The following is a 72,089-nucleotide window of genomic DNA, read 5'->3' as shown; positions in this document are numbered from 1 at the left end:
CCTCTTAACCTCCTCCACCCCATACTTACAATTTGAATTGAAAGTGAACTTTCATAACATTATTTGATTTACAAAGAATTATTTGTTGTAACACTTAAAATTTGAGCAGGGTGAGCTGTCAGGAGCATAGCTAAGACTGAGGTGGAAGAGGAGCCTGGGTATCTGCCAAAAGTGAAGCCATGAGAATTCTGTTTTTTGGGCCCACTTAAAACTTGAGCTAGGCAGATCTGCCACAAATGCAGATAGATGGAGTTAAGATACAGAACAGCCATGATCTAATTGAATGGTGGAACTGGCTCGAGGGGCTGAATGGGCTACTCCTGTTTCTATGTTCCAAAGGTAGGAGGTTTGAATGATTTTAGCATTTTTCAAAATCAGAATCCTCTGAAAATTGAATATAACTTATTTTTCATCTAACACTGCCATACTTTATTAGCATCAATGCCATTAAAATATACTGTTAATAGACTGAGTCCTATTCAATAGGAACAAATTCTATTAATAACATACTTGAACAAACAACTTGATATAGCATATAATTAGGTACTTTTAATAGCAATCAATGCTGCTGTACTCTTCAAGTAATACTCAGTCAATGTCCTTTTAGGGAAGGAAACCTGCCATCCTTACGTGGTCTAGCCTAATATGCAGTTGATTCCTAATCGCCCTTTGAAATGGCCTAGCAAGCCACTCTGTTGTAAAATCTCGCAACAAAAAATCATAATAAGAATAAAACCGGACGGACAACCCAGCATCAGACCACTAGGCACCGGAGACGACAAAGGCAAACCAAGCTCAGTCGATCCTGCAAAGTCCTCCTCACTAACGTCTGGGGAATTGTGCCAAAATTGGGAGAGCTGTCCCACAGGCTACTCAAGCAACAGCTTGACATAGTCATACTCATAGAATCATACCTTTCAGCCAACATCCCAGACTCTTCCATTACCATCCCTGGGTATGTCCTGTCCCACCAGCAGGACAGACCTACCAGAGGTGGCAGTACAATGATATACAGTCAGGAGGGAGTGGCGGAGTGGCTCTGGGAGTCCTCAACATTGACTCCGGACCCCGTGAAATCTCATGGCATCAGGTCAAACATGGGCAAGAAACCTCCTGCTGATTACGACCTACCACCCTCCCTCAGCTGATGAATCAGTTCTCCTATATGTTGAGCACCACTTGGAGGAAGCACTGAGTGTAGCAAGGGCACAGAATATACTCTGTGTGGGGAACTTCAATGTCCATCCCCAAGAATGGTTCAGTAGCACCACTGCTGGCTGAGTCCTGAAGGACATAGCTGCCAGACTGGGCCTGCAGCAGGTGGTGAGCGAACCAACACGAGGGAAAAACCTACTTGACCTCGTCCTCACCAATCTACCTGTCACAGATGCATCTGTCCATGACAGTATTCATAGGAGTCCTTGTGGAGACAAAGCCCCGTCTTCACACTGAGGACACCATCCAATGTCTTGTGTGGCACTATCACTATGCTAAATGGGATAGATTCAGAACAGATTTAGGAGCTCAAAACTGGGCATCCATGAGGCTCTGTGGGCCATCAGCAGCAGCAGAATTGTATTCCAGCATAATCTGTAACCACATGCTAAACAGCAGAAGCAACACACTATAGACAGAGCTAAGCGATTCCACAACCAACGGATCAGATCAAAGCTCTGCAGTCCTGCCACATCCAGTCGTGAATGGTGGTGGACAATTCAACAACTAACAGGAGGAGGAGGAGGCTCTGTAAACATTGCCATCATTGAGGATGGGGGAGTCCAGCACATGAGTGCAAAAGGCAAACCAGAAGTGCTGAGTAGATGATCCATCTCGGCCTCCTCCCGATATCCCCTCCATCACAGAAACCAGTCTTCAGCCAATCTGATTCACTCCACGTGATATCAAGAAATGGCCGAGTGCACTGGATACAGCAAAGGCTATGGGCCCCAACAACATCCTGGCTGAAGTGCTGAAGACTTGTGCTCCAGAACTAGCTGCACCTCTAACCAAGCTGTTCCAGTACAGCTACAACACTGGCATCTACCCAACAATGTGGAAAATTGCCCAGGTATGTCCTGTCCACAAAAAGCAGGACAAATCCAATCCGGCCAATTACCGCTCCATCAGTCTACTCTCAATCATCAGCAAAGTGATGGAAGGTGTCATTGACAGTACTATCAAGCGGCACTTACTCACCAATAACCTGCTCACCGATGCTCAGTTTGGGTTCTGCCAGGACCACTCAGCTCCAGACCTCATTAAAGCCTTGGTCCAAACATGGACAAAAGAGCTGAATTCTAGAGGTGATGTGAGAGTAACTGCACTTAACATCAAGGCATCATTTGACTGAGTGTGGCAGCAAGGAGCCAAAGTAAAATTGAAGTCAATGGAAATTGTAGAAAACTCTCCAGTGGCTGGAGTCATACCTAGCACAAAGGAAGATGGTAGTGGTTGTTGATCTCAGCCCCAGGACATTGCTGCAGGAGTTCCTCAGGGCAGTGTCCTCGGCCCAACTATCTTCAGCTTCTTGATCAATGACCTTCCCTCCATCATAAGGTCAGAAATGGAGATCTTCGCTGATGATTGCACAGTGTTCAGTTCCATTCGCAACCCCTCAGATAATGAAGCAGTCCATGCCCACATGCAGCAAGACATGGACAACATCCAGGCTTGGGTTGATAAGCGGGAAGTAACATTCACGCCAGAAAAGTGCCAGGCAATATCCATCTCCAACAAGACAGTGTCCAACCACCTCCCCTTGACGTTCAACGGCATTACCATCGCCGAATCCCCCACCATCAACATCCTGGGGGGTCACCATTGACCAGAAACTTAACTGGACCAGCCACATAAATACAGTGGCTATAAAAGCAGGTAAGAGGCTGGGTATTCTGCGGCGAGTGACTCACCTCCTGACTCCCCAAAGCCTTTCCACCATCTACAAGGCACAAGTCAGGAGTGTGATGGAATACTCTCCACTTGCCTGGATGAGTACAGCTCCAACAGCACTCAAGAAGCTCGACACCATCCAGGACAAAGCAGACTGCTTGATTGGCACCCCATCCACCACCCTAAATATTCACTCCCTTCACCGGCGCACCACGGCAGCAGTGTGTACCATCCACAGGATGCACTGCAGCAACTTGCCAAGGCTTCTTCGACAGCACCTCCCAAACCCGTGACCTCTACCACCTGGAAGGACAAGAGCAGCAGGCACATGGGAACAGCACCACCTGCACGTTCCCCTCCAACTCACATACCATCCTGACTTGAAAATATATCGCTGATCCTTCATCGCTGGGTCAAAATCCTGGAACTCCCTTCCTAACAGCACTGTGGGAGAACCTTCACCATATGGACTGTAGCGGTTCAAGAAGGCGGCTCATCACCACCTTCTCAAGGGCAATTAGTGATGGGCAATAAATGCTGGCCTTGCCACCGATACCCACATCCTATGAACAAATTTGAAACAAACATTTTGTTGTGTTAAGAAAAAAATTCAGGACTTCCCTCACCCAGCCTTCAAGTATTCATTCAAAATCAGATGAGGTAAGTCAAATTTCCAGAGACTACTAACGCCAATGGAAAAGGTAGTTGCCTAGCCTCTTCCACCAAAGCTGGAAGGGAGAGGTTTGCTACAAGTATATTGCTCAATCATTTACTCAGTTACTAGCCACATCCCTTTGTTTGTAGAACTACAATGCATGTTGCTGTAAACTTGGAAAGAAAACCATTTAATGTCCAGGAAAAAGATCGATCCTGATGCATATATTTGGCTTTGTGGTTTTTGACAATACACATAACCCCACAAATGTGGGCGCTTTTTTTTACCCAGATACAAATGCCATTATATTCTATCGAAGCACTGATAAAAGGCCCAAAAGTAAATTTATGTACATGCATGTAATTTGTCTCAATTGTTTACTCAATGTTGGGCAAAATACAACATGTGCTTCATTAGGTACTTGTTAAAAATAATACCAACTTTGTGCAATTTTTTTTTTATTACTATAGAACTTATATGAGAGTCTAATAGATGTATGCCCATTCCTTCTAATTATAAATTACAAATTCCCATTTGTGTAATTGTCATTTTAACAAAGTAATGTGGCACCACCTCCATACACATAGTTAGTGTATCTTGTCCATCAAATTCCAAAGGAAGGCCAGGATCTGTGGCCCAGAGTGAAGTTCCCCCTTAGAAAGTAATCTGGACTGAAGTGTAGTAATGGGAGGTACTCAGAATAAAGTGGAGGAGGCTGTTTTCCTAGGTTGAGGTACCAAAGAAGTGTACTCTGCAGTATCATGACATGGCAAAATGCATCCAGCAGAACTAAAAATAAAAGATAAGGTAGATGTTTTAATATTCCCAGCCCACAGACACCTTAGTCTGTTCATTTGTAATGGATTAATGCCTCTGTTAAACTACCTGATACAAATGTATTAAGCATTTTGTACAATCATAATTTACAGGTTTTAATTTGGTAAGTATTGAACAGGCTGACATAGAACAATTAAACAGAGATAGATTATATCAGATCGCAACTACTCTAGTGTGTGTGTGTTCCTCAAACTTCTAGGCAGATGAAGTTTAATTCACCATAAACCTGAGCATTTGCACTCATTTTAATAAATTCTGGAATTAATGTTAGGCTATATCTGTTATTCAAACTCTTTGGTTAAAACATTTAAAAAATATCCATTTTTTAGCTTTGCAAAGATAAAAATGCATTTAAGCACATTGACTTTTTACCTGTTTTTAAAATTAGGTGCTTTGGAGCAGGCCATCTGCCTCCATGCTTATAACCAACTTGTCAAGTCATTAAACATAGAAACATAGAAAACAGGAGCAAGAGTAGGCCATTCGGCCCTTCGGGCCTGCTCCGCCATTCAAAATGATCATGGCTGATCGTCTAACTCAGTACCCTGTTCCCGCTTTTTCCCCATATCCCTTGATCCCTTTTAGCATTAAGAAATATATCTATCTCCTTCTTGAATACATCTAATGACTTGGCCTCCACTGTCTTCTGTGGTAGAGAATTCCACAGGTTCACCACCCTCTGAGTGAAGAAATTTCTCTTCATCTCAGTTCTAAATGGCATACCCTGTATCCTGAGACTGTGACCCCTGGTTCTGGACTCCCCAGCCGTCGGGAACATCCTCCCTGCATCTAGTCTGTCTAGTCCTGTTCAAATTTTTATATGTTTCGATGAGATCACCTCTCATTGTGGCCTGCTGTGTCTCTAAATTTAACGAGTGAGGAATTCTGCCATCACAGATGATGGAATCTTTAAAAATGGTCATGATAGTGGAAGACATCCAAGACCACCACCTGTTCAAATAGGCACAAAAATATTACAGTGGCAGCACCTCTATGGATCAACAGTTGGTGCAAAAATGAAAAAATCCAATTATAAACAGTGGTGAATGAAGTTATATGAAGAGCTTATATTCAGACTCGCAAGGATAATTTTTGAAAGCTTCCCTGACCCATCATCATGCATTTCTAAAGCTGAGAAAATTACAAATATTGCACTTGAGCTCATAATAAATTTAAAATGTCCTGAAGTGTTCAGTCATTACTAGCTCTTACTTCCCTCAAGGCTGGTAAAGAGTGCCTGAGGACAGATAATGAACATAATTTCTCTCAAAAATGATGTATAATTGCTTTATTTGTGCATGGACATGTTATTTGGTCCTAAAAGTAATAGGCATTCAGTTAATTAAGCACCTGGCAAACACCAGATAATCCAATGTTGAAAAGATTGGTTGAACAATCACATGACAACTGATGTGAGTTGCACAAATATATCAGGAAATCCTTATGTAATTAATGCCAGTGGCAGGTACTTATCTTCCTCGTTAGAATGCCTTCGAGACGCCTTCTGTGCTACAATAATTATGGTCATTGTCCACCAGGCATTAGTAAATTATAGTAGTGCTTCAGTGAAACAATGGCCCAGTAGTTATGTTTCCAGAACTCTGGGTAGAAGGTTAATTCTTTCTATAATTGCAGTTGTCATATTCTCCTAAAGGTTCCTCACATTTGCACATACACAAATGGCCATGGAAATGTTATGGTTCAGATAACCTGCAACATAAAGGTCGCAAGTAAAGATATATTTCAAAAGATTGTGTGTTCAGAAGTTGTTAGGAAAAGGAATCTCAGAAAAAAATTGTTAGATGTGGCACTTTATGCCCCAATTATATCTGATACAATTAGTAAGTGGGGACAAGTCCAGATCCTCGTTTATCCTGACACCAAGCATGTCCTGGAAATGATTTGCTTCTCCTATGGGTAACCATAGTGATGGGCCATCACCAAGACAACAGTGGGAGAAGTGCAAATTAATGCAGTATGAAATTGGTGCAAGGACTGCTCTCTCAATTCTGTCATTCCTCTGTGCTGGTTGTATACTTGGTACACAGGACTGCTGAATCTGCCCTCTTGTTTGTTGTGTGCTTATTCTTTGCAGTGGCTCTAGGTCAAACCTTCCTGGAAAAATAACGGCATGTTAACAATGCACACCATTATTAATGCGCAAACCAGCCTGCGAGTTCTAGGGATTAATAGTTACGCCATGAGTTGCAAATCTCCAGAACTTGCTGGTCGATTTACACCGCTCCATTTGCTTCGCACAAACAGTGTATCTCCCCTAGCCTTCCCGTTATTGCTAAGAACCTGCTGGATTTGCACATTAATTGCCATTAAACTCGCTGCAGAAAGTGAAGTCTGATAATTAAGAGTGTTAGTATCCATTTAACGACATGATAATTGTTAATACAATACCAACCAACCCTGTTGGCCAGGGAAGAGAACAATTTAAATGCTTCAATCTCATTCCTGCATGTAGTAAATTCTTCTTAGATTTTTTTAAAATGTTAATTTTTTTTCAAATATCTTTCTTTTCCTTTTCCTTTTTCTTTTTTTTTCTCTCTCCCTTAATCCAATCTTTCTGTACCTGATTTGTCTCGAATTCACCCTTGTTCTCCGTCATTGCTCTGTTTCTTTCTCAAACCTTAAATCTCATTAGTTAAGGAGATAGACTGTTGGTCCTGCCATTGACTAAGGTCCGAGATGCCCCATTGCCCTCACCACACCGCTATCAGCTCGTACTTCCAGCATGTTAAAGCGCAAACACTTTTTGAGCTGAAGGGTGTAGGAAAACATTTAACTACCAGCGTACACTGCAAGATGCCTGTTCCAGCAAGATTTGGCCCTCAATTTTGCATCAAAAACTGTTCAGCACTGTGAAAACAAGAATGTTTCTTCATATACACAGAGCAAAGTAAGTTTCTAATCAGTATGCGCCATTCCCTTGAAGAACAATTATTATTACTTTATTTTGTCAAACTTTATCATTCTTTAGTTTTCATTGGCAGAGCACCCTTCAACCATAAACAAAAAAAAGCAGTTAAAACTTGCATGAATATTTTTTCTATATTTTTGTTTATTTCCACAGTGCCTCTAATGTTTTGATCTTTCTGCTTTCTCATTACCCTTATTTACTTGACATCACCACGGTTTTTTTTCTGTTGATTCTTTTGAAGCATTGAGCAGTAGTAAACTTTCAACAGACTGGGGATGAACTATTTACTAAAGCATTGACAAAATGAGGACTTTTAGACAAATTTAAACATGATTTTTAATTGCATACTGTTATTGTGTAATTGCAAGCAAAAGTTGTATGCTGTGCTCTGCGAAGGAAGAATCTTTTTGGAAACAAGTTAAAAGTAAAACTTGTCTATTGTTGATGGAGAAAGGACATGCAGGACAAATAGAATGTCAGTGTTGCACTTAATACATTCTTGTAAACAATTTTACAACACCAAGTTATAGTCCAGCAATTTTATTTTAAATTCACAAGCTTTCGGAGATTTTCTCCTTCCTCAGGCAAATGTTTCAAGATCTCCTTGAAGCCTACGCATTTATACATATTGAACAATAATACATGGTGTTTACAGACTGCCCCTGCAACTGCCCGTTGCCAAGGCAATCACCGTGTTCAGACAGAGAGGTGTTACCTGCAGAACCTCCGAATACACATTCAACAAAAAAACAAACAGGGAAAAAAAACAGAGAAAAAAAAACACAGAGAGAGGCAGAAACATCCGGAAGGCAGAGAGAGCCAGCAAATGACCCATTATATTAAAAACAGATAACATTTGTTCGCTGGTGGGGTAACGTGTAGCGTGACATGAACCCAAGATCCCGGTTGAGGCCGTCCTCATGGGTGCGGAACTTGGCTATCAATTTCTGCTCGACGATTTTGCGTTGTCGTGTGTCTCGAAGGCCGCCTTGGAGTATGCTTACCCGAAGGTCGGTGGATGAATGTCCATGACTGCTGAAGTGTTCCCCGACTGGGAGGGAACCCTCCTGTTTGGCGATTGTTGCGCGGTGTCCGTTCATCCGTTGTCGCAGCGTCTGCATGGTCTCGCCAATGTACCATGCTCTGGGGCATCCTTTCCTGCAACGTATGAGGTAGACAACGTTGGCTGAGTCACAGGAGTATGAACCATGCACCTGGTGGGTGGTGTCATCTCGTGTGATGGTGGTATCTGTGTCGATGATCTGGCATGTCTTGCAGAGGTTACCGTGGCAGGGTTGTGTGGCGTCGTGGACGCATTAATACATTCTGGTAGAGAACCCCCGTAATTAACTTTTTACCAGGACCATTTCTTGTGCATTACGTCAGTGATGGGGAAACTTTGAGACAATAATCTGGGACAAAATTAATTGGCACTTGGAAAAGTATAGGCTTAAAAAATGAAAGTCAGCACAGAATTGTTAAAGGAAAATCATTTGACTAACTTGATTTAGTTCTTCAATGAAGTAACGGAGAGGGTTGATGCGGTTAATGTTGTGTATATGGACTTTCAAAAGGCATTTGATAAAGTACCCTATAGTAGACATGTTAGCAAAATTAAAGCCCATGGGATTAAAGGGACAAAGGCAGCGTGGATACAGAATGGAGGGAAGTAAACAGGGGTCAGCATTAGGACCACTGCTCTTTTTGATATATATTAATGACCTTGACTTGGGTATACAATGTATAATTTCAAACTTTGCAGATGACACGAAACTCGGAAATGTAGCAAACAATGTGGGGGATAGTAACAGATTTCAGGAGCGCATAGACAGGTGAAATGGGCAGACACATGGCAGATGAAATTTAACGCAGAGAAGTGTGAAGTGATGCATTTTGGTAGAAAGAATGAGAGGCAATATAAGGTAAATGGAACAATTTTAAAGGGGATGCAGGAACAGAGAGACCGGGGGGTGCACATACACAAATCTTTGAAGGTGGCAGAACAAGTTCAGACGGCTGTTAAAGCATATGGGATCCTGGGCTTTATTAATAGAGGCATAAGTACAAAAGCAAGGAAATTATGATAAACCATGATAAAACTCTAGTTGGGCCTCAGCTGGATTGTTGTGTTCAATTCTGGCCAACGTACTTAGAGAGGGTGCCGAAGAGATTTACTGGAATGGTGCCAGGGATGAGAGACTTCAGTTTTATGGAGCATCTGCAGAAGCTGGGATTGTTCTCCTTCGAGCAGAGAAGGTTAAGGGGAGATTTGATAGAGGTGTTCAAAATCACGAATGGTTTTGACAGTGTAAATAAGGAGAAACTGTTGCCAGTGGCAGAAGGGTCAGTAACCAGAGGCCACAAATTTAAGGTGATCGGCAAAAGAGCCAGAGGCGACATGAGGAAACATTCTTTTACACAGCGAGTTGTAATCTGTAATTCACTGCCTGAAAGGGTGGTGGAATCAGATTCAAAGGTAATTTTCAAAAGGGAATTGGATAAATACTTGAAGGGAAAAAATTTGCAGGGCTATGGGGAAAGAGCATGGGACCGGGACTAATTGCCTAGTTCTTTCAAAGAGCTGGCGCAAGCACGACGGGCCGAATGGCTGCCTCCTGTGCTGTACCTACAATGATTAAAGTACAATTAAAAGTGCAGTTTATGTATTAAAAGCAAAATAGATGATTATAAATGGGAAGGAGAATGTTAGTTATTTTTGTTGCATGATGTACCTTGGAAAGCCTCTTTTCAATTATCTGATTTGTGTGCTATTAGTGTGTTCAGATTACATGCCATTCCTCCATTTCAATTTTAATGTGGTGCCAACCTGCTACAGAAGCCGTTAGTTTCAGTGGATATGTTCTTACACAGGCAGTGTAACACAAAAAGGATTGATCGCTGGAGAATGTAATAAAGTTGGAATGGTACAGCAATGCAATTACTCTTCCAAGAGCTCAGGCTGAGCCTTATCATAAGTAAATATATACTCATTTCCAATGAAAATGTACTTACTTCAAATGTTATTCAGTCTGTTGCTGCTACTGAGAATACAAATGATCTAATTCCAATTGAGGCTTTTCTTAGTCATCCTGTTTCTTTTTCTTCAGTTTATGTCCATGTATTTATAATTGAATGTCTTTTGAAGTTGATCCTATACACTATGTTTAGATAAACATATGAACTCCCACATTGACGTAGGATGCAACATTCATTAGCTTTGTCATACCTTTTCCACAAATCGTGATAATTGGCCAGTTTTTTTTCTTCTTAACATTTTGCATGCTGAGATTTTGGGTATATCACTGCAAACTGTTTTTTTTTTTTTGTTTGTGCACGTCAACCAGATTTGAAAAAATCTGGTTCGCAAACAAACCAAAAAGCATGTATTCAACATTTCATTGCAGTTGACATTGCCAGAAAAGGAAATATATACTTTGTGCTCGTGAAGATGAGAAATGTTAATGTTGAGGAATGGAACTTTTTCTATTTCAGGCACCCAGTGTCAACAACGAGCGCTCCCAGATCAGGTATAGCAACGTAAAACTTATTCTATTCTGCCCCAAAAGTTTGCCTCAGCCCCAGCATTTTGAATATCTGGTCCTCCACCAGTGTAATATTTTCATGCACTAGACATCCTGTGACCTTTTGTAAGTAAGATTGCCAATTAGGGACAGTTTTGAGCTGTAGGCCAACTAGGAACTGGACAGAAATTGTCCAAACTTAATTCGTTTGCAGCCTGCAAATGGAAGAAGTTTTCATCCCATCTGTCTGGCCTTTTTTTGAACTCTGGTCCAAGGTGAAAAGTCAGCACTACACACTTCCCAAATATGTCCTTTTATTATAGGTTCTGAATTAAATTCACATTTTAGAAGGTACTAATTGACAGAATAAAGATTTGTCCAGTTTCAATTCAAAAGCAATTCTATATTTTAGCTTCTTATGAAATTGTAGCTTTTCCGGGCACTGGAATGTTGGGAAATTATATCTTTTTGGGTTTGTCAAGATTTCCTTTGTCTTTGCTTGAAAGCATGGAGGCAGTGAAACATTCTTGTCTGTCTCAACACATAATAGCAAATTTAAAGTGCCCCTATTAATTGCAGTTAAAAAGAAGTAATTGGTTTCTGAATCATGTGAGACAACTACATAAAGTGCACTGGGACCCAAATGTATTCAAGTCAAATCTTTTTTGGCAAGGCTCAGTGTTGGTTGAAGTTGTTTATCTCTTGTGGATTCCTTTTGTCTCTGGTCTTATCACTGCAGGAATTTGTTAATAATGGGTCACTTTTGATTTGTTAGCAAGGATACATTTTGTTTATCTTCCTTTGCGGCAACATGGACATCCAAGCAAAGGGATGCGTGATAAGCATGCTGGTGCCTCATACTTTTTAGTTCACATGATTGAATCACTTAGTTCAACACTGCAGTGCTGTCTGGTGCCCATATACAGAATGGCGCCTCAATTAAACGACTTTACAATAGAAATTGGAAGGCTCTTAAACAGTTATATTGACATCAGCAAACTATTTTAAGTTGTTAAAATGAGAATTGAAGACTTTTTTTGTTTCTGTATAATTTTACTTCTTGCAACATACTTGTTCAGTAGCCTTAGCTATATCGTCTCAGATTTGTTTTATGCCAATTTGGAGGGCATGATAGGTAGACCATGTTATTTCCAGTATATATTCCAATGTTATCAAGGTTTATTTTATGCCCTGTGGCACATTATTCAATAAATTCACACTTGCGGTTAAGTTTCAGTGCATAGAGGGTGATCTTACCTATGGAAGGTGCCCTTTGCAATTAGTATGAATAGGAAATATGTGGAAGAAGCCCAAATTGTAACAGCAACCCTGAGACATATGATAACGTACACACCAAAAATAACAACAGTGGTATTTTAGTGTCCACTTAAGTAGACAAAAGAGTTGTTTTAGTGTCGGATAGAAGGTGTAAACGTAAATAAAATGTTGGCATGGCTAAATAGATCTGCAAGTCCATGGAAGAAATTCTGCCACTCTGTGCAGTTGAGATAACTGTATTTGTATATATGCAGTGGAGAGAATTCAGAGAAGGGCCAAAAAATGATTAGTTTTAGATCATTGGGCTATGAAGAGAGGCTAAAGATGTAAAATTGAGTTTCAATGGAAAAGAAAAGGTGGAAAACATGATCCAAGTTTTTATAATAAAAAAAAATCAAACTCAAAGGTCATCCTTTTAAAAATAAAATTGAGGAAGCCTTAATCTACATTATTTTTGTTCCTGCCAATTTTCTCCCCTCCTCACCTGACATTATAGAATCACAGAATGATACAGCACAGGAGGCCGCCATTCAGCCCATCATGCCTGTGCCGGCTCTTTGAAAGGGCTATCCAATTAGTCCCATTTAGCTGTTTCTTTCCCCATAGCCCTGTTTTTTTAAAAAAAATTCCCTTCAAGTATTTATCCAATTCCCTTATGTAAGTCATTATTGAATCTGCTTCCACCATCCTTTCAGGCATTGCATTCCAGATCATAATGACTAGCTGTAGCTTGACTCCTTGTTGGGTTATGGGTCCATAAACAATGGCTGCCCTTCATTACCCCATTCAAGTGATTATTATTTATGTGTGTACTTTGACAGGTGAATCTTGACACCAGATTTGGGGGAGGGGGTAATTGTGAATTAATCAATATTGTTTTTTTTCTAAACACAATTTATACTATCGTATCAGTGGGATACCTTAACACTTTATTTGTACTGCCAACTTTGAAATATCCGCAACAATCTCCCTTGGTACCAATAGATAATTGCTCAGCTAATGATTAAGGGGCAAAGAGCTCTTCACTGTCATTGTAACAACTTCAGTTCTCTGGCAAGAAAAACCTCTGTAGAATTCTCCTCCACAGTGACTTTTGAGAATTTCTCTGGAATCACCTTCACTTGAACCAGACATTAATTTTAAGTACACCTGTTGGCCTTTCTTAATCCCAGACTGAGGCTATATAGTCCCAACATTAGGTGTATGAATGGGTGACAGAATAGTTAAATTACTCCCAACTGCAGTGAAGATATGCAGGTCTTCAAACTTTGCACAGCTTCTCCACACTGTAACAAGTGAAACTTTGCACTTGAAATGTTACCATTGTTTTTGTTTTCTGATGTGTTGAGTGGTTGAGAAAGCTGCATTTTTATTTATCTGTGACTGATATCTGAGAGAGAACACCAGACAAGAGCAACCAAAAATATTAATTTAAAGGAGGCCATTACTGACAGTACTGTACTATTTAAGGTTGGAAGGGAAGTTATGAATAAAAATCTTGACAATGTTTAGAAGCATAACATTTTGTAGTAACTTAATTACTAAAATATTTGGTGAAGATAATCTGCAAAGTAATTTAATCTTGTCCTAAGTTTTATCATTTTTATCCTCATTATAAAAACCCAGTCTTCTATTTGATATTTGAGGGTAAGGCCTGCTGAGTTCATAGAAACATAGAAAATAGGAGCAAGAGTAGGCCATTCGGCCCTTTGGGCCTGCTCCGCCATTCAAAATGATCATGGCTGATCGTCTAACTCAGTACCCTGTTCCCGCTTTTTTCCCATATCCCTTGATCCCTTTAGCATTAAGAAATATATCTGTCTCCTTCTTGAATACATCTAATGACTTGGTCTCCACTGCCCTCTGTGGTAGAGAATTCCACAGGTTCTCCACCCTCTGAGTGAAGAAATTTCTCCTCATCTCTGTTCTAAATGGCATACCCCATATCCTGAGACTGTGAACCCTGGTTCTGGACTCCCCAGCCATCGGGAACATCCTCCCTGCATCTAGTCTGTCTAGTCCTGTTACAATTTTATATGTTTCGATGAGATCACCTCTCATTCTTCTAAACTCTAGTGAATATAGGCCTAGTCGACCCAATCTCTCCTCATACGTCAGTCCTGCCATCCCAGGAATCAGTCTGGTAAACCTTTGTTGCATTTCCTTCATGGCAAGGACATCCTTCCTCAGATAAGGAGAACAAAACTGCACACAATACTCCAGGTGTGGTCTCACCAAGGCCCTGTACAACTGCAGTAAGACATCCCCGCTCCTGTACTCAAATCCTCTTGCAATGAAGGCCAACATACCATTCGCCTTCCTAACTGCTTGTTGCACCTGAATGCTCGCTTTCAGCAACTGGTATACAAGGACACCCAGATCTCATTGCACCTCCCGTTTTCCCAATCTATCACTATTCAGATAATCTGCCTTTCTGTTTTTACAACCAAAGTGGATAACTTCACATTTATCCACGTTATACTGCATCTGCCATGTTCTTGCCCACTCACCCAACTTGTTTAAATCACATTGGAGCCTCTTTGCAGTCTCCTCACAGCTCACATTCCACTCCAGCTTTGTGTTGTCTGCAAACTTGGAAATGTTACATTTAGTTCCCTCATCCAAATCATTGATATATATTGTGAACAGCTGGGGCCCAAGCACTGATCCCTGCGGTACCCCACTAGTCACTGTCTGCCACCGGAAAAAGACCCGTTTATTCCTACTCTCTGTTTCCTGTCTGTCAAGCAATTCTCAATCCATGCCAATATATTCCCCCCAATCCCATGTGCTTTAATTTTGCACACTAACGTCTTGTCTGGGACCTTATCAAAAGCCTTCTGAAAATCCAAGTACACCACATCCACTGGTTCTCCCCTATCTATTCTACTAGTTATATCCTCAAAAAATTCCAGTAGATTTGTTACGCATGATTTCCCTTTCACAAACCCATGCTGACTTTGTCCAATCCCGTTAATGCCTTCCAAGTGTTCAATCTCCCTCCTTAATAACTGTTGAAATAATTTGTATTATTTTTGCTCAACATACCATAAATTGTACCTCTGAACATGAGGGAAGCATAGAAGGAGCTGTGAGGTTAAAATATTGTTTAAATGTGAATAGAATTAAAAATAAAACTTGGTTAAAATAGGGAGCTGAAGCCAGGTTCCTATCCTTTTTAGTTTGCTTAATAGGGGTCTGGCCTGCTTTCTCTGGCTCTGTACTTGCTTAAAAACTAGTTAATCTTCGTCCAGTATTGATGACTGGTCATCAACCTGAAACATTAGGCAGGATTTTAAAAGGGAAAATGGGTGGGTTGTGGGGGGGGGGGGCAGCAATCAAAATTGCTATTTTTGGGAACGGGCAGACATTCCGGGTGGAACCCGCACGTTTTTGCATGAGACTCGGGCGTACGAGTCATCAAGAAATCCCGCCCCCACTTAAATCCGGCGGGCCGATAATTGAAGGGGCAAATGTACCTGATTAAGGTAGTTTATTGTTTGTGTATTGGATATCTTTAAAAAGATTTTAATGTTACCTGGGTGGCTTTCCCATGGCTTCCCATTCTCGGCTTGTGAAACCAGGCGGGAAGGGCCGGATCAGTGAAAAATACACTAAATTAAATGAAATTACATTTCCCATTTTTAAAAAAATAAATAAACATACCTTAAAAACTATGTTGCTTGGACCTCCTTTTTCCCCCCCCCATCCCAATGTCTGATGTCTCCACTCTGGTCTTTGTTTTCCCGCCACCCCGCCTCCCCGACAATCTCTATCCTAACTGCTGATGAAGGTGGTCGGTCTGTCAGACCTTTTTGTCCTCTCGGATGTGCAGCTTCTGTTGGCAAAAAGCCTCTTCTGAGTTTCAGGCCTGGCAGCCAGCCTGATTGACAGGAAACTCCAGAAGAGGCTTTGGCCTCATTGGGTCGCACTGCCTGTGTTCCTTCTGGGTTTCGCACCCACAAATCTCTCCCCACCCCCGGGACTCTTGCTGACATATTAAAATCCTGCCCGTTAACTGTTTCTTTCCCCACAGATGCTGCCTGACTTGCTGAGTATTTCTGTTTTTATTTCAGGTAAATGTAGATTTTTTTATATATATATTATATCAATTCCTTTTGGACTTGCTAAGAAACTGCTTATTTTCTAAACAATCTGCCTGGTTGATATTTGTAACTGGCAGTGTTGGCCCAGCCTTAATGAAACCACTACTGGGGCTGAATAAAAGTAGTCGTTTTAACCACACCCAGTGACTCCAGTGCCTAATTGAGATACATGTAAGGAATCTTACAACACCAGGTTATAGTCCAACAGTTGGACTATAACCTGGTGTTGTAAGATTCCTTACATTTGTCCACCCCAGTCCATCGCCAGCATCTCCACATCATAATTGAGATACAGCAGTGATTTTTTTTAAAAAAACTAAACAGCAATGAAGCCAATTATCTGTTTCTCTATGGCTAGTTTTGTAGTGAAAGTAGAAGTATTTTCTCCCCCTTGTTGCTTGCTAAAAGTATTGGCTATAGAAGCTTGATTAGGCCCCCCAAACATCACAGTTAGTATTGTGTGCCACGGGGCACATCTAACACTACTGTGCTTATGGTTTTACATGGAATCATTACCAACAGAGCGCTGAGGTTAAATGTGATCATTTCTGCTGATGCCAGACTGTAACCCACTGTCATCCATCATTTCAGGTCCCCAGTCATCCATATTTTCACATTAGATTTGGCAAGGCCCTGGAAGGTTGTTTTGTTTTAATGTGATTGTATTCTATTTGGCTTTGATTTATTTTTATGTATGCATTCTAGCAGCACAGTAAATTTATTTCTTTCGTGGACAATTACCACTGAGATGGGCTTTCCCCTCATTGGGCCATTGTATTTTCCAGTGGTCAAAGCTCACGAGGATTTAATTTGTGTTTGTGTTGTAGATATTAACAACTTGCATTCACCCTTACATAAAGTTCCAGAAGTTATCTACCTTCTGATAATGTTTGGGTGGCAGTGGTGGGGTAGCAAAGCTTGATCGACTGTTGGATGGATGTGTACACTCAGCACATGCCACTTTCGGCTGCCCTTAAATACTTTCATGTTCGCCAATGTGGCAGTGTTGACAGTGCTGACTGGTCTTCCCAGTGCTCTCATCATGTGTTGCACCTTTTTATGATTTGGGCAGGTTTCCCTTACTGATCAGTTAGCAGGTAAGGATTTAGTCCTTCTTTCACCAATTCAGAATAGTGGACTTGTTCATTTTTTGGTTTTTTTATTCGTTCATGGGATGTGGGCGAGGCTGGCATTTATTGCCCATCCCTAATTGCCCTTGAGAAGGTGGTGGTGAGCCGCCGCCTTGAACCACTGCAGTCCGTGTGGTGAAGGTTCTCCCACAGTGCTGCTAGAAAGGGAATTCCAGGATTTTGACCCAGCGACGATGGAGGAACGGCGATATATTTCCAAGTCGGGATGGTGTGTGACTTGGAGGGGAACGTGCAGGTGGTGTTGTTCCCATGTACCTGCTGCTCTTGTTCATGTTGAATGCATATGATTTGACTTTGTTCTTCAGCTTAAAGACAGCAGTAATGATTCTTCTTGGACCATTTTTAGCTGAATCAAATTTCAAGAAAAAATAAATACCTCAACGATATCTTAAGGTAATAGACTGCCTTCAATGCCTCTATATCTCTTTCCGTTATGCTGCAAAGAGGGCCTTAATGTACCCTGATTGGCCTCATTACTATGAGAACAACTGTGAATATGTCTTCAAGGTCCAGGTTCATAAAAAATGTTTGCATATAATGTGCAACTGGGTTTTATCAAGCAGCACGATGTATCTTGCATGCAAAATATTGTAGAAGTGCCTTTAACATCATCTAGTTTTGCTCTGGGACCTGTGCAGGAATCATCATTTTTGTTTTGGAAAGATATCATAAGACTGTCCAAGATCATCTATGAAATGCATTTACAAATGTTCCCACACTTCAGCTTTCAATATAAGTGACATACTCTTTCAATCAAACAGAGACAGAACAGATTGGTGAAAACTAACTTTTCTGTGTACAATATAGTCCCAAGATGGATGTAGGTTTACTCAGGATAGAACAAATGTGTTCAAGACTACATGCAGCCTACCTTTTATGAGACAAACCAGACACAATAGTAGTTTATCTTTGTTTCAGAGTTCTGACCTTCCACTCTCCTATGTTAGTGTGTGGAGGATAAACACAAAATGTTATCCAAAGTGCACTTCACACCATTTGTTTCATCTGTTCCAGTGTTTAGAATTCACAAGGTTTAAGAACATAACAAATAGGAGTAGGCCATATGGCCCCTCGAGCCTGTTCCGCCATTCAATCAGATCATGGCTGATCTTTGACCTCAACTCCACTTTCCCACCCAATCCTCATATCCCTTGATTCCCTTAGAGTCCAAAAGTCTGTATATCTCAGCCTTGAACATATTCAATGACTCAGCATCCACAGCCCTATAATAAATAGTAATCAGTTATGTCAATGGAACATTTCCTATCCATTTCTCTTAAATATTTTGGAAGAGAAAATGATCTTCCTTCTCAAGACTGTTGAAATGCAGAAATAATTTTTTGGAGAGTAAGTAATATGAGATAACAGACTTGCAATTAAAATACAAGTTAGTATCGCTTAAACTACCTCAAACTGTATGTTGTTCATCTGCCAAGTAAAGCCCCAAGGAGAGTTTTGGGAGTTCCTTTTCTGCGACCAAGCAGAAAATGGAACAAACCCAAAATGGCAGCATCTTTGGAAAGCTGTTCTGCTATTCTGCATTCCTGTCGTTTCTCTAAATAGGATTGTGCTATACCACACTGTTTTTAAATGTGTTGGTTCGTTATCTCTCTCGCCCCCTTTTTGTACTATGTAGGAAGCACAAGCTTCAAGAATGCAATAGTTAATTATTTTGTCAGCAGTATTTTCCAAATGGAAAATGGATTTTTTTTTTCCAGATTAGACCCTCAAATTATAATACATGAAGGAGATGGCACCAGTGATTGATGAATTCTGATTGTTGATGAAGTGTGAAAAGCTTATAGCTTGCTGGTATAACTTTTATTTTACCATGCGGAGAACTATTAATATTCGTGAATACAACAACATGATGATCTGCATGTGAAGGTATAGAATTTTGAACAGAACAGAAACATCTTGCTCTTGTGTTGCCCTAAAGGCTGCAATTAAAAACCTGGCACAGGAATTGTTTTCTAAAATGTGATGCTGCAGGATTTATGCTGTTTGTAATTGTACGAGCATCAAAGTAATCATGGAGAACTTAATCAAAAATTGCAGATAACTTTCAGAATGCTACAGTTGAATTCATAAGGCAACTAGTAATATCAAACACTCTTAGCACATTGAGTGGTTCAGTTTTTATATTTTAATTTTCTCAGTCACCATTGAAAACACACATGTGCACACATACACTTACTTTGTACCTGAAAGCAGATCACAGCACATTATATTAATGTGCCTGGCAAGTTTACAGATGCTTTTCCATAATGCAGCAGTATAATTTTAATTATAATCATGCTTATCCTGTAAATCTGGATTTGGAACATGAACACGATGGTTAAAGTTAAATATAAAAAAAAGTTAAGTGCACAACAAGAAGAAAACAAATCTTAAATTGTACGATTTGGGCTAGGAGCACACACATTTACCAAATACAGTGAAACAATGGTGTGATATTCACTGGCAATATTTAAGTGTTGTGATGGGTTAGGTGGAAAATAGAACAAAATGTATTTGTCCTATAAATAAGACAATAGGCCGGAATTTGCTGGAAACTTGTGCCATAGTAATGACTCATCAATGGGTACGCCATTATTCAAACATAAAACTTCCTGGAAATAATGGAATTAGTGAGTTATGCCATTAGTTAAGTTGTGCCATAATTTCCAGGGAGTTTTGTGCTCTTCTGCGTATACTCTCTCCTACAAAGTTCATTATTATAGCTCCGCCCACTATTGCAGTCCAGGGTGATCACACGTTTCCTGGATTTGTGCCCATTTTCTCATCGCAGCCACTTAGATTGAAAAATAATGACGCAGGTAACCTGGCATTGATGTGATTTATGGCCCTCACAGTTGGAGTACTGTGCACAGTTCTGGTCTCCATATTATAAAAAGGATACAGAGGCATTGGAGAAGGTGCAAAAAAGATTCACAAGGATGATACCGGAACTGAGAGGATATAATTATCAGGAAAAGCTGGACAGGCTGGGGCTCCTTCCTCTAGAAAAGAGAAGACTGAGGGGGTGGCTTGAAAGAGGTTTTCAAGATAATGAAAGGGTTTGATAGGGTAGACATAGAGAAAATATTTCCACTTGTGGGGGAATCCAAAACTAGAGGTCATGAATATAAAATACTCACCAATAAATCCAATAGGGAATTCAGGAGAAACTTATTTACCCTAAGAATGTGGAAAACGCTACCACAAGGCGTAGTTGAGGCAAATAGCATAGATCAATTTAAGGAGAAGCTAGATAAGCACATGGTGGAGAAAGGAATAAAGGGGTGTTTTGATAGGTTTAGATGGGGTGGGAGGAGGCTCGTGTGGAGCATAAATGCTGGCATAGACCATTTGGGCCGAATGGCCTGTCACTGTGATGTAGGCTCAATGTAACACATGACCCTCAGATTGGAATACCAACAAAGGGACCATTCCCTGCAGTCTGAAAATTGTTCTCAGAATTTTTTTTCTTCTAATCCTTTCTGTTTTGGCTGTTATGACAGTTTTGCCATCCAGAGTCCGGTTAGTGTCTGAAGGTAATTACTTTCAGGACCTACTCTTTCTAGATATTAAGCAGGTGACAGGATTGCAATGGTGTATCTACTGGGAATTCTCTTGTTCTTGATTTATAATGGATGACTGGAGGAGGAGCAGAGGGAGGAGACATGTTGCTTGAGGCATCGTAGTTGGATACTGCAGCCAACCCACTACTATACCACCCCGCCCACCACACGTGAGAATGTAATTTAAGGCACTATCAGAGGTGCTCTTCGGCGCAGATTGTTTGACCAAGTAAGCAATTGGCCGCCTCCTATGAGGTGCTCCCAAGAAGACTTGATGCCGCTGTCCACCTCCCGCAGGGCCTAGTTAGTGGGAATGGTGACAATGGCACTCAATTTCTATGGCTCTGCTTCCTTCCAGTCGGGCACAGGAAACCTCTAACATCAGCCTAGGCACTGTGAGGGCCTGCATTCAACAAGTGACCATTTCCACAGGGAATCCGGTACCATTAAATGCAACATGTCCCCTGCTTAGGAAAGAAACAAGACTACCAGCTTCCCCAGGGTGTAGAGGGATATCGATGGGACCCATGTGCCGCTGAAGGCTCCACTCGTGGAATCTGTTACTTTAATCAACAGGAATGGATACCACGCACTAAATGTGCTAATTGTCTGCGATTCCCAGCAGAGGATTCTGTGTGTAAACTCAGAACATCGGGGAGTGCTCACGACAGGGATGTGCAGACACAAGAGATTACTTTTTACAGCCATTTTTAAAAAGCTTTTTTAAAATTGATTTCAGAAGTTGCACTTATCTCCCAGTACCACACCTCAGTTCAATTTATGGCATCTGTTCTCAGCTATTTATAATGCCATGTGGTTGGTCTGCAGGGTCAGCCATTGGCTGCACCATCCATGAGGTCCATGATTTTTCATTGACCTCGCCACGCCAGCAAATTACAGTGTAAATACAGATCGATATGAACAGGGAGCTGAAAAGTCCAAATAATGGCGTGCTCTGCCAAACAGGCCATTCCAGCAAATTCAGGCCCAAAGACAGCAAGGTAAATTTAGGACAGACAGCATCCATAGCTGACAAATGTATAACTTTGAATAACAAGACTACCAGGAATATTGTCAAGTTAGTTCAGCTTATTGCTGATAGGCTCACAGCTTTAGCAGTGATTCCTGGATCTTGTATAACCTTGTCCTTGTGAATTGTTAGTGATCTTGCCTTCCCCTGAAATCCTTGTGTTTGCCTCTGGGAGGTCAATGCAATGAGCCTCCATTTGCCATTGCTTATCTCTGGCTAGACATTATAAACTTGAAACCTCAATTTTGGCACTTGAAAGTTGGACTTCACAAATTTTATTTTTTTTCTTCCCAGCATTTAATAAGTTTGCTGCAAACAATATTTTGGACCTCATTTAGTCTGTTTCACCAACAGCACTCTATATTTAAACTCCATATTTAGAAGATGATTAAATTAGGTTACTTTATTTCAAATCAATTCACAACAAGAACTTGCATTTATATAATGCCTTTTAATGTAGAAAAACATTCTAAGTTGTTTAGTTAATTCAGCCAGTTCTGTAGGACAGACATAACAGAATAATTAATTAGCAAAGTAACTAAAGAAATTTGTTTCATTGGATCATGTAAAAATTGTATGCATCAAGATTTAAAAATTGAATTCAATGAATTTAGTAATTTGTGGGCTAACACCAGATAAAATGACCATTTGAAGCAGCCGATTGAGTTTTTTAGGATAAATTCCCTTGCCTTTCATTAAGTCTTGTAGTCAGCAACATTTGAGGTTTGTAAGGATAAAAGTTAAAATGATAGATATTAATTCTAGTGCATGTCTAGTTCAATGAAAAACAAACAATGGTTTATTCTGCATGGTCTTGTAGCTGATAAAATCCTTGGAACTAAACAAAATAATCGGTTAAATGTTGCCATTACAATTTTGATTTGGCATCCACAAGTTTGGAACATGTCTTTACTAGCTGAATCTTTTTTTGAAAGTGATTAATAACAAAAGGTTTATTTGATATATTTGGTCCAAATGTCTGAGGTGATGTTCCATTGTAGTAGTTTAAGGTAAAGAACATTATTCACCCTAATAAGAATATTTTTGGTGAAGATTTTTGGAGTGTGTGAGGAAGAAAGTTTTTAAGGACACTTTGACCTGAAGAAGCTCTCAGGTCAGCGATTTAAGAATATTGCAACCAGAAAGACTTCATGAAATCCAAACCATTGCATCAAAACACTCCAGCTAATTTGCTAATACATGAAAACTCAAAGTTAAAGACTTAATATGAAAGCACGCCAGTGCTACTTCGTGCTTTGAACTCTGCCAGGTACATGTTGTAACCTGGAAAACTGAACAGTCATATTGGTGTTGCTGTGATATTGTGTATTCAGATTCTCTGATCACTGGACAAAGTATGAGTTACTTTCACTGTAATATTGATGCTGAACTTTATTATGGCATTAACCATAATGTTCTTTAGGTTAATTAAATAAAGTAGTTGTTAGCACATTGAGTTTTATATCATGTTCTTGAGATCTTCCAAATGTGGTAAAAGTTAATAGAAAGTCTTTGCTTTATTTCATCATACTGGCAGTGACAGTTTCTGTAAGTGAGCCAGTTTATGCAGCATGATTCCTGAACATCACCTATAAAATCCTAAACTTAAATGATAAATCCCCATCTAGTTTCATACAAATATTTTTAATTGATTGTGATGGACAGAATAGAATGAAAGTTTGATAAAATGCCTTGTAGCTGCAATATTTTATCTAATTGCTGATACCAGACTGCCTGTTGTATTTTTTCTCTCTATTTAGAAATCAGACACTTCACATAATGGTGCAAACTACCCACTTTATAGCATAAAACCTCTTACAAAGTGATCATTATCTCGTCAAAAATAATTGTTGCTGTCTTCTTAATGATGCCATTAGTGTAAGGTTATGCTGCACTACACTTAACCCAGGTGTCTGCTCTGTTACAGTGGTACCTAAATTGATTAGTAGGCTGAATACAGCATTTACACTGGACTTTGCCCAATGTTCAAATTCCAGTATGTCTGGTGAGTGTCATTTGGACATAACTGTAACTACAAGTCACTAACTGGCAACACCTGGAGATGAGCAAGAGAGGTGAAAACAAATGTTCCAGTGGCACATTTAATTTTTAATTTCTGGAGGTTAAGACATGAATGAAGATTGCATCTAATGGCAAATTCATGGATCTTGAGTTCAAAGTACGGAGCCATGCTGAAGTAAGTATGGTGTGGAAATGAAGCTGCAACATTGTAGTGCCAATTCTCCAGCCAGTGCATGCTTGAAGCACAGTGCCCTTGTTGGTCCTTATCACCACATCTTCTGCATACTTGTACATACTGACCCTGAAATTCCACAAGGATTCTAACAGTTTCCTCCCTAACTCCAGTGGGAGACGGGTGGACTCCCAGGCTAATGATATAAACAGCCATTTCCGCTATTATCTTTGAGGGGTTTTGCTGATCTCCCACTGAAATTACAGTGGGAGACCAGCAGAAACCTTGTGTTTAATCCACGTTTGCACCTCATCAATCATTCTAAATTCTATGTATAATCCACTTCCTATACATTTGCCATTACAATAATAAACTGTGGTCCACTCATTCAGATGTATTTCCTAAGTTTTTATTCCCCTTAATAAACTTAATTATTAGTGTAGGCTGAAAAGAAATCCCAACCCTGTTATTAAATGGATATGAATGAATTGTGTTGCATAAATTGATTTTCTTCACCTATTGCTCAAGCCTGCCATCTGCTTAATGATTTGGGTACATGTCATCTTTAGGAAAACAAGGCTTTCATTATTTCAAACTGTTTTCAGCATTGCTTATTGATCCACTTTTAACTTCGAACATTTGTTTCATGGTATTACATTATTGAATTTAGGGATACAGTTTTGGAGTTGCTTATTAATGAAGGTTTAGAATAATTATGATAGAGATAAATTGTTCATTACCCATTGTTTGCTCCAGCAATGCTATTCTGCATATGTTGAAAACTGCATTTAAATTTCTACGTGCAAGGAACAAGCAATGCTGGAGGAGAGCCTTCAAATCAGAAGTGGGTGTAAATTCTATTGCAGGCATTCAGTACAGAATTTTTGATTGACACGGGGTATTGAGTTGCAGCAGCACAGCTTTTGTGAACCTGAAGAGCTGCCATAGTTAGCAAATTTTCTGACATTCTAGTCAAATAATGGGTTGAAAGTCCTTTATGTACCTAAAAGGTTTGGAGATTTTGGCCACCTCCCAGATGTTTGATGACATTATATGCAGAGTTATGCTCCATGCAATCATAACATTCTTTGCAAGATTTTAGTGTGCAAGCTGTTGAGACGACAGGAAAAGTGCTGCTACACGCTCTCGAATTTGAATTTTCAGTAATTTTTCCAACAGATGATTTTATTTGAATTAATATTTTGAAGGTGATGTTTATCTAAATTAGCCTCTGGATCTATTTGACCGTTCACTAGCATAACTTGTTCAAAGATAATACTACCAAAATCAATGTTCGATACTGCTGTTGCTGTTAGCAACAGCTTAATGTGTTCTTCTAAGATGTTGCTAATTGCTTACCTCTTCACCCTTCCAGCAGCACATTGTTTAAATTTAGTTACCCTTCAAGGAATAATAACAACCTATGCCTTTAACATAGAAAACATCCCAAGGCACTTCAGATGGCAGTGAGGAGAGAGAAAAAAGGGTACAATTCTAAAGGGAGTGCAGGAACAGAGACCTGGGGGTATATGTGCACAGGGCAGATTGAGAAAGCAGTTTTAAAAAGCATATGGGATCCTGGGCTTTATAAATAGAAGCATAGAGTACAAAAGCATGGAGGTTATAAAGAAACTTTATAAAACACTGGTTCGGCCATAACTGGAGTACTGTGTCCAATTCTGGCCACCGCACTTTAGGAAGGATGGCAGGGCCCTAGAGAGGGTGTGGAGAACATTTATGAGAATGGTTCCAGGGATGAGGGACTTCAGTTAAGTGGATAGACTGGAGAAGCTGGGGTTGTTCTCCTTAGAGCAGAGAAGATTTGATAGCGATGTTCAAAATCATGAGGGGTCTAGACAGAATAGATAGGGAGAAACTCTTCCCATTGGCAGAAGGGTCAAGAATCAGAGGACACAGATTTAAGATGATTGGCAAAAGAACCAAAGGCAACATGAGGAAAAAGTTTTTTATGCAGCGAGTGGTTATGATCTGGAATGCACTGCCTGAAAGGGTGGCGGAAGCAGATTCAATCATGGCTTTCAAAAGGGAATTGGATAAGTACTTGAAGGAAAAAAAATCTGCAGGGCTACGGGGAAAGGATGAGTGACTAGCTGGATTGCTCCTGCAGAGAGCTGGCATGGGCTCAGCTGGCCTCCTTTGCTGTAACCATTCTATGAAATTGATAAAAGAAATAAAGGAATGGACAACGAGCCATGGGTTCTTTAAGTCAAATGGCTCTCACCCTGTACCACCCAGAGTTTGTCAGTAGGTTGATGCAGCAGTATGGCAGAGCTGATTGGCACCAAAATCACATTGGGTCCTAACTGTTATTCATCTGACAAGACTCTTACCTTTGCTGACCTAGTGAGGTCATTGAAGTTTTTCCAGCACTGTGTGGGGGTCCTTGCCACAGATACCTCCTTCCACATGGCCCATGCTGCAGTAAATGATGGTGACGTTCCTAGTCCTCCAACAATGGTATCTCTGTTCTCCAATGTGGGCTAGCAGCAGATCCACATCAGCCTCTGAGAAGTTACATGCTTGCTTTTCCCTTCTGTTGCAACAGACATTTCAGTCCCTCTTCCAAGAGCCTGCTCAGCAATTTAACTGCATGCAGCACTTTAAATGAGGACGTTGTGCTTTTGTTCCACCCCTCTTCCTGCATTCCCTGCACCTGGCATATCTGTCCTCCTGCTGACAGGATTGACACCCTTGTCCCACCAGTATTATGGAAATGAGCTGACCCTGTCATTTCTGACAGGGTCAGCTTCTTTGAATTCCAGCAACAGTTACGCTACCACATCGGGAGCCGAGGGATTTCGGGGCTGCTGACTTTGATTTATTAAAGATATTTCTAGAGGCATTATTGAGTGAAGTATTGTCCCCAGCCAATGACAGTGTCATAACCAATTCAAATAATGCCTCTTGAAACATCTTAGAAAAGTACTTTAATTTCTTTCAACAATTTCTTGATCGGTTTTCTGCAATGCAGTTTTTACAGAATGTAAGACACCAGTTGAGTAAATGCCTTCAAAATATCTTTTAGTATAGTTTTCATTGCATTGATGGTTGTCTATTTTGAGGCAGTGGCCTAGATTTAACAAGAATATTAACCCCCGCACCCCCCCCCCCCACCGCACCCCGCCAAAAAAAAAACAATTGCCTGTGCTCATTGTTTTCATTGTTGGGATGAGAGGGTTGTCCTAAGAGGAGAGATTGTTTAGAACGGGCCTATATTCTCTGGAGTTTAGAAGAATGAGAGGTGATCTCATTGAAATGTATAAGATTCTGAGGGGGCTTAAAAGGGTAGATGCTGAGAGGCTGTTTCTCTGGCTGGAGAGTCTAGAACGAGGGGTCATAATCTCAAGATAAGAGGTTGGCCATTTAGGGCTGAGATGAGGATGAATTTCTTCACTAAGGGTTGTGAATCTTTGGACTTCTCTACCCTAGAGGGCTGTGGATGCTCAGTCGTTGAGTATGTTCAAGACTGAGATAGATTTTTGGACACTAAGGGAATCAAGGGATAGGGCAGGAAAGTGGAGTTGAGGTAGATCAGCCATGATCTTATTGAATGGCGGAGCAGGTTCGAGGGGCCAGATGGCCTACACCTGTACCTAGTTCTTGTGTTCTTATGAAATATGGAAATACAGATTATATATTCAGTGTCATGTTAAATTTGTTTCAAGTGAAGCAATATTAAGCTTCCAATCAAATTGAATAATGGAACTTGAAGCGAATATTAAAGTTTGATACCAATTTAAAGGGAGGGCTATAAATTTTCCAAGCTAGTGATATGTTACATCATGACTTATATCTGAGGATTGGGTCATTCCCTGTATTGAGCTGCCCATTTGAATTTATTGGGACTGTTACATTCATTGGGATGTAATCTACACTCAAAGGGCATGAATTTAAAAGGGAAAAACGGATGGGTTGGGGCAATCAAAATCGCAAACATTTTGGACGCGCGTCGAACCCGCCCCCCACTTCCGGTTTTCACCAGGGAGGGCGAGTGAACAACCCCCTCTCAGGAGAAGGGTTGGTGATTAAAACCTTTTCAAGGAGGCTTCGGGCCCCTATCTTTCTATACTTCCGATTTCAACCCCCTGGGGGCAGGATTCCCAGGCCTTCTCTTTCACGCCATGTGAAAGGAGGCGAGAAGGCCCAAAACTAACAGGTAAGTGCCTAGAAAGGCACAGCTTGTGGACCCGGAGGAGCAGGAATGCTTCTTCCCAGGCCCAACACGCCTACCTGCAGTGACCACTGGTCCCTCCCCCCATGACCGACTGCCAAATCTGTGCCCCAACCCATGCGCCGCACCACCCCCCGCCCCCCCACTACCAAATCCCTACAAACAATGACTTGCCTGAAGACTTATCTGAACATGCCCTCTCTCTGACTGGTCTCCCGTCCTACAACCTGTCAATCAGGCCAGTCAGTTGAATGGCAAACCGACAAAAAAAAAAGACGTCCTTGCATCAAAATCGTACGGACGTCCAGGAAACCCACACACCCGGGTTTCCCGTCTGCAATTTGAACCCCCCACCCCCAAGTTGGTTAATTTTACACACAAACCTTTTAATATTAACAGGAATTTGATTACAAAATTTGAGTTGCCTATGGCTCAATCATTTGTAATCTTTAAGATTTCCTACTTTGTATAGCAGCATGGTATTTACGATCACTTTTTTTCAAATTTGTGTGCTAAAGATTTAATGCCACAGCAGTGACTTCTGTACATATTTTGGTACCAGTTTCTAGTTTAAGAATTTGGAGTGAGGGGGCAAAGAGCATAATAGTTTGTACATAAATGTGTGTCCCGATCATTCCAATCAATAAAACACCTTATTCTAATAAGGACATGAAGTATTTAATGAATAATGACCATTTCACCCATCAAATCTACAAACCCATATTGATATCTTCAGATGTTGAGCAATTTTCAATATTTGTTAACAGTTTACAATTAATCCATTTCATTCAAACAGCATATTTGAACCAACAATTATGTAGAACTTCTGTTATTTGTGCAACTTGTCTTCTGCAGTCTGACAGTGACATTGAAGCTATCAAAAATTATTCTACATATCACTCTTGGAAAATCTACTTTCTAGAAACTGTTATTTAGATGGTAAGTCTAGAATCAACCACAGAACTGTTGAACTAAATACAAAAAACATCTACATGCCCTGTAGATGCTCAGCTACTAGTAATAGTATTACTTTCACATTGCCAACCAATTTTCCAAAGAGAATAATCAGCTTTTTCTAGAAAACGTTAATTCTATGCACACCATGTAACAAAGCTTGTTTGTATCTTTGCAAAGGAACACCATGTTCTGTACAAAAGTGTTCTAATATAATTTGGTCTGAGTGAAGACAGCAGGACACTTCAGCAAGACGTTGACTGTCTCATTGTGATTCATGAGGTTTACTTTTTGTCACTGCCTGTAGATTTTGGTTTCAGTTCATGAATGATTCAATTTAAAATAGCAAATCAACCCAATATAGTATTTAACAAATATCCACCTGTTTTTTCATGTATGAAATAGTGTTCACTGGAGCATTGATAGAATGCTTTAAAATGGTAGCTGTGAAGTCGTGCTTGATGTTCACTTTTTATAAATTAGTTCACTGAGTTTCACATCCTTATAGATTTGCACCTGCTACTGGCTCTAGTCTCAATGCTGGGAGAAGATCATTCATTTTTATTGCCAATGATAAGAAGCTAGATGCTGAAAGCTTGAAAGAAGGCCATGCAATTGAGTACTGTGGCGATGAAGGTGGACAAATGAGATCGTATGTGCAAAAAAATTTGAGCACATTAATTTTTTAATACTAACAATCTTTTTTTTATAGCAATTCATTTGAGTAATATTGGGGGTGGTAAAACTGGGCAATAATTTCAAGCATATGAAAATACAAACAGATTGTGTTGAGTGGCTCAAAGTGTAAAAGATACAGGTTGCAACTGATGATCAAGGGGGGTTTAAGTTGGAAAACTGACTTGATATCACTGCTGATTTACAAGTTTCTCTATGGTGCCCCTTGACTTAATCTATAACCTATATCATCAGAGTATTTCTTTGATGCAAGGAGTGATCCTAAATGGCTGGTCTTCATTCAGGGGGAAAGGGGTTAGAATTTAGAAATTAAATTAACATCCTGATCTGTAGAATAGGAGATTTTTATTTCATTTTTTGGCATTATCTGAGTGGGGAGGGATACTTGTATATTATGCTGAAAGTGATAACTCCTGCTCTCACTATAGATACTTCTATCCTTGAAATTTGCCCCTCTATAAAACACGATTCAATCTAAAATGTTTACATAATGTACTATGTGTTTACTTTTTCTGTGTTGCCTAATGTATACAATACCAAAACAAATACATCAGTTCCTCTCATTGGAGGGACTATTCAGTAGAAATATAATGTGACATTTTGCAACACAATGTGACAGGCATGTAAAACTAGAGATGAAGACATCTACTCTAAAATTCCTGAAGAACTATTTTTTATTAAGGTTTTATGCAGTGATCAATGCTTTTCCTCATCTCTGGCAACTCTCTCTTTGATAAAACTTTTCTATTTCACAATATATGACTCCCTGCTCCAAAAAGAGTTGTATTTGATAAATTGGATTCCATTTTATCCTCCTTTTATATTTGAGCACAGATATGGTCTTGCAACAGTGTGAAATTGAGAGTCCTACATTCCACCATATTCATCTTCAAGTCAACTTTCTAGCAATGTCTCAAGACATTAAAGTGAATTCTATGCTGATTTCAAAGAAAAAATTATTTGCGAGCCAGTTTACAAAAATAATTTAATGACCCCCCCCCCCCCAAATCTAATTTACAGAATCACTTTTGTTATCCCGGCTCTCGTTAGTACTTTTTTATTCAGGGGGAAGCAAGACTTAGAACCAAACTAAAATTGTTGGGTGGAAAGATTAGCAATTAGTAACAGAGGAACTGTAAAAGAGGAGCATATGAATGGCACCAGAAACACAGCAAAGGACAGAAAAATCATCATGGAAAGGAAGAAAGAGCAAATAGATCCAGCAGCTCAAAACTGGGCATCCATGAGGCGCTGTGGGCCATCAGCAGCAGCAGAATTGTATTCCAGCACAATCTGTAACCTCATGGCCCGGCATATTCCTCACTCTACCATTACCAACAAGCCAGGGGATCAACCCTGGTTCAATGAGGAATGTGGAAGAGCATGCCAGGAGCAGCACCAAGCGTACCTAAAAATGAGGTGCCAACCTGGTGAAGCTACAACTCATGCATGCATGCTAAACAGCGGAAGCAACATGCTTACAGACAGAGCTAAGCGATTCCACAACCAATGGATCAGATCAATGCTCTGCAGTCCCGCCACATCCGGTCGTGAATGGTGGCGGATAATAAATGGTGGTCGTGAATGGTAATTAAACAACTAACGGGAGGAAGAGACTCCATGAACATCCCCATTCTCAATGATGGCAGAGTCCAGCACGTGAGTGCAAAAGACAAGGCTGAAGCGTTTGCATCCATCTTCAGCCAGAAGTGCCGAGTAGATAATCCATCTCTGCCTCCTCCCGATATCCCCACCATCACAGAAGCCAGTCTTCAGCCAATTCGATTCACTCCACGTGATATCAAGAAACTGCTGAGTGCACTGCATACAAAAATGGCTATGGGCCCCGACAACATCCCGGCTGTAGTGCTGAAGTCTTATGCTCCAGAAACTAGCTGAGCCTCGAGCCAAACTGTTCCAGTACATCGACAACACTGGCATCTACCCGACAATGTGGAAAATTGCCCAGGTTTGTCCTGTCCACAAAAAGCAGGACAAATCAAATCCGGCCAATTACCGCCCCATCAGTCTACTCTCAATCATCAGCAAAGTGATGGAAGGTGTCGTCGACAGTGCTATCAAGCGGCACTTACTCACCAATAATCTGCTCACCGATGCTCAGTTTGCGTTCCGCCAGGACCACTTGGCTCCAGACCTCATTACAGCCCTGGTCCAGACATGGACAAAAGAGCTGAATTCCAGAGGTGAGGTGAGTGACTGCAGCATTTGACCGAGTGTGGCACCACGGAGCACTAGTAAAATTGAAGTCAATGGGAATCGGGGAAAACTCTCCAGTGGCTGGAGTCATACCGAGCACAAAGGAAGATGGTAGTGGTTATTGGAGACAAACCATCTCAGCCCCAAGACGTTGCTGCAGGAGTTCCTCAGGGCAGCGTCCTTGGCGCAACCATCTTCAGCTGCTTCATCAATGACCTTCCCTCCATCATAAGGTCAGAAATAGGGAAGTTCGCTGACTATTGCAATGTTCAGTTCCATTCACAACCCCTCAGATAATGAAGCAGTCTGTGCCCACATGCAGCAAGACCTGGATAACATCCAGGCTTGGGCTGATAAGTGGCAAGTAACATTCACACCAGACAAGTGCCAGGCAATGACCATCTCCAACAAGAGAGTCCAACCACTTCCTTGACATTCAATGGCATTACCATCACCAAATCCCCCACCATCAACATCCTGGGGGTCACCATTGACCAGAAACTTAACTGGACCAGCCACATAAATACTGTGGCTACAAAAGCAGGTCAGAGGCTGGGTATTCTGTGGCGAGTGACTCACTTCCTGACTCCCCAAAGCCTTTCCACCATCTACAAGGCACAAGTCAGGAGTGTGATTGAATACTCTCCAATTGCTTGGATGAGTGCAGCTCCAACAACACTCAAGAAGCTTGACACCATCCAGGACAAAGCAGCCCGCTTGATTGGCAACCCATCCACCGCCCTAAACATTCATTCCCTCCACCACTGCGCACCGTGGCTGCAGTGTGTGTACCATCCACAGGATGCACTGCAGCAACTCGCCAAGGCTTCTTTGACAACACCTCCCAAACCTTCGACCTTTATCACCTAGAAGGACAGGGGCAGCAGGCACATGGGAATAACACCACCTGCACGTTCCCCTCCAAGTCACACACCATCGTCGCTGGGTCAAAATCCTGGAACTCCCTACCTAACAGCACTGTGAGAGAACCTTCACCACACGGACTGCAGTGGTTCAAGAAGGTGGGTCACCACCACCTTCTCAAGGGCAATTAGGGATGGGCAATAAGTGCTGGCCTCGCCAATGATGCCCACATCCCATGAACGAATAAAAAAAATGTCTGTTGACTCCTTGTGCTCGATATTGGGAGGGAGGCGGGTTGGCAGCGGGGGGTCGACTGGGCGCGTGGGTAACGCACCCAGTGAACTCGGGGTGCTCCGCACACGATCGAAGCCTAATTGAAGGCACTTACCTTTTGCTTCCGGGTTTCGCGCTGGAAAGCTGCTCCCAGGTTTAATGATGCCTCACTCCATGTCCTACTGGATTGGTTGAGGAGGAGGGGAGGACAGAGATCTTCTCCCCGGCTGACGGGAGGAAGTGGCCTGCCTCTGCCACCGTGAAGGCCTGGCTCTGCCACCACGAAGGCCTGGCTCGAGGTGGCAGAGGAGGTCACCAGCATCATCAACCTATCACGCACCTGCATACAGTGCAGGAGGCGCTTCATTGACCTAAGTAGGTCAGCCGAAGTGAGTACACTTACTCATTCTCCTACACTCCGTCTGCCACATCACCGTCCCCACCCCACATCTCCTTCTGCCAACGTGACTCTATCACATCACTCCTCACACCCACTGAACCCTCATCCTCATCTTACCTGCACTTACTCACCTCGACAGTACTCATCCCACCACGACCACTCAACCCAATCCTCGTACAATGTCATGGCTCTATCTCATACTCATCCTCTGATGCATCTCTTTCACGGGCAGCCTCACTCAACCTGCCACCACCTGTGCTGCAGCCACAGGGCATGCATCATGTATGTGTAGTGGGAAGCATTTGGCAAACGTGTCGTGAAGGAGATGCACAAGGGTGTTTGAGGGTTTGTCATGGTTTTTACTTATATTTGATTTCTGATCAACTCACATAACATATTATATTGGCACCACTACTGCCACGTCTTTGCAAATCTTGTCTGGCTTGTGCAATAATGCCCTTTCCTGAGGATCACCATGAAGACCCACACCTGATGCCACCAATTGTGTCACTGCAGAGTGTGTGTCGGTGTATTTGCAGGGCTCTTTTGTGCAGACGACTGAGAGACGCCGGCGATGTCCCTGGTGGGACCCTGGAAGGATCCGGAGGAGAAGTTGTTGAGGGCAGTGGTGACTTTGACAGCGACAGGTAAGAAGATGGTGCTCGGGCCAGCCGGGAGCAGCTCGGCATGAAGGAGGCTGCAGATGTCCACGACTGCATGTCGAGTGACTCTGAGCCTCCATGTGCACTGCTCCTCGGAGAGGTCAAGAAAGCTGAGCCTCAGTCTGTAGACCCTGTGGCGAGGGTAGTGCCTTCTGCGATGCATCTCTCTCTGCGGTTGCCCACCCTCCTGCTGTGTAGGTGAATGTGTCACAGTACTGTGTTGTGGAGCCCCACATGTCAGAGGTGGATGGCGTGGCCGGTGATGCTGTTCGTCCTCCGAGGAGGTCATAACTGCAGTTACGGTGGCCCCCATCCGGAAGATGTACGTTTGAGGGGTCCACCAGGTAGGTAAATGTGTCTGCACACCGGGGTTGAGGTTGCAAGTTGGTGATTTTTAGTGTTAGGAAGGAGGGTGGTGCAGGCCAAACTTTGTCCAAAGTGACAGAGTGGCCTCCTGCAATGAGTGAGGATCTCCCCCATCACCTGTCAAAGGGATCTTTGCAGCTGCCACAGGCTGGTGGCTGCAATACGTTCATTTCAACTGGGAGTGTTTCCCCCAGTACGGGAAACACTCTCAGTTTAGATGAAAATCCCGTCCCTCCTAAAATATCCTACAAATCAGGTCTGCTAACAACCTGAAGTATCAAAATAATTGCCTTAAGTGGAATCCCGCCGGCTTTAATTGCCGGTGGGAGTCCCTCATGCGGGGGCTGCACGTACATCTAAGTGCATCACTGGAGAACCCGGAAGTGGGCGGGTTGGAGCTGGGCTCCGCACCGGGAATCCCCAAATTTTCGGAGCCCCCCCCCGCCACGAACGCACCCGCTCGGACGTCCGAAAATCAAGCCCCTTGTATTCCACAGCTTTAATTTCTAAGTACAGCACATTTTAAAGTGGCAGATGCAACCTCTGAGATTAGTTCCTAACTATGTTAGACTTAATGGCCAATCTCCCGTGAAATATAGTGGGATTAAATTAAAATGTTGATAGCTTTAGGGAAAAGGGTGCAGAAGTCCCATAGCGTTAATTACCAAGGTGCCCAGTGACATTTATTTTACTTTACCTTGTCACTTGGTTTTAGGCCATGACTATTATCTCTTCAAAGTATAAATAACTGCCTGTGCTATACTGACTGAGATTGGCAGAGACAAGAGTGTGCAAGTATGGTGAGTCATACCAGCACGCACACAGAAATTGATTTCCAACACTGCCGATGACAGTTAGTCACTTTGGATAGATTGGATGCTATCAGTTAATTTGTTTTATTTTTGGTCAATTTTGAGCCCTTTTTTCTGTTGTGTTCTCAGAACATGACTAAAGCATGGGCATATTCACTCAGCCCTGCTTGCACCACTGTGGAGGAATAGAGCAAACCACCAGTTGATTTCACAAGTTAACTTTCAAATTTAAGTTGTACAAATTATAATGCAGAGGGTCATAATTGACATTTAAAGTGTACATTTTTGCATGCTCTCTGAGAATAGCCGGCAGATGTGAATTCTGATGAGAAGTACTCCTGTATTTATCTGGGAGCTTGATAATATGTTGTGTTAGAAGCCCAATGCTTTGTTGGGAAAGCACCTTTTCTATTTGAATATGTCTAGCTTTGCTGTTTGCTTAAAAGTACCTCGTATCATCAAATTCATTACCAGGTCTTATGCATTGCACTTGTCCATTAGTCTGAATTTGAACATACTTTATTAATAACATGATGGATAGAAACCATTATTTAGACCAGCTTGAATATAATCCTAAATTTCAACCATGATTTTTTGCATTGCATCTTAATCAGCTGAGATACCTGTCTGTGTGGCACAATGAAAGTCTACTAAAATGTGCTTCAACCTCAGTCTGTTTCCGTAATATTATTGCAGTCTACATTTTCCTATACTTGCTAGCAATGGAACCAAAGTAATTTGCAGAGTCATATTTTGCATGTTAAACTAATTACTTGTAATGCAATTTTTATTTAGATGGCTTAACTCTCTGCTGGTGGAATACCTACCATGGTGAAAGCACTAAATGCAACGTTCGGAATTTGTATCGGTGTGGAAATACAATAGCCAGAAACTTGATGACATGAAGACTTTAGCATGTTATTTTGTTCAAGTGCACACTTTCATGGGTCGTGGTGCATTACAGATTATTTAACACTTGCAGATGCAAATCAAGAGGCACTTACTCACCAATAACCTGCTCACCGAAGCTCAATTTGGGTCCGCCAGGACCACTCGGCTCCAGACCTCATTACAGCCTTGGTCCAAACATGGATGAAAGAGCTGAATTCGAGGTGAGGTGAGAATGACTGCCCTTGACATCAAGGCAGCATTTGACCGAGTGTGGCACCAAGGAGCCCGAGTAAAATTGAAGAGAATGGGAATCGGGGAAAACTCTCCAGTGATTGGAGTCATACCTAGCACAAAGGAAGATGGTAGTGGTTGTTGGAGGCCAATCATCTCAGCCCCAGTACATTGCTGCAGGAGTTCCTCAGGGCAGTGTCCTTGGCCCCACCATCTTCAGCTGCTTCATCAATGACCTTCCCTCCATCATAAGGTCAGAAATGAGAATGTTCACTGATGATTGCACAGTGTTCAGTTCCATTTGCAACGCATCAGATAATGAAGCAGTCCGTGCCTGCATGCAGCAAGACCTGGACAACATCCAGGCTTGGGCTGATAAGAGGCAAGTAACATTCACGCCAGAAAAGTGTCAGGCAATGACCATCTCCAACAAGAGAGAATCTAACCACCTCCCCATGACATTCAACGGCATTACCATCGCCGAATCCCCCACCATCAACATCCTGGGGGTCACCATTGACCAGAAACTTAACTGGACCAGCCATATAAATACTGTGGCTACAATAGCAGGTCAGAGGCTGGGTAGTCTGCGGCAAGTGACTCACCTCCTGACTCCCCAAAGCCTTTCCACCATCTACAAGGCACAAGTCAGGAGTGTGATGGAATACTCTCCTCTTGCCTGGATGAGTGCAGCTCCAACAACACTCAAGAAGCTCGACACCATCCAGGACAAAGCAGCCTGCTTGATTGGCACCCCATCCACCACCCTAAACATTCACTCCCTTCACCACTGCGCACAGTGGCTGCAGTGTGTACCATCCACAGGATGCACTGCAGCAACTCGCCAAGGCTTCTTCAACAGCACCTTGCAAACCCAAGACCTCTACCACCTAGAAGGACAAGGGCAGCAGGCACATGGGAACAACACCACCTGCACGTTCCCCTCCAAGTCACACACCATCCCGACTTTAAAACATATCGCCGTTCCTTCATCGTTGCTGGGTCAAGATCCTGGAACTCCCTACCTAAACAGCACTGTGGGAGAACCTTCACCACACGGACTGCAGCAGTTCAAGAAGACTGCTTACCACCACCTTCTTGAGGGCAATTAGCGATGGGCAATAAATGCTGGCCTTGCCAGCAACGCCCACATCCCATGAACGAATAAAAAAATATACTGAGGATTTTCCACTGTCTTGTGTATTAGGCAAGCATGGATATTGGCAGGAGATATAGTTCAAGCAGGGAGGATAAATCAAGGGCTTTGGCCAGTATACGATCAGCAGACGGGTTAAAATCAGCAAATTTCCCACCAAGGCACTTAGAGCAACCTCTTGGAACAAAATTCAGCCTCAAGTTAGATATTTCTGGAATATTTCAATGTTATCTTTTAAATGTAACTCCACATGTGTGTTTTCATTAGAAGCAAGCATCTATTTTAGCTATAGCACCTTCATACCACTCGGTTTAAAGGTTTACAGTTTCTTTACACCAAACATATGTCCACTGCATGTGAATTTCACTAGTGATGAGATTTGAGATGCTTAAATTTGATTTCTAATCATTATAATATCAAAGATTTTCCCATTAACAGAATATTCCTAATATGTTGCTATTCCGTTAAATCAGGCTCAAAGAATCAATTTCTATCTATGTGGGGGTGAATTACCCATTAACTTGATATCGTAAATAGTTTGAAGAGTCAATGGTAAGCAATATTTTTCAGTTTGAAAAGCTGGAAAATTACATTCCAAGTCTTTCTTTGAATAGACCAGGTGATAAGGTCTATAGGAAGGATAGGGAAATGAGGGGGAGGAGTAGCCTTCGTGATTAAGGATGAAATTACTTCAATGATGAGAGGTAACCAGGCAGTGGAGACTTTATGGGTAGAATTAAGAAATAGAAAAGGATTTAAGACTCCAGTGGGAGTTATATATAGGACCCCTGGTAGCAGCTGTGAAGTAGCAGAATACATAAATGCAGAGATTAGACAAGCAATAAGCAAAGGCAGAGTGGTTTTAATGGGGATTTCAACTTTCAAATTGATTAGGATAAGCAGATGAGCTCACGTCAGAAAGTGATTTTTTTTTGTGTTCAGGACAGCTTTCTGCAACAATATGCCCTAGAACCAATAAGGGGACAGGCCATATTAGATTTAATTAAATCTGGCTCATTACTCATTATTAACAGCCTAACAGTGCATGAACACTTATCTAATAGCATCATAATATGATTGAATTCAATGTTGTGCTTGAAAAGGAGAAACCCCGTATCAGCTACTAAGATTCAAAATTTAGGGTCGGCCGACTTCAGTGGGCAGAGGCAGAGACAGACTGTAAACTGGGCAAATCTGTTAATGGGTAAAACGACACAAGATCAGTGGGAGTGGTTCAAAGGGGAATTCAACGTGATACAGAGCCAGTTTACACCCCTAAGGGGGCAAGAGCTCTACTTGCCAAAAAAACAGCTGTGGGTGACAAGAGGTGACAACATAAAACTAAAAGAAAAAGAATACGAAAATGCAAAAACAAAAGTGCAGATCCTGGTGACAGAGATGCAAAGGGTGACAAAACAGATAGTATGAAAAAAAAACTTGCAAGGGATATGAAAATCAACACATTTACAATTATATTAAGAAAAAGTGGGTGGTGAAGAGCAATGTGGGCCCCTTAAAAACTGATAGTGGTGATGTTGTAAATGAAAATAAGGAAATGGCAGACATGTTAAATAATTACTTTTGCATCAGTATTTACAGTAGAGGAAGAGGCTAGCATGCCAGACACCCCTCGGAAGCTAACTTTAAATTGGGGACAGGGACTCACCATAATTAATGGAAGCAAATTAACAGTAATGAAGAAAATAATGGCACTAAAGAGTAACAATTCCCCAGGATCAGATGGTTTCCATCCCAGGGTTTTAAAGGAAGTAGATGAGAACACTGCAGACGCCTGAACTATAATCTTCCAAAGTTCTCTCGATTCAGTAACCGTTCCTTTAGATTGGAAAATTGCACATGTCACTCCACTATTTAAGAAAGGTGAGCGAGAGAAACCAGGGAATCATAGATCAATTAGCCTAACATCTGTTGTTGGGAAATTACTAGAGTCTATAGATAAGGATAGTGACTGAACACATTGAAAATTTTCAGTTGATCAGTGAGAGCCAGCATGGATTTGTAAAAGGTAGGTCATACCTGTAAAACCTGATTGAATTTTTTGAAGAGATGACTAAAGTAGTGGACAGGGAAATGTCTATGGATGTTGTTTATGTGGACTTCCAGAAGGCATTCATAAGAGACTGTTAGCTAAAGTTGAAGCTCAAGGAATTGAGGGCAAATTATTGACCTGGTTAGGAAATTGGCTGAGCGGCAGGAGACAGAGTAGGGATAATGGGCAGGTACTCAAATTGGCAGAATGTGACTAGTGGTGTCCCACAGGGATCTGTGTTTGGGGCCTCAACTATTCGCTGTATTTATTAACGACTTAGATGATCGGATAGAGAATCATGTATCCAAGTTTGCCGATGACACAGATACGCAGCATTGTAAGCAGTAGATGGAAGCATAAAATTACAGAGATATTAATAGATTAAGTGAATGGGCAAAACTATGGCAAATGGATTTCAATGTAGGCAAGTGTGAGGCCAGCCACTTTGGACCAAGAAAGAATCGATCAGATTACTTTCTAAATGGTGAAAAGCTTGAAACAGTGGAGGTCCAAAAAGACTTGGGGGTCCATGCACATAGATCATTAAAATGTCCTGGACAGGTATAGAAAATAATCAAAAAGGCTAATGGAATGCTGGCCCTTTATATCTAGAGAACTAGAATACAGGGGGGATAGAAGTTATACTACAGCTATACAAAGCCCTGGTTAGACCACACCTGGAGTACTGTGTCCAGTTATGGGCACGGCACCTTAGGAAGGATATATTGGGTCTTGGAGGGAGTGCAGTGTAGATTTACGAGAATGATACCTGGACTCCAGGGGTTAAATTGTGAGGAGGGATTACACAAACTAAGGTTGTATTCCCTGGCATTTAGAAGATTAAGGGATGATTTGATTGAAGTTGTCAAGATGTTAAGGGGAACTGATAGGGTAGATGGAGAGAAACTATTTTTCTGCTGGTTGGAGAGTATAGGACTAGGGTACATAGACTAAAGTTAGAGCCAGGACTTTCAGCAGTGAAGTTAGGAAACACTTCTACATGCAAAGAGTGGTAGAAATTTGGAACTCTCTTCCGCAAACAGCAGTTGATGCTAGCTCAATTGTTAATTTTAAATCTGGGATTGATAGATTGTTAACCAAAGGTATTGAGGGATATGGGGCTAAGGTGGGTATATGGAGTTAGGAAACGATCAACCATTGAATGGTGGTACAGGCTCGAGGGGCTAAATTGCCCATTCCTGTTCCTATGTTCTGATTTACTCTGTTTCTTTCAAGCATATGAAAGGTGATAAACATCAGATCCTTTGGACCGTGTGGACAATTCAAATATTTTGAAGTGCATTGCATTTTTCAGTAGGCTAGAAGTCACAATGTTAGTAATGTATAAATTGCTCTTTTTATCTCAATGTTGCTATTTAGCCAACACCAGGAAAAATGCAAGTACTGATATAGTTACCCATTCTGTGCATGTTCAAGAACTTAAATCTGTAGCCCTTGACTTAGATGACAGGACGAGCTATTAAACTGTCAAATTAAGTTCCTCAAGACTGAGTCTATTATGGAAATAGCACACAGTTATGCAAAATCTGCTGGTAACAGTCACTGGGTATACTTCAATTGTTGGAAACATTTATTATCCAGTCATGGATCAGTTCAATTGCTGCTTAGCATACCTACACTGCTGGAGGGCAGAGGACTATAACTTTTGTAATCTTATAATGCAAAATATTCTTACAATTCAGCAGTTTGTATTGGTAATACACATAGGTTAAATGGTTCCATCTCAGGTACTGTCCCCCTTCCTTTCACAACTGCTGTCATCACCTCCCCTCCTCAAAAAACACCCTCGACCTTCCCCCCCCCCCCCCGATCTACTGCCACATCTCCAACACCATTTCCTCTCCAAAGATCTTGAATGTGGGTGTGGTCTCCCAAATCTGTGCCCTTCTTTCCCGCAACTACGTGTTTGAATCTCTCCAATTCAGATTTCCATACCACATCACTGAAATAGCACTACTCACAGTCACAAGTGGCATCCTCTGTAACTGTGGTGCATTGTCACTCCTCATTGGCCTCGCTTGGTTCCACTCATACCTTTCTGATCATAACCAAAGCATCTCCAACAATGGCGTCTCTTCCCACCCCGTCACTTTGGGAGTTCCCCAAAAATCCACCTTTGACCCTTCCTCATCTAAATACTGCTCATCGGAAACATCATCTGCAGCCATAGGGTTAGCTTCCGCATGTATGCTGATGACACCCAGCTCTACCTCACCACCCATGTCTGTGTTGTCAGACTTCTTATCTGATATCCAGTTGTGGATGAGCCACAATTTCCTCCAGTTAAACAATGGGAAGACCCAAGCCATCGTCTTTGGCCCCTGTCACAAACTCCGTACCCTTGCCACCAATTCCATCCCCCTGCCCGGCCATTGTTTCAGGCTGAGTTAGAGGGTCCACAATCTCAGGGTCCTCTAACCCTTTATACACTCCATCACCAAAACCACACACTTCCACTCTAAGATCGCCCTCCTCAGTCCCTGCCTCAGCCCAGCTGCTACTAAAATCCTCATCCATGATCTTTGTCACCTCCAGATTTAACTATTCCAATGCTCTCCAGCCAGGCTTCCATGCTCTGTAAACTTCAGCTCATCCAAAAATCTACTTCCTGTATCCTATCTCTCTCCAGGTGCTGCTCATCTATCACCCCTGTTCTTACTGACCTACGTTGGCTCACGGTCCCCCCCCAAACACCTCTGATTTTTAAAATTCCCATCCTTGTGTTTAAATCCCTTAACGACATTCAGGGGCTTTTGACAGTGTAACAAGTGGCAGTTCCTTAAGGGTCACCTTAATAGGACAGAAATGGGCAGGAAATTGCACTTTATAAGGTAGAATTAACAATGCCACTTCCCACTGAGAATTACAGTTGCTAGCTTGCTGAGTGCAGACACAGTAGAACATGCAGCAAAAATCTTCAATTCACAGCACTAGAATATGAACTAAATCTTCAGTGACTAAATCTTCATGTGTTAATGGGCATTCGGTCACCTAAAGAGGATGAAAGGAAATGTGTAAAGGTCCTATTAGAATCATAGAATAGTTACAGCTGTAGGGAAATTTGGGTCTTTCCCAGAGATTCGTGGACCTGGGTGATAGTTCAGACAAAAAAAGACACCCTTAGTTTCGTGAATCAAAGTGATTATTTAATGATTTAAAAAGGAGTATATAAGCATGAAACAACTCAATCAATACATGGATTACTCTACCCAATTCCTACAAGCAGACATAAAGCAAAAGCTGTTCCAGTACAGCTACAACACTGGCATCTACTTAACAATGTGGAAAATTGCCCAGGTATGTCCTGTCCACAAAAAGCAGGACAAATCCAATCCAGCCAATTACCGCCCCATCAGTCTACTCTCAATCATCAGCAAAGTGATGGAAGGTGTCGTCGACAGTGCTATCAAGCGGCACTTACTCACCAATAACCTGCTCACCAATGCTCAGTTTGGGTTCCGCCAGGACCACTCGGCTCCAGACCTCATTACAGCCTTGGTCCAGACATGGACAAAAGAGCTAAATTCCAGAGGTGAGGTGAGAGTGACTGCCCTTGACATCAAGGCAGCATTTGACTGAGTATGGCATCAAGGAGCCCTAGTAAAATTGAAGTCAATAGGAATCAAGGGGAAAACTCTCCAGTGGCTGGAGTCATACCTAGCACAAAGGAAGATGGTAGTGGTTGTTGGAGGCCAATCATCTCAGCCCCAGGACATTGCTGCAGGAGTTCCTCAGGGCAGTGTCCTAGGCCCAACCATCTTCAGCTGCTTCATCAATGACCTTCCCTCCATCATAAGGTCAGAAATGGGGATGTTCGCTGATGATTGCACAGTGTTCAGTTCCATTCACAACCCCTCAAATAATGAAGTAGTCCGAGCCCGCATGCAACAAGACCTGGACAACATCCAGGCTTCGGCTCATAAGTGGCAAGTGACATTTGCACCAGACAAGTGCCAGGCAATGACCATCTCCAACAAGAGAGAGTCTAACCATCTCCCCTTGAAATTCAATGGCATTACCATCGCCGAATCCCTCACCATCAACATCCTGGGGGTCACCACTGACCAGAAACTTAAGTGGACCAGCCATATAAATACTGTGGCTACAATAGCAGGTCAGAGGCTGGGTATTCTGCGGCGAGTGACTCACCTCCTGACTCCCCAAAGCCTTTCCACCATTTACAAGGCACAAGTCAGGAGTGTGATGAAATACTCTCCACTTGCCTGGATGAGTGCAGCTCCAACAACACTCAAGAAGCTCGACACCATCCAGGACAAAGCAGCCCGCTTGATTGGCACCCCATCCACCACCCGAAACATTCACTCCCTTCACCACCGGCGCACTGTGGCTGCAGTGTGTACCATCCACAGGATATACTGCAGCAACTCACCAAGGCTTCTTTGATAGAACCTCCCAAACCCGCGACCTCTACCACCTAGAAGGACAAGGGCAGCAGGTACATGGGAACAACACCACCTGCACGTTCCCCTCCAAGTCACACACCATCCCGACTTTAAAACATATCGCCGTTCCTTCATCGTCGCTGGGTCAAAATCCTGGAACTCCCTTCCTAACAGCACTGTGGGAGAACCTTCACCACACGAACTGCAGCGCTTCAAGAAGGCAGCTCACCACCACCTTCTCAAGGACAATTAGTGATGGGCAATAAATGCTGGCCTCTCCAGCGACGCCCACATCCCATGAACGAATTTTTTTTTAAAGTAGCACATACAACCTCTAAAATGCCAAGGCAGCTGTCTCGAAGTAGGGTGCCGATCACTGCAGTAACAGGTAAGTTGTTGAGGGATGTGTCAAAGTTCTTTGTCTTCTCATCAAGGTTTGCCTCTTTGTCGAAGTTCAGAAGTAAAGTATCGAAGTGTTCATTGTTGGAGGAGCTCATACCGCAGTAATTGTTCAACTGATGCTCCTGCAACTGTTGACTGTTGAAGCTTCTATGATGTCCTATCTTTGTATAATTTTTGACTGATAGGGTGTGCTCCAAGTTACGAGAAGGCCCAGTTTGGCCACTCATCCATCGTTGCATTAATGATGAGTGGCCAAACAACTATCCATCCAAGAACTATGTCAATCCACTGTATCTTCTGTGTAAGTCCAGTTGCATTTACAAGTTCCTTTTGTTTTGAGAACCAAGTTATTGAACATCAAAGATGTCCTGAGAACCAACATCAATGGAACCTTCTCGAAGCTTCTCGACCACTATCGTCTTATCGGTTATTTATCCTTTACATTTATGGTGAGAACCGGAGACCAGTTTAAACTCTCTCGAAGCTTCTGGAAAGTGACAAAAGCTTCTGTCTTTTGTGCTTATCGGTTGTTATTGAAAACCACAGTTTGTTGATGTTTCTGTGCTCTGCTGCTTTTGCAGTTTTAAACTGATGTCTAAATGTCTAGTTTAAACTGACTGCACTTTGCTGCCTTTGCAGTTGTGAATTTATACTGTCCAAAGGTAATGTCAAGAGGAGAGTTAACCATTACTTTCACATGTACTATCCTTAAAGGGACTAGTTAACCCTTAGGAATATATCTACAGTCTTCGGGAGCCCCTAATCAGTTCCGAAAGATTCGAGTCAACCCCAATTGGTTACTGTGGCATGTACTTTATTACGAAGAACAGTTTAATACACTCAATATTTAAGCAGCAGTTTACAGGATGGAAACTGGAGATATATTACCCACTTCCACTCTGGGTAGAGATCGCACCTTGGCCTCTCGCCTCTCATTGTCCTCTTGGATCCCACAGATCCTGCCGTCTTCTGACTTCTTTCCTTCGTCTGACATGTGCGTGGGCTCCTGCCAGCATGTCCACCTTAACAAACCTAGCCCGTTGTTCCTGGAGGGATCCTCTACACTGAACTCTTGACTGAGCTGTGTTCTATACACTTCTTAGCAGGAAATCATGTGGTGAGTTGGCTAAACATCCTCAGCAAAGTTGATGATGCCAGACATAACCCATCAGCTTGCTGAAAGGGATCCCGACAGTCCAGCACCTGACCTGACATTATCGACTTGCTGAGACAATGGCAAGACATTTAACCTCATCAAGAAGAGATGGCTAGTGATGCTAATGCTGAGCACTTAATCTCTCTGGTTGATAAGGTGGCCCACCCATTCCCAGTCATCTCAAACCAAGGGTGAGCTGTGGGTTTAGAATATACATCTATCATGCTGATCACCTTAATATATTGGGTGTCTGTGGCTATCGCCAGTAAAAGTTCCTGATACAAGCTTATAATTGGTACAATAGGTATGGTTACATACTAAATGTATTTCTGATAAATACATTGTGTAAAAACAATTCTTTGCTATTGATTACACTTTTAGTATAGACCTGCATAATCTAACACCCTTTACTTTGAGTCGTCCAGTAGATCATCCATGCACATCACTGTCCAAATGTAAGTTCAAGGGATGAATTAACCCTTGCTTTCAAAGGTACTCTAAATGTACCACCAAGTGAATGTCCAAATCCTTAAAGGGACTAGTTAATCATTTATGTTGAATCATCCATCAGTTCAAAAGAGTAAAATGGGGTCTGACGCAAGGTCTAAAATCCTTGCATAGCACAGAAGGAGGCCATTCGGCCCATCAAGCCCATGCCGAGCAATCCAGTTAGTGCCATTTCCCCCTCACTTTCCCCATAGCCCTGCAAATTATTTCCCTTGAAGTATTTATCCAATTCCTTTTTTGAAAGCCACAATTGAATCTGCTTCCACCATCCTTTCAGGCAGCACATTCCAGATCATAACTACTCTGTTTATATTTTTAAAAAATTCCTCATGTCGCCTTTGGTTCTTTTGCCAATCACCTTCAATCTGTGTTCTCTGGTTCTTGACCCTTCTGCCAATGGGAACAGTTTCTCTTTAAGGGTTTTGATAAACTAAATAATGATTTTGAACTCATCTATCAAATCTCCTCCCAACCTTCTCTGCTCTAAAGGAGAACAACCCCAGCTTCTCCAGTCTATCCACATAACTGAAGTCCCTCAACCCTGGAACCATTCTGGTAAATCTTTTCTGCACCCTCTCTAAGGCCTTCACATCCTTCCTAAAAGTGCGGTGCCCAGAATTGGACACAATACTTGAGTTGTGACCGAACCAGTGTTTTATAAAGGTTCATTATAACCTCCTTGCTTTTGTGCTCCATGCCTCTATTTATAAAGCCCAGAATCCTGTTTGCTTTTTTAACTGCTTTCTCAACCTGTCCTGCCACCTTCAAAGACTTATACACATGTACCCCCAGATCTCTCTGTTCCTGCACCCCCTTTAGAATTGTACCATTTAGTTTATATTGCCTCTCCTCATTCTTCCTGCCAAAATGTATCACTTCGCACTTCTGTGTTAAATTTCATCTGCCATGTGCCCGTCCATTCCACCAGCCTGCCTATGTCCTCTTGAAGTCTATCCTCCTCACTGTTTACTAGACTTCCAAATTTTGTGTCATCTGTAAATTTTGCAGTTGTGCCATGTACACCCAAGTCCAAGTCATTAATATATATCAAAAAAAGCACTGGTCCTATTACCGACCCTTGGGGAACATCACTGCATATCTTCCTCCAGTCCAAAAAACAACCATTCACCATTAGTCTCTGTTTCCTGTCAGTTAGCCAATTTCGTATCCATGCTGTCACTGCCCCTTTTATTCCATGGGCTTCAATTTTGCTGCTAAGCCTATTATGTGGCATTTTATCAAACGCCTTTTGAAAGTCCATATACACATAAACTGCATTGCCCTCATCAAAAAAAAAGCTCAATCAAGGTAGTTAAACACGATTTGCCTTTAACAAATCTATGCTGGCTTTCTTTTATTAATCCACACTTGTCCAAGTGACTCTTAATTTTGTCCCAGATTATCATTTCTAAAAGCTTCCCCACCACCGAGGTGAAACTGACTGGCCTGTAGTTGTCAGGTTTATCCTTACACCCTTTTTATTGAACGAGGTTGGCAGCATCTTCTTCCTTGGTCAAGACAGATGCAAAGTATTCACTTAGAACCTCAGCCACGCCTTCTGCCTCTATGCGTAGATCTCCTTTTTGGTCCCTAATCGGCTCCACCCTTCCTCTTACTACCCGTTTAACTATTTATATGCCTATAGAAGACTTTTGGATTCCTTTTTAAGTTAGCCGCCAGTCTATTCTTGTACTCTCTCTTTGCTCAGGTTGACCGGAGATCACTGGTTACGGTTACTGGCTTAGTACACAGAGGAGAAGAGTCAATTCTCTCTTAACTCTCAATTCACTTTATTTACACCGTTAGATCATCTACATATAGCTTATACGTCTGGTTAGATATAGGCATGCAGTTTACACCAGGTTATACAGTCTTATACCCAAACTAAGATCTAAACGCACACCCACTAGGTTTCTCTGACACTCCCTGAGTGGTCACAGAATATAAAGAATAATACCCGAAAAGGAGAGCTGACGCTGGCCAGGCGTTCCGTTCTCTCTCTCTTTCGACGTCGTCTCTACGTCCCTGACATAGGGTCTTCCACTTCTGCGATGGTTGGTCTCCGGAGTCTTCGCTCTGGCTCCATGCCCCAGATCCTTCATTCTTATTCCAAATCTTATCTCTTCAGGCTGTGCTGTCTCTCTCCCTTTGGTTTAGGCCTGCTCGCTTTTGCCTGGGTGGTCTTCTCATTGGCTCTGTCCCAAGGACTTAGGTAGCATTACCTCATTACTCCTTTTCTAAATAAGGACTTGTGTCTTATCACATTTCCTTTGTCTTTCACAAAACTTGGTTAATTCAAACTGGTTCCAGGCAGCTGAGGCCAGGACTTCCCTTGTCAATGTCCCTTTTTCCCGATGTCAGAATCATTCCCAAGTAAGTAACTTTTTGTTTCATGTTCTGCGCTTTTTTAGAGTTAATCTTTAATCCCAAGTCATGTAACAACTGCAGTAATTCACTTAGCAGTTGATAATGTTCCTTCTTGGTTTCAGTTTGTAGGAGTAAATCGTCTACATACTGCACCAAACATTCAGGCCTCAAGAATCCTTTTAACCCTTCTCTCAGCCGTTGGTGAAATATGGACGGGGAATTGTGAAATCCCTGCGGCAGGGCGGTCCATGTATATTGCTGTCCTTGGAAAGTAAACGCAAATTTATATTGACATTCTTTCTCCAGTGGAATAGACCAAAAACCGTTACTTATGTCCAAAACCGTAAACCACTGCGCATCCCCATTTTGTCGAACTACTGTCTCTGGGCTAGTTGCTACAGTAGGGGCTGTTAACGGGGTGACTTTATTTAATTCTCTAGAGTCTATCGTTAGTCGCCAGCTACCGTCTGGTTTCCTCTCCGGCCAAATAGGTGCATTATTAGTAGAAGCTATTGGTCTTAATATCCCTTGCTGCAGCAGACTCTGTATCACCTTCTCTATCTCTTCTTCTGCTTGTTTTGGGAAACCATACTGCTTTTGTGGTTTGGGGTCTTGACCTTGTATACACACACTCCCGGTCATTTTCCCACAATCATGTTTATGCCGGGCAAATACTATTGAGTTTTGTGCAATAATTTGTTGTACTTCACGATCGTCACTCATTTCTCCTGGTTTTATCCACATTTCCCTGATTGTGCATATCCTATCCCAATATTCCCCCACCAAGACGAGTGTGTGATCTATACTGCCCATGCCCAAAGGCATTTGCCAAATCATACAATTACCAGGGTCAAAGCAGAGTCCCGCTTTGGCCATATAGTCACTCCCTAATATATGTTCTTGTTCTCTGGGTAATTTGATAAGGACCACTGAATGCTCCATCACTATGTCTCCCACTATGTACACTCACATATCCCACTTGTGAATGCCCTGTGAATCCGCTTAGAACAATTTTGTTTTGAATTTTCCAATCTACGCATTGACCTGAGTGGTGTTAACGGTGGTTCGGGATCCCCCTGTGTCCCAAAGGAATGTAACAGGGCGGCCTCCGACCCTACAATTCACTAGGGGTTGCCCCGTGTCATCCCACCGCGAGTCACACACCCATAACGGAGAGGCCTGAGACCGTCATTGCAGTTCGGGGTACAACCCGGAACTCGGTGATATTTCTATCGTATCGCACTGAGGACTTGGTCTATTCTGCCCTTCCACGGGTAGGCTCTGGTTTCCTCCCCGACCTGCATTCTCTCGTCCCGGGTTCGGGCAGTCCCTTGCGAAGTGTCCCTCTTGGCCACAGTTATAGCATTTGGACATCTCGCCTTGAGTTCTCCCTGTTCCCGAGAAGTTTCCTTTTCCTCTGCCTCTACCTTTTCCCACTGTCTGATAAGCTGGAGGGGGTTCCCCCTGAGTAGGTCCCCTCCCTTCATTTCTCCAGGTTATCGCTGCACCCTCATGGGTGACATGACTGATGTCCGATCAAATACAAGAGGTTGTGTGCAACAGCCATCCTGCTAGATTAGCTGCCCATCAATTTCACCAGATGTTTTCCTGTCTGCCATCAATAGATAATGGCCATCCAGTTTGTTCAACTGCTAATCAATTTAACCTAAAATAAAAACAGAAAATGCTGGAAAAGCTGAGCAAGTGAGGCAGCATCTGTGGAGAAAGAAACGTTTACTCTGTTTCCAGCATTTTCTAACGTTTCTTTCTCCACAGATTCTGCTTCACTTGCTGAGCTTTTCCAGCATTTTCTGTTTTTACTTCAGATTTCCAGCATCCGCAGTATTTTCCTTTTGAATCAATTTAACCTGTCTGGCATTTCAATAGATAATGAACTGGCTTGGACCCATCCCAGGAAGTTGATGTGATTTTGGGGCTGATCTATCCACTTGTTCCTATCCTCCCATTGATCTGGCCAATCTCTGATTTAACACCACAGCAGAAGATGGGATACCTTCCATATACAATGTGGCATGGTGCTGATCTGTCTGCTGGTTGATATGGCCAAGCAGGAGATGTCCATTTCACTCCTATGCCCAGGGTTCTTACAGACTGCCCTGGTTTTAAGTGCGTGTTGTGGTCGTATCAAGCAAAAGCTACATTTTTTTCGGCTCTGCACATAGGCACATGTACAAGTTTAAACATAATGCTCTGGACATTTTACATTATATTGATCACTCAATACTTGCAGCAAACCTCCATATTCTTACAGAAATATGCTATAGGGTAAATTCACACATCCTGCACTTGTATCATAAGCAATTTTAATTTTTTTAAATAAACCTCATTCTCAAATCAGCTTTTGTGATGGTATATTTTTAAACATTGCCTGGAGTGATCCACTATTGGTTTCAGAATTTCATCCCAGGCAAAAACCTATTACTGCACAGTAAATTAATCTCAATACTTTTATTTTCCTGTCTTTTTGAATTATCTCAAATATACATGTTTCTGACATACTTCTAAATTATATCAGTAATAAATATCCTGCTATGACAGGTAGTCTGTTCATGATTCCATTTGTTCTTTTATATATAGAAGTTGCTGAAGGTTTGCAATAAATTTCTGTAATTTTTGATCTTTGAATTACAAAAGTTGCATTGTGTGGCACACAGCTTAAGGTTGGAGCAGTCTGAATATGATGCATGTCCAGATGACACCTTCCCTTTTAATATTTCATTGACTAATTGTATTTTATTGGAAAATATGCCTGAAATTGTGCTCATTTTAAGGGAGTTCAAATCAGAGGAGGAATTACAAAAGTAGCCTAGTTCAAGCACCAAATTAATGTACATTAGCCTCTGAGCAGTGTTGTCTAACGTCTGTTCATGTAGACTATATAATGATCACATTAGTTTCTGACCATTCAATGTACCGTCCTTCGTCTAGTGCTTGTTGACATTGACCATTGCTCACTCTGTTCAGGCATTGTTTCCCTTTTAAAACTGCTCTAATCACCTGTCTCCCTAAAAAGCCTACTCTCATTCCTTCTGTCCTCCATAACTACTGCCCCATACATAACCTCACTTTCCTCTCGAGGTCTGTGGACTGCATCACCCCGCATAATTCCATGCTTCATTTTCTCACCACTGCCTGAATAAATGTTTGGTCCAGCTTCCATCCCACCCACAGCACTGACACCAACATGGTCAAAACCACCAACAGCATTCTGTACAACTGACATGGTCCATTACCCCGCTTTGTCCCCTACCACTCAATGGCTTTTGACATGGACTACACCATGTTCCTCCACTGCCTCTCCTCCTTGGTTGCACTACCCTCTTGTGGTTCCTGTCCAATTGTTGCCAGCATATCTCCTGCAATGGCTGCTTCTCCCTTACCCACGTGCACCCCAAAGGTTCCATCTTTTCTCCCCCTCATATTCTTCATCTATATGATGCCCCCTGGCTACATTATTAAGAATGTGGTTGGCTTTTATATGTATGCCATGATACCATGTTTTACCAGCCCGATTCCATTAAATATCATTGTGCTGTCGGACGGTCTGTCTGACATCCAGTTGTGAGTGAGCCAGTTTTATTTTTCCAGGTCAACACCAACAAGACTAAAGTTATCCTGACCCCTGCCAGAAACTCAATGGTCTGAATGTCTTCTCAAGTTTAACCTGGCAGTTTGTAAGCTTGGTGTCCTGCTCACTCTGAGCTGAGCTTCAATCTCCACATGCAAATACAGCACCAGGACTGTCTACCTCCACCTCAAAAACATTGCTACTCTCCTCCCGTATCTCACCCCAACTACCACAGAATGCCTTCATCACCTTCAGATTCAATTTTTCTACAGCAAAACCCTATTTAAACTCCAGTTTATCCAAAACTCTCCTGCCTATATCCTCTCCCAAACCATTTGCCATTCCTCATCACACGATCCTTACTGACTTCCATTAGCTCCCTCTCTCCAGCTCATTAACTTCTAAATCCTTATCCTCAAATCTCTCTAGGCCTCATCCCTCCCTACTCTCTTGCAACCTACTCTCTTGCAACCTCCTCCAATCATATATCCCTGCCCATTCCCTCCAGTCTTCTAATGCTGGTATTTTTGTATTTTCTTCCCTTCCTGCTCTTTACCTTCTTGCCCCCATATTCCGGATCTCCCTTCTGAAACTCCTTTTATCTTCCTACATCTCTCCCCATCTTCAAATTCCTACTTAAAACATACCTCTCCTTGTTTCCCTCCTGATCCAGCTTGGGTCTGATCCCAAGCCATGAAGCAGGCTGGGATGTTTTGTTACATTAAAGATGCTATATAAATGTAAGTTGTCGACCTTAGTACCTCCCAAAACTTTTTGTAAGCTGCATTGATTACAAAAGAATCAGTATGAGGGGCTACCTAATTCCAGTCAAATGCAAAAAAGCAAATAAAACTGTTGCCCTCTCACCTAGTCCATGAGACCTACCTTTTTGCTCCCTTGGCCCCAATCGTACTAAATTGCTGAATACCCAACATTCCTTCTGGGCCTTTTGCTGGCTGATATTGTAAATAGGTCCCTGTCCGCCCTTTTTCAAAACTGCAGTCATAACCACTCCCTTCAAAAAAAACTCACCTTTGACCCCCCCGTCCTTATTAACTGTGGTCCTATCTCCAACCTCCCTTTCCTCCCACATCCATAAATGTTTTGCTTCCCAGATCTGTACCCATCTTTCCTGCAATGCCACAGTACCAAAACACCTCCAACCAAAGTTATGATTGATTGTGCCTATGACTGTGCTCGTGGACCATAATCCCTTCTTGTCCTCCTCGACCTTTGAGCAGCATTTGACGTAGTAGATCACACTGTCCTCCTCCAACGTCTTGGGATTTCCCCCAAGGATCTACCCTTGACCCCCTCCTCTCCCTCACCTATATGGCCTTTCTCTCTTGGCAACAGCATCTGCAGATATAGGGTCAGCTTCAAAGTGTATGCTGATGACACACAGCTCGATTCTGTACCACCTTTCTCAACCCCTCCACTGCCTCTGTGCTGTCAGACTGCTTGTCCAACATCCAATCACAGATGAGCTGTAATTTCCTCCAGCTGAACATTGGGAAGACTGAACGTATCGACATAAACTTCATAGACTTGCCACTGATTCAATTCTCCTCCCTGACCCCACACTCAGGCAGAACTAGACTGTCTGCCATCTTGGCATTCTGTTGGAGATGGAGCTGAGCTTCTGACTCCATATTTTTTCCATCAGGAAACTGCCTACTTCCACCTCCATAACATTACCAATCTCATCCCTGCCTCAGCACATTTGCTGCTGAAACCCACATTCATGTCATTGTCACCTCCATAATCAACTGTTCTAATGCTTTCCTGACTGGCTTGATATATGCCATCATCCATTAACTTCAGCTCATCCAAAACTCCATATCCTATCCTGCATCAAGTCCCACTTACCATCACCTATGTCCTCAGTGACTTACATTGGGTCCCAATCTCAAAGCCTCAAATTTGTGTTTAAATCCCTCCATGACCTCACCTCTTCCTATCTGCATAATCTCCACCAACCCGACAACCTCACCCTCTTCCCCAAAATCTCTCTCTCTCTGACCGTAGCCCCTTGTGCATTTCCCCCCTTTGATCTATGATTTGCGGCCGTGCCTTCAGCTGTCTAAATCCCATGCTCTGGAATTCCCCATTAATCCTTCCAACTCTCCACTTTCTTACTTAAAATCCATCTCTTTAACCAAACTTTTGGTCACACCTCCTAATCATCTTTAGCTCAGCGTCTGTTTTTCCTTACTCTCTCAATGAAGTACCTGGGAGATTTTTCAACATTGAAGCCACTATAATTGAAAGTTGTTGTTCTTCATCATCGTTCTCCTCCCCTTCCCCAAGGATGATTCTCTCTCTCTCATCTGCAGAGAATCAGTGGTATTGGTTCTTCACAGAGAAAGAAGAAACAGAAAGAGGAGGATGAAAAGGACTATCTGTCTCACTTATTGCTCTGCTGACTGAGGCCAATGCAGAGTTTGCTAAATCTTGAGAATTCCCTTGGTTTAAAGAAAGTATATCTGAAGTATTTCTGCAGGACCAACTTCTTGAGGTAGACTGAGCCTTGTTAGGATTGAAAAAAATTCAGATAAAATGCAATAGGGCAATAGAATATTAAAAATCAAAGTTATTACCTAAGCATGTAAACATCACATTTTATCTTTGGAATTGAAAATCTTCTTCAATCTCAAGCTGTTTGTCGTATAATATGCATTTTGACATACAAAGAATTAATATTACAAATATTTATGCCAAACATTTACAAAAAAGCCCAAATGGAATCATAACTAGACTTTCAAACCAGAATGGATCAAAGCCTTTCAAACTTCAGTTCTCTGAGGGTGCATTCACACTACATGTTTCGCACTGTTGTGAAGTGGTTTTGGCTTCATACCCAAAGCTAAGCTTATACAGTGCAAATTAAGTATCTGTCTGCTTTGACTCTATAATTTAGTAAGAATTCATCCTCCAGGGCATCTCACTTTATTTCGCTCCAATGTCAAGTCATGCCCTGATTCTGGTTTCAGGCTGCACAGTTTAAAGTGAAACAGCTTCACACCAAACTTGAAATTTTAACTAGAATGCACCTTTACAAAAGATCTCTGGGGCACCAATTTCTTTTTTGCTATTTATCCTGCTCTTGCTCCAAAACTTTAACCACTCGGAAGATAGTCCCACACTTTGGAATTCTTGCGATGGTGTTCGTCCTTCCATTCCCACCCGTGAAGCTCCATTGTAATTGAACAATGGGCGGCCTTTAAGGAGGAGATGGCTCAAGTACAGTCTAAGTATGTTCCCATGAGGGAGAAAGGTAAGGCAATTAAAGCCAGAGATCCCTGGATGACAAAAGAGGGGGAGAGAGAGAGTAAGATGAAACAGAAATGTCAGGTTGATAAAACAAGTGAGAACAAGGCTGAATATAGAAAGTTCAGAGGGGAAGTGAAAAAGGAAATGAGGGGCAAAGAGAGAGTATGAGAATAGACTGGTGGCCAACGTAAAAGGGAATCCAAAAGTCTTCTATAGGCATGTAAACGTGTAGTAAGAGGAGGGGTGGGACTAATCAGGGACCAAAAAGGAGATCTACTTATGGAGGCAGAGGGCATGGCCGAGGTACTAAATGAGTACTTTGCATCTGTCTTTACCAAGGAAGAAGATGCTGCCAGAGTCTCAGTAAAGGAAGATGTCATTGAGACACTGCACGGGCTAAAAATTGATAAAGAGGACGTACTTGAAAGGCTAGCTGTACTTAAAGTAGATACGTCACCAGGTCCAGATGGTATACATCCTAGGTTGCTGAGAGAAGTAAGGGTGGAAATTGCGGAGGGACTGGCTATAATCTTCCAAACATCCTTAGATATGGGGGAGGTGCCAGAGGACTGGAGAATTGTAAATGTTACACCCTTGTTCAAAAAAGGGTGCAAGGATAAACCCAGTAACTACAGGCCTGTCAGTTTATAACCTCTGTGATGGAGAAACGATAATCCAAGCAGAATTAGCAGTCACTTGGACAAGTGTGGATTGATTAGGGAAAGCCAGCATGGATTTGTTAAAGGCAAATCATGTTTAACTAACTTGATTGAGTTTTTTGATGAGGTAACAGAGAGGGTAGATGAGGGCAATGCAGTTGATGTGGTGTATATGGACTTTCAAAAGGCATTTGATAAAGTGTCACATAATAGGCTTGCCATCAAGATTGAAGTCCATGCAATAAAAGGGGGTAGTAGCAGCTTAGATTAAAAATTAGCTAAATAACAGGTGGAAGAGAATAGGGTGAACAATTGACTTTTTTGAACTGGAGGGAGGTGTACAGTGGTGTTCCCCAGGGGTTGGTACTAGGACCACTGCTTTTCTTGATATATATTAATGACTTGAACTTGGGTGTACAGGGCACAATTTCCAAATTTGCAGATGACACAAAACTTAGAAGGGTAGTAAACAGTGAGGAGGATAGTGATAGACTTCAACAGGATATAGACAGGCTGGTGACATAGGCGGACACGTGGCAGATGAAATTTAACGCAGAAAAATGCGAATTGATACATTTCAGTAGGAAGAACGAAGAGAGGCAACGTAAACTAGAGGGCACAACTCTAAAAGCAGTATAGGAACAGAGCGATCTGGGGGTATATATGCACAAATCGTTGAAGGTGGCAGGGCAGGTTGAGAAAGCGGTTAAAAAAGCATATGGAATCCTGGGCTTTATAAATAGAGGCATAGAGTACAAAAGCAAGGAAGTCATGATGAACCTTTATAAAACACTGGTTCAACTGCAACTGGAGTATTGTGTCCAGTCCTGGGCACTGCCCTTTAGGAAGGATGTGAAGGCCTTACAGGGGGTGCAGAAAAGATTTACTAAAATGGTTCCAGGGATGAGGGACTTCAGTTATATGGATATACTGGAGAAGCTGGGGTTGACATTGTAGTTGTTCTTAAGCTAATTTAAGGGTTAAGTCATGGCAGGAGATCCCAGCGCCGTGTCATGTTCCTCTTGTGGGATGTGGGAATTCAGGGCTCCTTCCTGTATCCCTGATTCCTTCACCTGCGGGAAGTGTGTCCAGCTGCAGCTATTGTTTGACCGCTTGACGGCTCTGGAGCTGCGGATGGACTCACTTTGGAGCATCCGCGATGCTGAGAAAGTCGTGGATAGCACGTTCAGTGAGTTGGTCACACCGCAGATAAAAATTACTGAGGGAGATAGTGAATGGGTGACCAACAGACAGAGGAAGAGTAGGAAGGCAGTGCAGGGGTCCCCTGCGGTCATCTCCCTCCAAAACAGGTATACCGTTTTGGATACTGTTGGCGGAGATGGCTCACCAGGGGAAGGTGGCAGTGGCCAGGTTCATGGCACCGTGGCTGGCTCTGCTGCACAGGAGGGCAGGAAAAAGAGTGGCAGAGCTATAGTGATAGGGGACTCGATTGTAAGGGGAATAGACAGGCGTTTCTGCGGACGCAACCGAGACTCCAGGATGGTATGTTGCCTCCCTGGTGCAAGGGTCAAGGATGTCTCGGAGCGGCTGCAGGACATTCTGGAGGGGGAGGGTGAACAGCCAGTTGTCGTGGTGCATATAGGCACCAACGATATAGGTAAAAAACAGGATGAGGTCCTAGAAGCTGAATTTAGGGAGTTAGGAGTTAAACTAAAGAGTAGGACCTCAAAGGTAGTAATCTCAGGATTGCTACCAGTGCCACGGGCTAGTCAGAGTAGGAATGACAGGATAGCTAAGATGAATACGTGGCTTGAGAGATGGTGCAAGAGGGAGGGATTCAAATTCCTGGGCCATTGGAACCGGTTCTGGGGGAGGTGGGACCAGTACAAATTGGACGGTCTGCATCTGGGCAGGACTGGAACCAATGTCCTAGGGGGAGTGTTTGCTAGTGCTGTTGGGGAGGGTTTAAACTAATGTGGCAGGGGGATGGGAACCGATGCAGGAAGTCAGTGGGAAATAAAGTGGTGACAGAAACAAAAGGCAGTAAGGGAGAGTGTACAGAACATGACCGGACAGATGGTCTGAGAAAGCAGGGCAAAGACCAAGGGAAGACTAGATTAAACTGCATTTATTTCAATGCAAGAAGTCTGATGGGCAAGGCAGATGAACTCAGGGCATGGATGGGTACATGGGACTGGGATGTTATAGCTATTACTGAAACATGGCTAAGGGAGGGGCAGGACTGGCAGCTCAATGTTCCAGGGTACAGATGCTATAGGAAAGATAGAGCAGGAGGTAAGAGAGGAGGGGGAGTTGCGTTCTTGATTAGGGAGAACATCACGGCAGTAGTGAGAGGGGATATATCCGAGGGTTCGCCCACTGAGTCCATATGGGTAGAACTGAAAAATAAGAAGGGAGAGATCACTTTGATAGGATTGTACTACAGACCCCCAAATAGTCAACGGGAAATTGAGGAGCAAATATGTAAGGAGATTACAGACAGCTGCAAGAAAAATAGGGTGGTAATAGTAGGGGACTTTAACTTTCCCAACATTGACTGGGACAGCCATAGCATTAGGGGCTTGGATGGAGAGAAATTTGTTGAGTGTATTCAGGAGGAATTTCTCATTCAGTATGTGGATGGCCCGACTAGAGAGGGGGCAAAACTTGACCTCCTCTTGGGAAATAAGGAAGGGCAGGTGACAGAAGTGTTAGTGAGGGATCACTTTGGGACCAGTGATCATAATTCCATTAGTTTTAAGATAGCTATGGAGAAGGATAGGTCTGGCCCAAAAGTTAAAATTCTAAATTGGGGAAAGGCCAATTTTGATGGTATTAGACAGGAACTTTCAGAAGTTGATTGGGAGAGTCTGTTGGCAGGCAAAGGGACGTCTGGTAAGTGGGAGGCTTTCAAAAGTGTGTTAACCAGGGTTCAGGGTAAGCACATTCCTTATAAAGTGAAGGGCAAGGCTGGTAGAAGTAGGGAACCTTGGATGACTCGGGAGATTGAGGCACTAGTCAAAAATAAGAAGGAGGCATATGACATGCATAGGCAGCTGGGATCAAGTGGATCCCTTGAAGAGTATAGAGATTGCCGGAGTAGAGTTAAGAGAGAAATCAGGAGGGCAAAAAGGGGATATGAGATTGCTTTGGCAGATCAGGCAAAGGTGAATCCAAAGAGCTTCTACAAATACATAAAGGGCAAAAGGGTAACTAGGGAGAGAGTAGGGCCTCTTAAGGATCAACAAGGTCATCTATGTGCGGAACCACAAGAGATGGGTGAGATCCTGAATGAATATTTCACATCGGTATTTACGGTTGAGAAAGGCATGGATGTTAGGGAACTTGGGGAAATAAATAGTGATGTCTTGAGGAGTGTACATATTACAGAGAGGGAGGTGCTGGAAGTCTTAACGCGCATCAAGGTAGATAAATCTCCGGGACCTGATGAAATGTATCCCAGGACGTTATGGGAGGTTAGGGAGGAAATTGCGGGTCCCCTAGCAGAGATATTTGAATCATCCACCGCTACAGGTGAGGTGCCTGAAGATTGGAGGGTAGCAAATGTTGTGCCTTTGTTTAAGAAGGGCGGCAGGGAAAAGCCTGGGAACTACAGACCAGTGAGCCTGACATCTGTAGTGGGTAAGTTGTTAGAGGGTATTCTGAGGGACAGAATCTACAGGCATTTGGAGAGGCAGGGACTAATTAGGAACAGTCAGCATGGTTTTGTGAGAGGAAAATCATGTCTCACGAATTTGATTGAGTTTTTTGAAGGGGTAACCAAGAAGATAGATGAGGGCTGTGCAGTAGACGTGGTCTACATGGACTTCAGCAAAGCATTTGACAAGGTACCGCATGGTAGGTTGTTACATAAGGTTAAATCTCATGGGATCCAAGGTGAGGTAGCCAATTGGATACAAAATTGGCTTGACGACAGAAGACAGAGGGTGGTTGTCGAGGGTTGTTTTTCAAACTGGATGCCTGTGTCCAGCGGTGTGCCTCAGGGATCGGTGCTGGGTCCGCTGTTATTTGTTATTTATATTAATGATTTGGATGAGAATTTAGGAGGCATGGTTAGTAAGTTTGCAGATGACACCAAGATTGGTGGCATTGTGGACAGTGAAGAAGGTTATCTAGGATTGCAACGGGATCTTGATAAATTGGGCCAGTGGGCCGATGAATGGCAGATGGAGTTTAATTTAGATAAATGTGAGGTGATGCATTTTGGTAGATCGAATCGGGCCAGGACCTACTCCGTTAATGGTAGGGCGTTGGGGAGAGTTATAGAACAAAGAGATCTAGGAGTACAGATTCATAGCTCCTTGAAAGTGGAGTCACAGGTGGATAGGGTGGTGAAGAAGGCATTCAGCATGCTTGGTTTCATTGGTCAGAACATTGAATGCAGGAGTTGGGATGTCTTGTTGAAGTTGTACAGGGCATTGGTGAGGCCACACTTGGAGTACTGTGTACAGTTCTGGTCACCCTATTATAGAAAGGATATTATTAAACTAGAAAGAGTGCAGAAAAGATTTACTAGGATGCTACCGGGACTTGATGGTTTGACTTACAGGGAGAGGTTAGACAGACTGGGACTTTATTCCCTGGAGAGTAGGAGGTTAAGGGGTGATCTTATAGAAGTCTATAAAATAATGAGGGGCATAGATAAGGTCGATAGTCAAAATCTTTTCCCAAAGGTAGGGGAGTCTATAACGAGGGGGCACAGATTTAAGGTGAGAGGGGAGAGATACAAAAGGATCCAGAGGGGCAATTTTTTCACTCAAAGGGTGGTGAGTGTCTGGAACGAGCTGCCAGAGGCAGTAGTAGAGGCGGGTACAATTTTGTCTTTTAAAAAGCATTTGGACAGTTACATGGGGAAGATGGGTATCGAGGGATATGGGCCAAGTGCAGGCAATTGGGACTAGCTTAGTGGTATAAACTGGGCGACATGGACATGTTGGGCCGAAGGGCCTGTTTCCATGTTGTAACTTCTATGATTCTATGATTCTATGTTCTCCTTGGAATAGAGACAGTTGCGAGGAGATTTGATCGAGGTATTCAAAATCATGAAGGGTCTAGACAGAGTAGATAGAGAGAAACTGTTCCCGTTGGCAGAAGGGTGAAGAACCAGACAACATAGATTTAAGGTGATTGGCAAAAGAACCAAAGGTGACATGAGGAAAAGCTTTTTTATTGATGGAGTGGTTAGGATCTGGAATGCACTGCCAGTGGGGGTGGTGGAGGCAGATTCAATCATGGCTTTCAAAAGGGAACTGGATAAGTACTTGAAAGGAAAAAAAATTGCATGGCTACGGGGATAGGGTGGGGGAGTGGGACTAGCTGGATTGCTCTTGCATTGAGCTGGCACAGACTCGATGGACCGAATGACTTCCTTCCATGCTGTAACCTTCCAATCGTTCTATGATTGATTCTTAACATCTGATAAAAGAAAAAAGTCAATTTTCAGACTGCTTTCATCAAGATTAATTCACCAGAAGTAACAATATGGATAGTTGTTTGGAAACAAACAATGCTGTGTTTTAGCCAGCCATTTGTGGAATAAAACAACTATGAAAAGCCACTTGAAAAAGATGTACTATTAAATAGATTGAAAATCAAATTGCAATGCAGTTAGCCATGTGCATTGATCTCCTATGTATTAACTTTGCCACAGAATAAAGGAAATCTCACACAGCCATCCCTAAAATCATATAGTGTCCTGGGCCCAACTATCTTCAGCTGCTTCATCAAAGACCTTCCTTCCATCATAAGGTCAGAAAGGGGGACGTTCGCTGATGATTGCACAGTGTTCAGTTCCATTTGTAACCCCTCAGATAATGAAGCAGTCCGAGCCCGCATGCAGCAAGACCTGGACAACATCCGGGCTTGGGCTGATAAGTGGCAAGTGACATTCGCACCAGACAAGTGCCAGGCAATGTCCATCTCCAACAAGAGAGAGTCTAACCATCTCCCCTTGACATTCAACAGCATTACCATCGCCAAATCACCCACAATCAACATCCGGGGGGTCACCATTGACCAGAAACTTAACTGGACCAGCCATATAAATACTGTGGCTACAAGGACAAGCGCAGCAGGCACATGGGAACAACACCACCTGCACGTTCCCCTCCAAATCACACACCATCCCGACTTGGAAATATATCACCGTTCCTTCATCGTTGCTGGATCAAAATCCTGGACCTCCCTTCCTAACAGCACTGTGGGAGAACCTTCACCACACGGACTGCAGCGTTCAAGAAGGCGGCTCACCACCACCTTCACAAGGGCAATTAGGGATGGGCAATAAATGCTGGCCTCGCCAGCGACGCCCACATCCCATGAACGAATAAAAAAAAAATAGAATAAGGGCATAAATTATTCTTATGTCACCCTGGTTATAGGCACTTTCTTTCTACTATACCAATTATCATCATAGAACATCAAACTCTACTTCTCAAAGGAGCTAATAATTCTGATCGTTTCAGCCTGGAAGGATTTAATATCAATGATAATAAGAATCGACATTTTGTGGACAAGACACATTAATTTTAGCTCATTTTCTTGCAAACTGGTAATGAGGAATGCTGCTACTAACACAATGTATATTTAGAATTCTGAAATTGCTCTTTAGAAGAAAAATTAAGTTAAACTAGTCAATAGGACTTTAAACTAGTAAGACGTGAGGAGGTATCTGGTGAGGATAACATAAGTCTGAAGATAAAAGAAATGGGAAATGAGAGTAAAGGTCAGACCAAGGTAAGGAATAAGGGTAACATAAATGGTTAGGCAACAGATAGAGCATAAGTACAAAATGACTGTTTAAAAATAAAGGGGAACACTTATTAAAAACAAATGAGATTTCCTGTGCACAGAATCCAAAACAAAACAGGGGAACTGGGGCAATAACTTGTAGTGAGGAGCCAGATGTGGTTGGGATAACTAAAACATGGCTACATAAGAGACATTACTGGTAGTTAAATGTTACAGGATATAACTTATTTAGAAAGGATAGGGAAGGAACAAGGTGGGTGGGGTAGCTGTACTAATTAGAGACAACATAATGGCAATTGAGAAAAAGGATATAAGTAACATTCAGATAGAAACGGAATCCACATGGATTGAGACAAAGGATAAGAAGGGATCAATCACATTAACAGGTATATTCTACAGACCACCTAATAGTGGAAGGGAAGTAGAGGATGAAATATGTAGGCAAATCTATGAAATGATTAAAAAACATTGAATAATAATCATGGGAGATTTCAACTACCCCCAAATCAACTGGCAAAAAGAGGTAGGGAAAGGGAATGGAGTTTTTACACTGTATACAGGACTCCTTTCTTACTCAGTATGTGAGAAGCCCAACAAGAGAGCTGCTGGACCTAGTAATGGGAAATGAACCAGAGCAGATAAGCAAAGTAAGCGTAGGAGAACATCTAGGCAATAGCAATCATAACATAATAAGGTTTAAAGTAATGATTGAGAAAGACAGAAAGACCAAAGTAATAGATTGGAAAAAAGCTAATTTTGAGGGGGTGAGAGTGGAGCTATGGAAGGTAAACTGGAAAATCATTTTGACAGACCAAGAGATAGAACAGCATTGGAAAATATTTAAAACGGTGATCAGTAGAGTTCAGAAGAAATACATTTCTCTAAAATGCAAGAACAAACTAGCCAATAATGAAACACCATAGATGAATAAAGAGATAAGAGTACAATTGAAACTGAAGAATAAGGCAAACTCTAAGTACGTAGACAGTAAATGAAATGACGACAAAAGAAATATGAAGGGGTTAGGAAAGAAGTCAAAAAACAATTAGGAAAGCAAAGAGGAACTATGAAATTAAATTATCAAGGAATATAAAAAGAAATAATAAAGTATTCTCCAGACACATAAGTGACAAAAGAAAAATCAAGATATGGATAGGGCCACTCAGGGACGCACAAGATCAACTCATGGGTAATGACAGCGAAATGATAGAAATATTGAATAGTTACTTTGCCTCAGTATGTACCAGGGAGACTAAAAAGGTGGATATGATATTAGGAGAAGAGATTAAAAAACCATAAAAACATTTAAGACAGAAAGGGGGGAGATAATTGATAAACTAATCAAACAGAGAGGGTAAGACCCCGGTCCGGATGGATTTGAATCAGTGCATATTGAAAGAAGATAGGGAGGAGAAAGCAGAGGTACTATTACATGTGAGTGTGTGTATGTGTATATATATATATATATATATATATATATATACATATATATGTCTTTTTTCTACATATATATAAAGTATATATTTCATATTCATTAGACAAGGGAATAGTGCCAGAGGATTGGCGGACAGCTAATGTTATTTCCATATTTAAAAAGAGAGATCGAACAAGTCCCGGAAACTATAGACCATTTAGCTTAATGTCAGTGGTAGGAAAGATAATAGAATCTTTACTCAAAGATGTAATCGAAAAACATCTAGAAAACAAAAATATAATAAAGAATAGTCAACGTGGATTTCAGAAGGGAAAGTCACACCTGACCAACCTTATTGAATTCTTTGAAGAAGTAACAAAGATTAGACAAGGGTAATGCAGTGGATATGATATATTTGGATTTTCAAAAGGCCTTCAATAAGGTACTGCATTGTAGACTCATGACTAAGGTCAGAGCATATGGAGTCAGGGGGCATGTAGCAGAATGGATAGCAAGTTGGCTAGAAAAGAGAAGAAGGGTAGCTACTCAGACTGGCAAAAGGTGGGAAGTGGTTTTCCACGGGAATCAGTGCTGGGACCACTGTTGTTCACAATTTACATTAACGATTTGGGAATCACAAGTACTATTTCAAAATTTGCAGACGACACCAAATTAGGAGGATAGTTAATACGAAGGAGGAATGCGTCAAAATGTAAGAGGACATTAATAAACTTGCAGAATGGGCATGTAATTGGTAAATTAATTTCAAAATAGTTAAGTGTGAGGTAGTGCATTTTGGTAGGAAGAATAAGGAGGCCACATACTACTTGAATAATAAGAGTCTGCGTGGAATAGAGGAGTAAAGGGATCTGGGGTACAAATACACAAATTACTAAAAGTAGCGACACAGGTTAATAAGGCTATAAAAAAGACAAATCAGGTACTGGGGTTCATTTCCAGAGGGATAGAATTGAAAAACAGAAGTTATGTTTAACTTGTGTAGAACCTTGGTTAGACCACACTCGGAATACTGTGCACAGTTCTGATCTCCATACTATAGAAAGGATATAGAGGCATTGGAGAGAGTGCAAAAAAGATTCACAAGGATGATATCAGAAATGAGAGGATACACCTTATCAGGAAAGACTGAACAGACTGGGGCTCAGTTCTCTAGAAAAAATGAAGGCTGAGGGGTGACCTGATAGAGGTCTTTAAGATAATGAAAGGATTTGATAGGGTAGACGTGGAGAAAATGTTTCCACTTGTGGGGGGGTCTAAAAATAGAGGTCATAAATATAAGATAATCATTAATAAATCCAATGGGGAATTCAGGAGAAACTTCTTCACCCAAAGAGTGGTAAGAATGTGGAATGCACCACCAGTAATTGAGGCACATAGCATAGATACATTTTAAGGGGAAGCTAGATAAGGATATGAGGGAGAAGGGAATAGAAGGGTATGCTGATAGGGTTAAATGAACCAGGGAGAGAGGAGGCTCGTGTGGAGCATAAACGCTGTCATAGACCAGTTGGGCAGAATGGCCCGTTTCTGTGCTTTAGTTTCAATGTAACTCAATGTAATCTATGATAGTCACGTCACCAGAATAAAAATTATCAAAGTAAAGAACCGAAATTTTTATAATTGATCTAGTAACATGAATGGATTCTGTGAAGAAAGTGTTTTCCATTTTAGGAATGATAACCTATCATTGAGTACAGAATTAATTCCACCCACTCACATAATGCTTATCCAGTATCTAATGAGAAAGAATGGCTGATGGAACCTATTATTTTAGAAAATCATTTCCTGGACCATCCGCTTTTATGTAACAAGCCCAGTTCTTTTCAAAGGCAAAAATGTCTCACGATACAGAAAAACAATTCTTTGTCATTTTCACAAAAGGCCAGTTCAGTAATTCATGTACATTCGAGAGAGAAATTTGGCATCTCAAAAATCAGAACGAATCTATGACTCTGGTAATTTAAAAACGATTACTGAGTAACAGTAAGTAGACAGTTGCCACATTTTGCAGGGCCACCTAGAAATTTAGCAATGTGTCATAGAAGTGGCTGATGTTACATTATTTGACTGGAAGTTTCCTCATCTGAAGAAGTGACTAACTACACTTTTAGCAAAAAGGTTACGGAGACCAATTAAAAAGTTTAAAATTTCCCTGAATATTCGTCAGACAATGGGTACTATTGTGATGCAGTATTTTTCACAGCTGATAATGTACCATATAACAAATGAGCAGAACATTAATGTGTGTGTTAAGAAGATGGGTCAACCATCAGTTATGGCCTTCATTGGGAACATTTGTGTTTATTGGTATTTCCCATCTTATTCATGTTGAAGTTGGTTTATAATAATTTTCCACAGATTTTTGGCTGTTTTCACTGCCTTGCACAGTCCTCTTTTTCCATTTTACAACATTCCTTACTCCACCATATAATCCGCATTGAGTCAAAATTAACTAATGCTATCCAGATTGAACAAAAATAGTTGAAACAGTATCCATTTTGTTAGACTGGTTCGCAAAGTGCTGAAAAATGAAATCTCTGAAGCAATCCTGTAACATTGCTAGTTAGATTCAGAAGATCCTTAGAACCAGCTCTGTAAAATAGAATTTTAAGAACAGAATGACTTGATTTCACAAGCTCCAGGTCAGAATTCAATTCCACATCCATGCCTGCATCACTTGTATTGCAGTAATGCCTGGTTGGAAGTACACAGCCTGACCACTGAAGGTTCAATCCAGTCACTTTTTTAGGTATTCCAATTTCCTTTGTAACTTTCAGCACAACCACATTTAACTAAACATGCATGAGTTTTGTCATGTTTCAGTACATACTTGTGCCTCAATAGTAGTTCCCCATGTTTTGAAGGAAGTTGCAGCAGCCAATGTGTGCGACAAGTATAATTCTTTATTCAGAGTGGTGAGAATGTGGATCTCGCTACCACATGGAGTGGTTGAGGCAAATAGCATAGATGCATTAAAGGGGAAGCTAGATAAGGGAGGGAGAAAGGAATCGAAGGATATATTGATAGGGTGAGACGAAGTAAGGTGGAAGAAGGCTCACGTGGAACTTAAACACCGACATGGATCTGTTGGGCTGAATAGCCTGTTTCTGTGCTGTAAAAAGAAAGCTTCTGACTGTCACAGAAAACTAAATGCTGCAGAAAGCCTAGAGGAGTATAGAAAGTACAGGGATGACATAAAAAAGGAAATAAGGAAAGCAAAGAGAGGGCATGAATAAATATTAGCTAGTAAGATTAAGGAAAACCCAAAGATGTTTTATCAGTACATTAAGAACAAGAACATAGCTAAGGAAAAAGTGGGACCTATCAGGGATGGTAAGGGTGACTTGTGTGTAGAAGCAGAGGATGTGGGTAGGGTTTTAAATGAATATTTTGTCTCCGTACTCACAAAGGAAAGAGATGATCCGGATGTAGTAGTTAAAGAGGAGAGGTGTGAAATATTGGATAAGGTAAACATAACGAGACAGGAAGTACTAGAGGAACTGGAATCCTTGAAAGTTGATAAGTCACCAGGGCCGGATGGATTGTTTCCTAGGCTATTGAAGGAAGCCAGGGAGGAAATAGCAGATGCTCTGTGGATCATTTTCCAATCCTCACTAGATACAGGGGAGGTACCAGAGGACTGGAAGACTGCAAACGTAGTACCATTGTTTAAAAAGGTACGAGGGAAAGGCCGAACAATTATAGGCTGGTCAGTCTTACCTCGGTGGTGGGCAAACTATTAGAATCAATACTGAGAGATAGGATAAACTGTCACTTCGAAAGGCATGGTTTAATCAGGGATAGTTAGCATGGATTTGTTCAGGGGAGGTCATGCCTTACAAATCTGATTGAATCCTTTGAGGAAGTGACAAGGAGGATTGATGAGGGTAGCGCAGTGGATGTTGTCTACATGGATTTTAGTAAGGCATTTGACAAGGTCCCACATGGCAGATGGTCAGAAAGGTAAAAGCCCATGGGATACAGGGAAATGTGGTGAATTGTATCCAAAATTGTCTCAATAACAGGAAATAAAGGGTAAAAGTCAATGGATGTCTTTGCGAATGGAAATCCGTTTCCAGTGGTGTGCCTCAGGGCTCGGTGTTGGGTCCCCTGCTGTTTGTAGTATAAATGATTTGGACTTGAATGTAGGGGGCATGATTGGCAAATTTGCAGACGACACAAAAATTGGCCGTGTAGTTGATAGTGAAGAGGATAGCTGTAGACTCCAAGAAGATATCAATGGGTTGGTGGAGTGGGCGGAAAAGTGGCAAATGGAGTTCAACCCGGAGAAGTGTGAGGTAATGCACTTAGGGAGGGCAAACAGTAAAAGGGAATACGCAGTAAACGGGAATATATTGAGAGGGGTAGAGGAAGTGAGAGACCTTGAAGTGCATGTGCACAGGTCCCTGAAGGTGGCAGTATAGGTAGATAAGGTTGTGAAAAAGGCATACGGAATGATCTCTGTTATTAGCTGAGGTATGGAATACAAAAGCAAGGATGTAATGATGGAACTGTATAAAACATTGGTAAGGCCACAGCTGGAGTATTGTGCACAGTTCTGGTCACCACATTACAGGAAGGACGTAATTGCTCCGGAGAGAGTGCAGAGAAGATTTACAAGAATGTTGCCAGGGCTTGAAAATTGCAGCTACGAGGAGAGATTGGATAGGCTGGGGTTGTTTTCCTTGGAGCAGAGGAGGCTGAGGGGAGACTTGATTGAGGTGTACAAAATTATGAGGAGCCCAGATCGAGTAGACAGGAAGTACCTGTTTCCCCTCGCGGAGAGTTCAAGAACTAGAGGACATAGATTTAAGCTGATTGGTGGAAGGATTAGAGGGGACATGAGGAAAAACTTTTTTACCCAGAGGGTGATGGGTGTATGGAATTCGCTGCCCGAATTGGTGGTAGAGGGAAGGACCCTCAACTCTTTTAAAAAACACCTAAAGTGCTGTAAACTGCAGGGCTACGGACCGGGTGCTGGAAGGTGGGATTAGATTGGGCACTTGGTTGTTCTTCGAGCCGGCGCGGACACGATGGGCCGAATGGCCCCCTTCTGTGCTGTATCTTTTCTATGGTTCTAAAATTCTGTGTAGTATGGTTGGTATACAAGGGGCCAGACTCATGTTGCTGATCAATAGTGTATACACCAACATTTAAATCGCTCATGATTTGTGACAGAATTGATATATGGGATGGTTTTACAGTGGAGCAATTGAATCACAGAATTATACAGCCCAGGAGGAGGCCTTTCGGCCCCATGTGCTCTTTGAAAAAGCTATCTGATTCGTCCCACTCCCCTGCTCTTTTCCCATAGCCCTGCAAATTATCCCTTTTCAAGTATATACCCAATTCCCATTCGGCCCATCGTGTCTGCGCCGGCTCGAAGAACAACCAGGTGCCCATTCTAAACCCACCTTCCAGCACCCGGTCCGTAGCCCTGCAGTTTACAGCACTTTAGGTGCCGGTCCAGGTACTTTTTAAAAGAGTTGAGGGTCCCTGCCTCTACCACCAATTCGGGCAGTGAATTCCATACACCCACCACCCTCTGGGTAAAAAAGTTTTTCCTCATGTCCCCTCTAATCCTTCCGCCAATCAGCTTCAATCTATGTCCTCTAGTTCTTGAACTCTTCGCTAGGGGAAACAGGTACTTCCTGTCTACTCTATCTGGGCCCCTCATAATTTTGTACACCTGAATCTACTTCCACCATCCTTTCAAGCAGTGCATTCCAGATCATTGGAATGCATTATTTCTACATCTTTAGACAGTCTCAGTGGAACTGTTGGGATCTGCAACATTTTGAACTCAAACATCTTTAAACTAGGATTTTTGTGTCACATTTACAATTGAAGAGTAAATGTAATCTAAAAATCTTCATACAACAAGGATAGATCACATGAAAAAATTGAATCATTTGTATTGGCACATGGAATAACAGCACACTTGGGGTTGACTGTTTTCCAGCAAACTGTTTACTTCACCATTCCCAAACTACAAATTAATAGATGAGAGCACTCTATTTTGTGACCTGATATTGCTGTGAAAAGATTGTGTTAGCAGTAACAAAAGTCCAATCATAACTCCCCTGCAATGATTCTTTAATGCTTCTCCAGCAGTTAACGTCACTTAAATATTAATGTCACAATTGGAGTAAAAAATGGCTGAACACTAGCAGCAAAAATTCTGGTGGATCTGTAAAGCATTGCAATTGCTTAGGCCCTCTAGTGGTAATCCTTTTTTCTTCTCACTGGTAGCAATTCTACATCGCATTCTTGTTAGATTATTTTGATGGACATGTATGTGTCCAGAAATGGCATTCTTTTTATCACTTAGACAACCTGGCTCTCTGTTCTCTGTGATCAACTAAACAACAGAGGAAAATTGCATGTTTTTTTTTCTTACTACTGATACTTTTAGACACCCTTGATTATTAAGAATAGGTGGTTGAAAGAATGGGGGATAAGGGGATGTGGGAAGAAGCCAGGCATATAGGATTAGGACTACTTGTGTGGAGGATAAACACCAATACAGACTGGTTAGGCTGAACGGCCTGTGTCCATGTTGCAATTTCGATGTAACTTTGATTTTTTTTAAAAATCTGCAATCCTTGCCAGAGCCCTGAAGGCAGCTGTTTGTGCTTCCATCAAAGCTGGGAAGGCTGTGGACACTGACTCTTGTTTTGAGGGCCTAGATGCAGCATCCCTGGAGGTGGCCATACTCTCAAAGGTAAATTGCAGAGTACTGATGCCATGCAAGATGACACCACACAGGCTGGAAGCAGACTGCTCCATAATTTTAACCATCGTGCTGAAACTCAGGGGGAAAACTCTCCAGTGGCTGGAGTCATACCTAGCACAAAGGAAGATGGTAGTGGTTGTTGGAGGCCAATCATCTCAGCCCCAGGGCATTGCTGCAGGAGTTCCTCAGGGCAGTGTCCTAGGCCCAACCATCTTCAGCTGCTTCATCAATGACCTTCCCTCCATCATAAGGTCAGAAATGGGGATGTTCGCTGATGACTGCACAGTGTTCAGTTCCATTCGCAACCCCTCAGATAATGAAGCAGTCCGAGCCTGCATGCAGCAAGACCTGGACAACATCCAGGCTTGGGCTGATAAGTGGCAAGTAACATTTGTGCCAGATAAGTGCCAGGCAATTACCATCTCCAACAAGAGAGAGTCTAACCACCTCCCCTTGACATTCAATGGCATTACCATCGCCGAATCCCCCACCATCAACATCCTGGGGGTCACCATTGACCAGAAACTTAACTGGACCAGCCATATAAATACTGTGGCTACGAGAGCAGGTCAGAGGCTGGGTATTCTGCGGCGAGTGACTCACCTCCTGACTCCCCAAAGCCTTTCCACCATCTACAAGGCACAAGTCAGGAGTGTGATGGAATACTCTCCACTTGCCTGGATGAGTGCAGCTCCAACAACACTCAAGAAGCTCGACACCATCCAAGATAAAGCAGCCCGCTTGATTGGCACCCCATCCACCACCCTAAACATTCACTCCCTTCACCACCGGCGCACTGTGGCTGCAGTGTGCACCATCCACAGGATGCACTGCAGCAACTCGCCAAGGCTTCTTCGACAGCACCTCCCAAACCCACGACCTCTACCACCTA

The sequence above is a fragment of the Heptranchias perlo genome, chromosome 14 (assembly GCF_035084215.1).
Source record: "Heptranchias perlo isolate sHepPer1 chromosome 14, sHepPer1.hap1, whole genome shotgun sequence".
NCBI classification, from domain to species: Eukaryota; Metazoa; Chordata; class Chondrichthyes; order Hexanchiformes; family Hexanchidae; genus Heptranchias; species Heptranchias perlo.
Note: the sequence above shows the minus strand (reverse complement) of the source record.